Here is a 58,649-nt window from a genome sequence, read left to right on the forward strand (position 1 = left end):
AATGTGATGGAGACATTCAGCAGTGCTGATGGGGCAGCTGGGCGAGTGGGAGCTCCCAGCCCCTCACTGCGGGGTGAACATGGGACCAACCCACATTCATTCAGCTCTATGGGCTCCTGAAGCTTTCAGGAAGGCTGAATCTTCTGTGCTGGGTGCAGGTTGGATTGCTGTATGTCTTCCCCCCCGTGCCCAGTGGTTTCTCAGCAATGGATGTTCCTTCCTCCAAAGCCAGCACCCAAATGTACTCCTTGCACTGTGTGTATCTTAGCAGTCAGCATTTCCACTCGTGCTCATCCACTGAGCAGCATCACCTCCGCTGTGGGCTGTGTGTCCGGATGGGCAGCAGCAGCAGCAGCAGGGAGGCTCCCAGGGCTGATCCTGCAGGCTGATCTGAGCCATCCCAGCCATGCTGAGCCGTCCACCTGCTGCTCTGCTCCATCCTCACCATTGAGTACAGCAGCTCCTGGTGCAGCATCAGCGTGTGCATTCTGCCAGGCAGGCACGTGGCACAGGCAGTGCTTTCTTGCTGTGCCTGCCTACATCTCATCCCCGTGGTAATACTGCAGAGAGAACCTGATGTCAGTTCAGCTCCTTGTCTGCTAAAGACCATCCCTTCTCCGTTTTTGTGCCGGCTTCGCCTTTTTTCCCCCTTTTCCTTCCACAGAGCCCTCAGGTAAAAGACAAATTGCAGCGTATAAAAAATGACCCCCATCACTAAATTTGAACCAGAGGAGATAATAACAACCTGAACGCAGTGCTGGATTTATGTGTTTCTCTGCAAAGGACCCCCTCCTCTAATGACGGCCGAGGAGCATCTGAAGCAAATTGAGGGGAGCTTTTTGTACGGCACAGATCTTCCAGCAGGGCTTGCTGCTCCCAGGGACATCTGCAGGCCGCATGTTGGATTTTGGCAGCTCCTTCACCCATTGTCAGCCAGTTCCACTGCATTAGCTGGTAATGGATAGAAACGTGTCTGCCAAGCTGGCCCAGGAGCGTGGGGCTGAGGACAGATGGGAGCATCCTGCCCATGGTCTCCCATTGGTGTGGGGCTGAGCTGGGGCAGCACTCTGTGCAGTTGCCCAGAGGGGAATGTCTGGGGTGCTGGCAAAAAAATGGAGCTGAAATGGGGGCTTGATCAAGGCATGCATAGACGGGAATGGGAAGGAAAGGACTGAACAGTTCAGGGCACTGTAAGTGCTTTGGTTTGAAGGGCTGTGAGAAGAAGGTTGCAGCTCACCGAAGCTGTGAGGTGCTCAGTGCTTCCTGGGGCTCAGCTGGGGCTGTGATGGGAGCACGCTGGGCTGCACTCAGGTTTGCACTTTGGTTCGCACTCCGCAGCCTCCGCACACACCCCGAGGTGCAGCTCATGCTCTCATCTCCTGGCTGAGCAGGGACCTGACCTGGGAGGGGCTGGGAAGGCAATTAGAGTCTCTCCCTGCCTGCTAATTCAAAGGGATCTTTTTTTTCTTTTTCTCTCTCTCTCTCTTTTTTTTTTTTTTTTTTTTTGATTGTGGCCAACAACATGGAAAAATGTGAATGATGCAGATCAAAAAGAGGAACCAGGAAGCTTAACCTCTGGCTTGCGAGCTGTCAGAGCAGTGGCTCGGGGATGAGAAGCCAAATGTCAGACACATGATGCCTGCACTGCACTTTGGGGCTTAGGGGTTTCTTAATTATTTTTTTCCACGTTCTTTTTTTTTCTTTTAATGGGCAGGAAATAATACTGGCACTTACATCTCAAGCTCTCTAAGCCTTCCCTGTGACCTTTCCCAGTGCCTTGTGTCAGTGCTGGAGCAGAGTGCCAACAGGAGCCCTGGCAATGCTGGGACAGGAGGAGGGGTCTCTGCCTCACAGGAGCCCCATAATCAGAGCAGGTCTGATTTTCCTTCCAGGGATAAGAGGGGTAGCAGCTATCCCAGCTGTGCTGGTGCAGTTAGCATGCAGCCTGCATCTCTATTTCTGAATGCCCTTTGCAGCGGGGAGGATGCAGTTCAGACTTCTGCAATTAGCTCTTGGCCAGCTCCGCATTCCTGGTAAACACCATCTGTCTGCAGCTCTTCCCAGGGCACGAGGAATCACTCTGCAGCCCTACATCAATCCACAAATCACGCATTGCACACCAGCTTCTCCTATCCCTGCGCTCACCTCTCCTCTTCCCTGCACTGTTTCCCCTCTGCCAGCGCAGAACCTGGGCTGCAGCACGAGCTGAACGCAGCACCCACAGCCCTGCTCCCTCTCCTCTGCCCTCCCCCGTTTCCTCCCAGTTCTCCCACTGCAGCACATTTTCTGATTTATGATCAGAATTCTACAGTGACCGAGGAGTGAAATCAGGACACTTTATAAAACATTTAATTGCGTTTCATAACCTCTTTCCGTAAACCATCCACGGGGTGTTTATAAACTTCCCATGTCTTGTTTCCTGGCTCTCACGGCGGCCGTGGTGCTGCAGTACCTGGTTGTGCAGGGCAGGAGGACACGGCGAGCAGTGAGGGCTGTGCTGGGGATGGGCATGGATTGTCAATGGGGAGCTTGGATGACAAGTAATGCATTTTTCCAAGCCTAAATTCCCATTTCCCAACGATGCAGATGGAGAGGAAATAACACACGGTGCTCCATCCTCGTCTCCCTGCTCACTGCCCTCGTGTCCCTGCTTCCTATCCTTATGTCCCTGCTTCCTATCCTTATGTCCTGCTTCCTGTCCTGATGTCCCTACTCCCCATCCTTGTCTCCCTGTCCTCATCTCTCCACTTCCCATCCTTCTCTCCCTGCTCTCCATCATCTCCTGCTCCCCACATTCATATCCCTGCTCTCCATCCTCCTCTCCCTGCTCCCCATCTGTCTCCCTGCTCCCCACATTCATGTCCCTGCTCCCCATTTTCATCTCTCTGCTCTGCTCCCCATCCTCCCCTCCCCGCTCCCCATCCTCCTCCCCTAAGTCTCCATCATCTCCATTCTCCCCATGTTCATGTCCCCACTTCCCATCCTCATGTCCTTGCTCCTTGCTCCTTGCTCATGTCCATCCTCCTCTCCTTGCTCCCCACCGTCTCCCTGTTCCCCACATTCATATCCATGCTCCCCATCCTCCTTTCCCTGCTCTCCATCATCTCCCTTCTCCCCACATTCATGTCCCTGCACCCCATCCTCACATATCTGCTCCTCGTCATCATCTCTCCACTCCATCCTCATCTCCCTGCTCCTTACATACCCTCATCTCCCTGCTCCCCATCATCTTCTTCCTTCTCCCCATCATCTCCCTGCTTTCCACGTTCATCTCCCCGCTCCCCATCCTCCTTTCCCTGCTATTTCTGCAGCTCAGAGGATTGCTGTCGCTGCCCACTTTCCTTGCTTGTTTGTTTTCAGCACAATATAAACAAACTGAGACTGCAGCAAAGTGCCGGGTTCACATGGAGGAGTCTTTCCACACACAAAGCAATGACAAAGTGATGGTTTCATGCCCCAGGATGTGAGATGTGTGCAGATATGTTTTACCCAGAAGGTCAACAACTTCTGACTGTCAGCAGTTCCCACCGCTGCGCTGCGGTTGTAACATTATCGCCAGCAAATGGCCCTCAGTTGTTACTTACAGCAAACAGCAAAAACAAACAAACCCTGAACCCGAGCCAAAACATCTTCTGTGGGACTCACAGCTTTCTGACTTCGTTAAAAAAAAAAAAAAGAAAGAAAAAAGAAAAAAGAAAAAAAGTAAATTTTCCTCGTCGGAGAACTGCTCTCATCACGCAACAGCACTTAGGAATATTATAAACAGTGGTGTCAGTTTATAGGACTGCAGACATTTTTTCTGGGGCTCGTGTAGATTTCCTCTCTGGCGCAGAGCGGGGGCTGCGGGCTGCTCCTCTCCCTTGCCCCCCCTCCCCCCCAGCTGCAGTGCTGCTGTGGGCACTGAGCAGAGCACTGAGCAGAGCATCCCATCTCGCTCCTGCCTGGTTCACAGCTCTGCAAAGGCAGGCACTGCATAGCCAAGGAGCAGAGGAACCCCTGCTGGGAGGGATGGGGTTGGGATGATCCCCGAGGCTGAGGAAAGCTCTTTGCACATTGCTGTCTCGTTGCTCTTGCACATGGAGCTGCAGCTTCCCAGCAGGCCCAGCGCAATGGTGAGTGCAGGGAAGATGCAGGGCATCCTCCTGCTGCAAGACAATGCAAAAAAAAGCCCACAGTTATCTGCTTTCCTCTGCTTGTGAAGGGCTGCAAACCTCTGTTTGGCCAAGGAATGCCCCAGCTCTGCAGCCCTCACCTGGCAGCAGAACCTGGCTCAGCAGCCCTGTGACCCCACAACCCTGCACGCTCAAACCCCTGCAATCGTGCAACCCTGCACCTCACAGCCCCGCAGCCTTGCAGCCCCACAACCTCTCCCAGCCTCAGCAGACTGCTGGGAGAGCTGCATGCCTGGCAGAGGAGGGACTCCCACAGCGAGGGAACCGCAGCGCCGTGTGCTGGATTCGCTTCAAGGAATTTGCAGCAGGCAGGTTCACGTCGAAGATGTGCCAAATCAATGCCAGAAAAATGGCTCTGGAGAAAGGGTTGGGGCAGAGATAGGTTCAACCCCCTTCCCCCCAGAGCCCCGCATCTCACCCCGCTATTTATGATACGGTGCTGATAGCAGAGACATTTTTGTAAGTCAATAAAACGGAAAAAGAGATTCCACCCTGGGAAGAGGAGTGGTTACTCTGAACAAACGGAGCGCAATGAAGGAGATCATTCCATTGTTTTAAGATTTCCATAACTCACTGTGCTTAAGCGCATAAAAATGTAGACATTTTGGCAATAAAGTTTGGGTAATTTTTGACAATGAATCAAAAATCTCTCCCTCTCGCCGCCCTCCCCCTTCTCCCTTTTGTTGTTCCTGACGGCAGCCGCCCCCCCACCACGTTCCACCCTCTCCACCCCATGTCCTCATGAACGGAAAAATGTCTTCAGCAGAAACCTCCCAGCTCTTCGTTGTGTTAATCTGCAGCATCTGTGCATCCGTGCCCAACCCACGGCTGCAGGTCACGCACAGCACTGCCTGCGGGTTGCACTGCAATACATCGGGTATCTCCTGATTTACAGCCTTCCCATGGGCTGCCCTGTGCTGCATCCACACCTCGCAGTGGCCTTGTGCAGACAGAGGCAGGTGCCTGCGGTGCCCTGCATCCCTCCCACCCCATAAGGGCAGATCTGTGGGGTGCAGCACCTGCACCCCTGCCATGCAGCAGCTCCCAGAGCAGCTCCTTGCAGCTGTCAGTGTGAAGGGCTGCACAGCGAGCACAGATAGTTTCCACGAAGAGCAAAATTGTTTGAGTGAACATAAAGTTGTTTTGTCAACATCTGATTGACTCTGGAAAACCAGCTTACTGCATGGGGTGGGGAACTGCAGTGCATCTCCCTGAGCTATCCACAATGCCCCTTTCCCCTACCCTACCGTGCCCCTGCTGCACACTGCCTCCAGCCATGGATTGGCAGCCCTGCCCTGCACTGCATCACATCACACTGCACTGCACAGCATCACACTGCATGGCACCACATCATGCCAAGCTGCACCACGTTGCACAGCGTTGTGGCACACTGCACCACATTGCACCGCATCAGGCCACACTGCACCACACTGCACTGCCTCAAACCACACTGCACAGCATCACATCACGCTGCACTGCACAGCATCACACTGCACTGCATTGCATTGCACCACATCACACTGCATCACACTACATTGCACCACACTGCACAGCATCAGAGCACACTGCACTGCATGGCACTTCATTACACAGCATCAGAGCACACTGACCACATTGCACAGCATCACACCATGCTGCAGCACACTGCACTGCATCAGGCCACATTGCACCACATCACACTGCCTCAAACCACACTGCACAGCATCACATCACACTGCACTGCATGGAACCACATTGCACAGCATCAGAGCACAATGCATTGCATTGCACATCACATCACACCACACTGCATTGCACCACATCACACCACACATTGCATTGCACCACATCACACTGCACTGCACCACATCACACCACTTTGCACTGCATTGCACATCACACCACACTGCATTGCACCACATCACACTGCACTGCATTGCACCACATCCCACCACACTGCATTGCAGTGCACCACATCACACTGCACTGCACTGCACCACATCCCAACACACTGCATTGCACCACATCACACCACACTGCATTGCATTGCACCACATCACACCACATTGCACTGCACTGCACATCACACCACACTGCACTGCACTGCACCACATCCCACCACACTGCATTGCAGTGCACCACATCACACTGCACTGCACTGCACCACATCACACCACACTGCATTGCACCACATTACACCACACTGCATTGCATTGCACCACATCACACCACACCACACTGCATTGCACATCACACCACACTGCATTGCACTGCACCACATCACACTGTACTTCACTGCATTGCACATCACACCGCACAGCACTGCTGGCCATGTGAGCACAGCGGTGCTGCTCACCCTGCATGATGCAAAGCAGCCAGTCCTCAAAATCCCGCCTGATTGAGAACAAATGCCACCTCCACCTCCACACGGCTGCCTTGCAAAGCAGCCCAAAAGGCTGTTGTATGTTTGTTAGAGCTAATCATGACTGACATTACGAGAACCAGATGATGGTGGAGCCAGGAATGCGCTCGCCCATTAGTCACTTCAGATAAATACAGTCATCTGTTTCAGCAATATGAGGGCTGCAGAGATTAGCCAAGAGGCGCAGGCACACACGCCTGCAGGAACATCACAGTGACCCGGGTCGGCCACGAGGAGGGCAGCATGGGGCCGAGATGCTGTGCTGCAACTTCTCTGTGCCACGCTGCAGCCCGGCCTGCAGCGCTGCCCTGCACACAGCAGCAGGGTGGGCAGCGCATGGCGTGCAGTGCTGCGAGCACACAGCCAGGGCTCAGTGCCTCATGGCTGAAGCACGCGGCGCTCCTGTTTCCACCCACAGCACTCAGCACAAAGCTGAATCCCGTGGGGCTGCGGGCCGGGCTCCTGCTCTGCACTGCCTGCACTTCGTTTTCCCCCTTTTTTAATTCTTTTTCTCCTTCTTTCCCCCTCTCTCTTTTTCTTTTTCTTTTTCTTTTTTTTTAGTGAACAACTTTATTTCCCACTTTGACACTCACCAGAGCCACCTGGGAGCCTGCCTGCCAGAAGGAGAAATGGCACAAGAGGAAATACATCTTCACAACCCTGAGAACAGAGAGCTTTGGAATCCGCGTCCGTAAACACCATCGCTGTGCACTGAGCAAACCCAGAGCAGGTTGTGCTCTGGAGAGTGTAACCCCACCTCCACTGCTGCTTTTCTGAATTAAAACACTGTGAGGGAAGCAGGTCCTGCTTGTCCTTCAATGACTGCATGCTGCAGGCTGGGCGATGCTGCTGGCTGTGAGCACATGGACCTGAGAGCTGGGAGGGACTGCTGCCCTGCAGCCATCCTTCTCTGAGACAGTTGGGAACCACACACCATCTAATCTAGGTTAGATACTTGGAGGGCGGTGAGGCACTGGCACAGGTTGCCCAAGGAGGCTGTGGATGCCCCATCCCTGCAGGCATTCAAGGCCAGGCTGGATGTGGCTCTGGGCAGCCTGGGCTGCTGGTTGGTGACCTGCACACAGCAGGGGGTTGGAACAGGATGAGCACAGTGCTCCTTTGCAACCCACGCCATTCCATGATGCTATGATTCTATGATACAGGTGCACAGAGGTGGCTCTGTGGCATGGGGACAGCAGCCAGAGAGGGAGCAAACCCCAAGGCCAGGCGATGGGCTGCGATATGCAACGACATGCAATGCTGACACGTGGTGACATAAGATGCCACGCAGAGGCACCAGCAGCACGGCCTCTCCTCCCTCACCATACATGGGCTACCTGCAGCATGCTGGGTTTCCGCACACCCAAATCCCATTCCTGCATCTCTGACCCCATCAGCTGGGGCACAGCGGGGATGCATGGAGCTGCTGCCTGCACTGCCCTGCTGCCTGGCCTTCCTCATGCTGCTTCTGTCCATGGGAGCCTGCACACACAGCACTTCCACCAGCACGCCTTGCCGTGCTTCCTTCCCACACCTGTATTTACAGCCCAGGAGACATAAAAAGAAATCTATAGAAACACTGCTATTTTATTTTACAGCGGTCAAAGCCTGATCTTGATTAAAAACCCTCCCCAGCATCGCTAGAGCAAATAGGTGGGAAGCCAGCGGGAAGCTACACAGGTACAGAACACGATTTACTCTTCCCAGCATCACCATGCAGCAGCATTTCCCTGCGCCCAAAGCCAACTCTGCATTTGTCATGGCAGCACTGCAGGCAGAGGCCCCAGCATCACCTGAGGAAGCCCCCCAGGGCCGCTGCTCCCCAGCCCCACTATGGCCATCTCCATACTTCAACACCAGCCCTGTCTGTACTCCTTCCCGCCCCAAAGTCCTGTTCTACCTCAAGGATTAAGCTTTCATCCTTCATTATGAGTTTCTCCCCCAGGCAACGTTTTCCACGAAGAAAAAGGAATTTCTGGGATTTTGCTTTTAAGAGATTATGTTACTAAGCGAGTGTGTGCTTGTGCCCCAGCAAGGAGAGTTCCTCATACCCCCAGGTGATTCGTCACAACCTGTGTCAGCAGGGCAAGTGCTGCAGCTCTGGTTAGATGGTGATTTGTGGAGAAGCACCCGTCACCATCCCCGTGCTCCTGGGAGCCCAGTGCTGCTGAACCCACTGCAGGGCAGCCCTAGCTGCAGCACTGTGCTCAGAGGCTTGCACCAGAAGTTTGCACCAGAGCTTTGTACCAGAAGCTTGCACTGGAGGCTTGCACCAGAGGTCTGCCATGCATGCACCTGGCTGCTCAGTACAGAGTGAAATTGTGCTTTCCTTGTTAACACCTCTTGTTATTAAGCTTATTTCTGGCCGCTCGATTAAGACCAACAAATTAACATAAGGCAAACACGACAGCTAACGTTAACCTTGCAAAAGAATCCCAACCTGCAGTTACAACAAGAAGGCATAAACACAGACTGGAAAGAACAACAGCCACACGTTCAGCTCCAGCACTCAGAGCAGAGCCGTGCAGCCAGCAGCACAGGTGCAGCTCAGAACCCCCCACAAAGAAGCCCCCAGCCCTCAGCCCCCCTCCCAGCCCCCCGCCTGCACCCCACCCAGCACTGCAGAGCTGTGAGTCAGCGCTGAGTCAGCCCTGTGCCTTCAGCAGCACCCACTGCACTGCACTGTGCTGGGGGACGACGCAGAGATGAGTTCCTGGAGAGGCCGCCAGCTTTCCCATTGCTTTGACTGCAGTCATTATGTGTAATAATTAAGCGGTGGTAATTGAGGATTGCTTACTGAGGATGCTTGAGCGTGGCCGGCGCGCTGTCCTGCTGCCAGAGCAGCTGGCCGTAGCCCTGTGTTGTGAAATTAAACAATCGCCAGATTCTCCGCTGCTTTTTGATAAATTGTTGGTTGATTCCCCCTTTTTGAAGTCAAGAAACAAAACCAGCAGATCGCTGCATCCCAGGAGAAGCTCTGTTTGAACACACGGGCACAGCAATAAGCTTTGTCCTGCACAAAGTGGCCACAGCTCCAGCACACAGAGAGCAGCTGAGCAGGGCTCAGGACGGCTGGGCAGCCCGGCACACTGAGCACAGCCCCCACGTATCACACACGGACACACACCACCACAGGTATCACAGGGCCTCAATCTGATTAAAGCTTTTCTACCCCCTACCAATGGTCAATTCCATAAAGTAGCTCACCCAGGAGACTGAACTCATTTCATCCCTGAAGTCTAATTAAAGCCATTAGTGTATTTCTTGTCTTCCCGATAAGATCAAAGCATTCCAAGAGCCGGTCATTATCTTATTTTCAAGACAATTATACATCGTGGAGCACGGATTGATCCTGCCTCCAGCTGTATGCATTTATCTCTGTCTATCATCGTGTAATCTGTACCATCAGACACGGTGTGAGCACAGCCCATCAGCTGACAATGCTCACCCTGCTGCATTCTGCTTCACCCCCGGCTGCAGAGAACAGCAGAGCTGCACGGGGTGCCCACGTCCGCGTCCCCAACCCCACAGCCATCAGCACAGCCCATTCCCAGCAGCCAAACGCAGAGCTGTGCTCGCTCCCACCAACCGCAGCCCTCAACGCTTTGCACGGACGCAGCACCGGATGCACGGCGGCCAACTGCATTTGCGCTGCAGCGGTGATGCAAAGCGCAGCCTCCTCCTCGTGCACGGAGCAGAGCTGCTGTTCCCCGGCACTGCCAGGCTCTGCCCTGCCCCGACCCGGCCGTGGGGCGCAGCCGCCTTTGCGGTGCCTTCCGCTCACATAAACACATCTCCGGCAGCTCATGGCCCGCGAGAGCGGAGCTGTGAATTTTCATCTCTCAGCTAATCAACTCGCCCTCTAGTCCAAACTTGTCAGGAGTTTTATCCCTGCCCTGCCGGCCCTCCTCCCGGCCCACGGGTGACAGGAGACGTTCCCATCCCTCCCAGACACATCCAGCTGCTACAAAAACAAACAGCCTCCGCGGGCGATGCCTGCTGGCAGACAGCGCTGACCCCAACCCGCTGCCCCCGGCCCCATAACGCAGCACCACGCGGCGCAGCACCGGCACAGCGTGAACGCACGGCACGGCGGCGTTGCCCCGAACGGGCATTTATTAATGGCAGCTTCTTGCCGTCCTCCTGTGACAAAGCATTAATCAAGCGCTGCCCTGGGAGGCTCCTGCGGATGAGAGGCAGCTGTGGTCGCGGACGGCTCCCGGAAGCCCCGTCCTCTTTGGGAGCAGGATGAGACCGTCAGCTCTCTGTTCAGCTTCGTGCTGCATTACCTCCTGCCAGCCCCGCCGTACCTGTGGCCGTGCAGGTGCACGGAGAGAGCAACACAGAGCAGCGGCAAACGCGCAGCACTGCAGGGAGCTCCGAGGAGGGGTTGCAGCACGCAGCCGTCCCCGGGGGCGATCGGCAGCAACGGGGCGAGCAGCTCTCACCCGCCCGGCATCTCTGCTGCCGCTAGGCCGATCGCAGGAAGACTTTTCACAGCGGCTCTCGGCGCCCAAAGCGGGTCCGGGTTGTGCAAACAGCGCACGGTACCGGGCTGGGTCACAGCGAGGCGATGCGGGGCAGCAGAACCTCAGCGGCACCGCAACGGGACGCGCGCTGCCATCCCCGCGCACACAGCGCCCCCTGGCGGCCGGCGGCGGTTCCGCTCTTGCGTCACATCGCCCCGCGCCTGCAGGGAGCGCTGCGGGAGCGCCGCCCGCTGCATTGAGCTCCGCTCCGCAGCCGCCGAGGATCATCCATGTGCACCCAGCCTTCTCACCCGGTTGGGGCCGCTGCTGCGCTCCTCATCCCGGCCTGGACCGGAATCGCCTCGTTTTGCCCCTCTCCGCCGCCGGAGCAGAGCCGCTCCGCAGCATTGCCCCCAGCGGCACGTACAAAAGCAGCTGATTCCAGGTGAAACAGGACCATCCGTGCACCGAACGAAGACGCGTTCTTCTTTTCTCCAAAACAGAACCTGGCAACAACCCACAGCCCGCAGCCCTCTCTCCAAAGCGAACCCCGCACTCCCAGCGCAGCCCCGGGCGCGGGCAGACACGGGAGCGGACTGACTGCTGACATAGAGAAACTGTGAGTCACAGCTCTGCCCGCCGCCCTCACCGGGAAAACAGAGCCGCTCTGTGCCGGGCTTTGCACGGCTGTGGCCCTGGGTTCACCCCGGGCGCTGAATGGGCGCAGTGTGCGGGGACGATGAGTCAATGCTGCCCGCACGCACCGCGGCACCGCCCGAAAGCGCGACGGGCGTCGTTGTTTATAGGAAGGTTCGTCGCATTCCAGAAGCTCCAGGCTCGCATTCCGCCTCTCGCAGCACCGCAGCGCTCAGAGATGAACGACCAACCTGCACAGCAGCACCGAAAGCCGCATCCTTCCCACTCCCCGCAGCGGGGGGAGCAATGCCGGACCCCGCACGGCTCACAGCTCCAAAGGGCAGCTCGAGCAATGTTAAAAATAAAATCCTTTATTGATCGTACGAATGTTTAACACGTTTAATGCCGTCAGCTATAAAAATGATTAAAGACTTCAGCTCGGTACGTTTGGCTTTACAAATGTACAAGTGTTAATGGATCAATACTAGAGCACGCGTCTTTGCACTTCATTATACTCCGTTCTCCAGTGACAACTCTTGCTTGTAACAGGTGTGAGTTCTAGGAGTGATATTTAGCTGCTTTCACACAGAGCCTACATGGACATTCTACCCTTAAGCTCCTCACTGAGTTAAATGGAGCCACTGCCATCTTTGTGCTTAATCCCCCCCCCAAAGATCGGCTGCTAGCAAAAATACATTCTTCTGCATACCCCTTCCCATAGTATATAGTAGAAGAAACAGTACTCAGTGCATTTCCTAATAAACTTCATCATAGCCTCTCTATAGAGCTATAAGGAGGGGGGGATAATACAATTTACACCAACGTAAAAGCAAAGGAACGTGTTAAAGCAGTGTATACAAAGCCTTGCTTTTGAATCAAAAGCCACATGAGGGCCTGAACCCATCTGCCCATCCATCTCTAGGATTACACTCACCGAGAGGAAAGAACAAATCTGCTATGAGTGTTGAAAAAGAGGAGTAAATGTGCTTCCCAAAGGGCTGCTGCTGCTCCCAGGGGGGAGGAACTATGGCACAAACAGCACGACTTGAAGGTAGATGGGAATGGATCTGAATGTCTGTGCAGGGAGGGCAGCAGCCGCTCGAAAGCAGCACACAGCTCTGATGTCCTGCAAAGGGAGACCCAGAGCTCAGGGAACTCATGAAGGTACAGCAGTGCATCCTCCCAGCTGCCGCCGGGCGTTTTCTCCTATGGCAAAGTGGGACGTGTTTTGTTTAATTAAATATTTAACGAGGCTGAAGGAGAAAGCAGCTCCGGCTGCAGGCAACCTGATGCTTCTGAGTGCAGGATCTGCTCGCAACCAACACCTGAAAAACGAACTCAGGGTTTTGCTCTCTGCTTCCACCCCCCAGCATCGCCCACAGGCACTGCTGACTGCATGGAGCCAAGCACTGCATGCAGAACGCGGGCAGAGCATCGCAGTGAGGGCTGCATATCCTGCACAGAAGCAGCTGCTCTGCCCCATTTCGGTCCACATCGCTTTTCTCGCCTCAAACCTCACCCTTTGCCCCTTGCTCTACATGATTTTTCATCTCAGAGAATTCCCCTGCTCTCTTTTTATTCAGGGAAGGCTCCAGAATAGACTTTGATAATGCACTGTGTACTTCATACGTGTGTGTGACATTACCCACACAACAGGACAGCAATTATTTGGTTCCCTATTTGCAGCAGCCAATGAAAGCCAAAAAACCCACAGCTAACTCCAGGTCAGCTGGATGCCATGGGTGCAAATGATGAACAGAATTATTGCTTTTGTGTAGAGCAGAAGATCCCACATTGGAAAAAACCTGTATTGTATGGACTAGTGTTTTGGTTCTCTTGTTTTCAAGTAATAGCAAGACCTTGATAAAGTAATAGCAAGATCCTTTTCTCAGAAGTTCTACACACAACAGTAGAATGCTTAAAGAAAGTGGAAATTAAAAGGGACACACCAGAACCTGGAGTTCAGCCATCGAAGCACGCGGGATGTGCTACAGGAAAGCAAAAAAAAACTGCTTGGACATTGAATGCAGAATGATAGAACGGCTCAGAGGTCGGAGGGGACCTTAAAGACCACCTGGTGCCAACCCCTACCCTGGGCTGGGTGCCCCCCCAGCACATCAATAGGGCAGCCAACTCGACCTCTGAGGATGGGGCACCCGCAGTTCTCTGTTCCAGCACCTCACTGCCCTCACATACAGCAAGGAAAGCGGGTTGCATTGCTCAGTTCTACCCCAGGAAACTCACGTTGCTTCCCAAAAGCCATCCTGAGGGATGCAGCGTGGCTGTGGCTGCCGCAGCAGTTTGGTGCTCACCTTACAGAATCCCACAAGACATTTGCTGACTGAACTGCAGCAAATGGAAAGAATCAAAACCAGTGTCGCCCTAAACATTCACGACTCACAGAAGGATTTGATCCTGCAGCTAGATGGTCCCCATCCTCACCTTTTCCAGAGGATCACATTCATATTGGAATGCAGGCTTAAGTTCAGGCACTTTTTTTTTTTTTATATATATAAAATGTTCATCTGGAGTAAAAAGTCTGCAGAAGCTTTTTCTGCTTAGTTTCTAAGTAGCGTTTCAGTCCCACTTTAGCTTGATAGGTTAAGGACCAGTGCAGGGTTCCTGTTATTGATTTGACTGTTGCCATGAGACATTTTGAGGCTGCTGTATATAGCTGTAGTTAAGGTTTCTTCATAAACAAAAATATTTTCCTACCTATTAAAAAAGGAAGAAAAAAAAAATATACTAAATGCTTTATACAGACAGAATTCTGCTACTATGGAAATAAATAACACGGAGTGGAAAAAACAGTGCCTCAGCTCCAGCTAAGCCACGGAATGTCACATTCACATTTGCTGGAGACTAGCTGCTGGTTGGCAGGAGGATCTCAATGTCTTTGCCATTGGACACCACGGCGTTGTTGGAGCAACTGCTTGCCACGTCCATGGGGGCACCCAGGGAGGATGACTGAGAAGAGGCTTTGGTGAGCGGAGCTGGAGCAGCAGGAGACTGAGCCAGGCCGGGTTTCTTTGGAGGAATGGGTGGAGGGTTCCCTCTTTCCACTCGAGGGATGGTCGGTGACTTAATCCCAGGAGACAACGGGCTGAGCGGGCTGGAAACCTTGCCAGGGCTCGGAGAATGACCAGATTCACTTTTAGGGCTCACAGCATTTGCCAGATTTCGATAGTCCGTGCCAAAAGGCGAGCTGTTAGGGGAGACGGGTTTAATCGGTCCCTGCTGGCTGGTAAATCTGGACAGGACCTGAGTGACCGTGTTGCGCGCTAACTGCTTGGCAGCAGAGTTATCTGCTAGAGTCGGGGACAGATCCCTCGCCGGTGGGCTCTGCAGGCCGCTGCACTGATGGTCCTGTTCAGCTTGAGACTGAAACTTGTGCCGAGCTGCATGGAAGCGCTGATTGATCCCCACCTGGTAGGAGGATTGGTAACCAGGGCTGCCTGCAGGAGCTCCCACCAAGCGTTTGCTCAGAACGGGTGAGGAGCACGGAGACGGGGTGAGGGAGGAGGCAGCCGTGCTGCTGGGAGACAGGGAAACCCCGCTGGAAGGGAGCTGGGCCAGCAGGTGCACCGGTGACTCCGTTCTTAGGGGAGAACTTCCATTCTCTACTGTGTTCTCTGGTGTTGTCCCAGTGGGTTTCTCCTTCTGCACTTGGCTTTCTGCAGCATTTGCCTGCGGCTGCTCACCACCTGCTTGAGTGTCAGTGTCGCAATGACCGTTGGATTTCGCATAGGAATGAGTAGGTGTAGGAGGGCTGGGAAATGCAGTGTGCACAGCTTTGCTTGCACCAGCAGGATTTGCTCGGTCTGCTTGTGGAAGCTCTGTCTGGCATGACACAGACTTGATGGCAGGGCTGTCAGTAGCAATGCCTCTGGACATCACAGAGAGGCTTGGCTGCGAAGGCTCAGTAGGACCGTGCTCCTGGCAAGCAGCCTCCAGCTCTTTCAGGGCTTTCTTCAAAGATTCCACTTCTTCTTTCAGTGCTTTTGTACGGTTCTCTTCTCTGTTCAGCTTGGCTTTCAGCTGTTCTCTTTCAATGTCGAACTCCGAGAGTTGCTTTTCTACTTGTGCTTCCATCTGTAAGCCCCGCTTCCTCTTGGACGCCAGCTCCTCCTCCAGCTTACTCACCTTACTCTTCTCTTTTTCCAATTTCAAGCTCAGTTCTGCCGTCTTCTGACTCTCTTCTGCTGCTTTGGCAGTGGCTTTCTTGCACTCTACAACAAGCATGGAGGACAGCTGCTTGTGGCGTGCCCTCTCCTCCTCCAACTGACTCGAGAGCTTCTTCTGCTCCTTCTCAAACTTTTTCACCTGGGATTTTTCAAACTCCAGCTGGAAGAGAGAAGCAAAGGAAGGCTGTAAAGGAAACACAACACCTCCCGAAAGCAAACAAAGCCTAACAACCCAAAAGCAAAAGGGGTTACTACACATGTTGGAAATATTCCCCAGAAAAAGATGGCCGTGCCTAAGATGAATAAAGCAGTTCTGCCTCTGGTGTCTGCAGGACAGCCTTGTACAACAAGGAGCTCTGCTCACGTGTGTTAAGGATTATTACTTACCAGTAGTTACACTGCATGTAGAATTCAGTTGGCAGTGAGCTGCACGCAGCTGCCATGAACTGATCTGAGCAGGTGATCTGAAGCAAATCTTCCTTCCACCCCATTTACTGCTTTGTCAGTTTGCCTTTTAGAAGCATTTAAAGTGCTGATGTGTTATGTATGTTTATTAAAGCCTGCAGTGCTTCAGTAACGGAAAATAGCAGCTTAAATATTTATTATAATCTCTGAACAACCCCCCTAGGAGACCTTTCATGACTTATTCTCATTTTCGAGTACTAGAAAGCATCATCACTTGTGAGCAGAGCTCTGCTCTTGAGAACCACACAGATTTCAGGCTGAAGTAAGACTGCAAAGCACTCGTCTACAAACAGCTTACCAGAAAACTAAGGCTGCTTTTCCTATTGAAATGATAAAAGCTGGGGTAGCCTTACACAGCAGCAAGACCCTGATATTCTTTTGACACTGAGGTGTGATCTGGCCCCAGTAGCCACAGGCTGTACCTGCTGGGTGAGCCTCTCCCGCTCCTTCTCCAGCATGTAGGTGACATCATCTCCCTCTGCCGTGTCCTGGGCATGCCTCTGCCTCTCCTCCTCCAGGTCCAGGATCACCTGCCAAACAAACATTGGTCACCATAGTGCCCTGTGCTCATAAGGCTGAGCAAAACACAGAGACCTGTGCCCACTCTGCAGCCAGCTTGTATGAAAGAGCCACCACTGTGGCCTCAGACATCTGAGCACAGCAAGTCACACTCTGTCATTATTTCATAGTTGGGCCAGAAAGAAGCAAGAAAAAAATCCCACATTTCACAAGTCCCCACTTTATTCTCTAAGATCCAGGCTGCGTTTTGTGCTCCAGAGGCTCGTGTCATCTGTCACAAGGCTGTACCTTACCTGCCACTGGCTGTACTGTGCCCTCATCAGCATCTCCTGTCTGCACAAAGCCAGCAGGAGCAGAGCACAGGGTACCACAGGCTGCAATTTGCACACAGATTGCCCCATTGGAGGACTGCAGAGCGAAGTTTATTTTAAAGAACATTCATTTGTTCTTCCACTTCAGAAGAAGATGAGCTCTTGAAATGAAACTGCTTGCCATAAGGACCCAGTTAAGGAGCTCCTTCAGTTTTTATGCTGAATTAGATGAACTGAAATTCTATTAACTCAACAAGAAGAAAGCCAAATATGGTAGAGTCTCTTGGGTGAGTTTGCATCACCCTCCAGACCTCCAGGCTTTCCAAAAAGCAGTCACCAGGAATTTACAGCAGCTTCTCAGTCTTCCTGCAATTTAGGCTTCCAAACAATGCTTGCATATCTTTCAAGTACACAGGGAACCTTTTTATTAGAGGAAAAGGGGGGAAGGGAGGGGAACTCTGATTTTCCTGTGAATATTTAGCTGGATTCTTGTCTGAAAGGTGACACACATCATGCTTCCCATGACTCCCAGCACCAAGGGGCAGCTGAGAGCTCCAGCTGCCAGCACTCAGCACAGCAATGGGAAGTCCAGCTGGCTGCTCACATCACTGTGAAGTTTCTGCATCAGGAATGCTTCACGCTCCTCACAGACTGAAAGAACCTTGCTCTGTCTTATCCCCATCAAAACAGATGCAGTAGCTAAAAATACACTTGAATTTAGCACTGTAAAGCTAGCTGCTGGGTGCCACTCTGATGCAAGCAAAGGCAAAATCCCAGCTACTTTACAGTATGTGAGGCACTGGAACAGGTTTGCTCAAGTTGGTTGTGGATGCCCCATCCCTGCAGGCATTCAAGGCCAGGCTGGATGTGGCTCTGGGCAGCCTGGGCTGCTGGTTGCTGACCTACACACAGCAAAGGGTTGGAACTGGGTGAGCGTTGAGGTCCTTTGCAACCCAGGCCATTCTGGGATTGTGTGTGAAGAGGTTGAGACACAGTGCTGCAATGCAGGTCCTAAAGATGCACCTGAGGGCTCCTCCCAGGAGCAGATTCCAGTGACACACTTTTGGGTATTTCCTCTCAGCCCCGACCAGGCAGCAGAACCAAATATTTGACCATTTGGCTTGTTGAGATTTACTGCAGGACAAGAATAACCCCATGTAAACACAGATTTGTGTGTTTGTTTTTTTAAGAGCTAAGTAGTTACATAAAGAGAATGCAGTGCAGTGGGGCTTTGAGTTCTGTACACTGTGGCTTTATCCTCCTCTAATAAACTCAGGCGTGCCAGAGGGGCAAACCTATGGGAAGAAGCCTGATAGAAAATCACTGATGGCACCACATCCAAGGTACACTTCATGTACAAGTGAGTTATTAAAGAGACCAAACAGCACAAAAAGCAGCTTTGGCCATGTCACACTGTGTCAGGAAAGTCATCTTATAGGAGACACTCTCCCATAAGTATGCAATACCAGATCCTTGATGATCATTGAGAACAGTGATGTGTCTGCTGAGAATTCAACCATCCAGGAATTCTCTGACATTTGGTACTACATCTCTTGGTTCTGGGCAAGCTAATTCCTTCTGCATGTCCTCTAACAGAAACCTCTTGAATACATTTCAAATGTTATCATTGCAGTTGCTGAGCCTCCCAGTTGCATCAGGCAGAGTGGCAAAAAGCTCACATGAAGGTGCACAGTCCTTTCAGTCACCAAAATCCAAGGCATTTCAGTGTGTTTATTGAAACCAACACATTTTCAAAATGCAACCACTAAACTCTGCACAGCTTATTTGAAGCAAAACATACCTTTCTGTGCCTGCTTTCTGCAGCAGCTAGTTGGGATAACATCCTTTCCTGCATATTCTTGCAATGTTTCATCACCACCTTCAGGATGGATAAGGGATTGGTGCATACTGGCTGCTTTTCACCATGATTTGCCTCCTTCAGGGCCTCAAAATCTCTCTGCAAAGCCATTAATGGATCACTGATGTTGTACTTTCCATAGCGTTCTTCAATGAAGGTGTCTCTGTGCTGGGCCTGCCGTATCAAAACAAATTTGCATTTCAGTATACTTATAATACAACCCTTGCTAAACGATAAAAGGAAATCGTTGATAATTCAGACCCCCCTTCCCTGATTTTCCACTTAAAGGTAAAGAAATGCCAGCAGTCTGACACATGACGGCCCATTATCTGCAGTGTCACGTTAAAAGCACTTAGCTCACAGATGAGAACAAGGCAGTAATTCATGTGGCAGAAGGCAGTCAAGCAGTTGACCCCCTGAGCAGGGCAGCCCATGTCCATGTGGAGATGGGCCATGGGCCATGGATGGACACGGCCAGGCTGGATGTGGCTCTGGGCAGCCTGATCTGCTGGTTGGTGACCCTGCACACAGCAGGGGGTTGGAACTGGATGATCTTTGAGGTCCTTTTCAACCCAGGCCATTCTGTGATTCTATGACATTGCTGATGAGGGCACTTTGAACAACATCAGCATTGCTGTGCACTTCCTCAGCAGGAACACGAAGGGCAAACCATCACCAAGCATCACCCATTTCTTACAGGATTGCTTAAGGACATCTTTTAGGTAGGAGAGCCCCGGTCTGACTGACAAATACTTCTTTCTCTGCTCTCTTTTCATTGCAACGGCTGCTTTCTGACATCTCAATAAACAGCACTGAGAAATAAAATGCTTCCCTCAAGCATAGAGCAGAGAGCAGTGCTCCAGACACTGCAGCTGGAGCAGAAAAGCAAACTGATGTAACAGAACTGTATAGCTCAGAGGACCGACGTGATGCACATTAAATCTTTACTCAAATACCAACAGAGACTTCTCAGTCCTGTTTATACTCTAAGATGCAGCCACGTGATGAGCATGGGAAAAAAATAGCAACCAAAGGCAACCATTGCTCCCTCTAAGGGAAAAACGTATGGGTTGCCTTGGAAAAAGGAACAACAAAAGCACTTCTCTCTCCACGTCTCCTCCACAATCAAACCCACTCGGAGAGATTTGTCCCATCTGATGTGGAGCTGAATTGTAACCCTTGCAGCAAACAAACACGCTCCCAAGCACTGCTCACCTCTTCCTGGGAAAGCTGGGTGTGACGGTTCTGTGCTTGATCAGAGCTTAAGATATCATTCCAAATTTACATTTGGGGAAAGAAAAAAAAAGAGGAAGGAAAAGCTTAGGCCTGGAAATGGGAGGGCAGCCCTGGATAATGAGCCACCCATGAGTTAGTGAATCACAGGAAAAAACACAGCCTTTTTTTTTCCTTCGAGCTGGGGTGGGGAACTTCAGCTATGCTGAAGAATTCATAAAAATGACTCCAGCAAACCTCTCTCCAAGAGTCCAGGGGTTGTGTGAGTGACTCAGGCATGGCAGAGGAGCTGCCCACCAGGTGAGCCCCTGGGGACGCCCCAAGCAGTGCTGTGCCCCTGGCTGGACAGCAGGGCAGCCCTTCAGTTTGCTTCTGGTCCTTCTTCCCAATCAAAGCTCAAGGAGCTGGGATTTACCACCCTGTGTGAGATTCACACCTGCTGCACGCAGCCTCTGGTTCTCGTGCATTCAGAGGCTGCAGAAATAGCTGCACTCCCACCCGTGCTCCTGGTCAGCACTGGGCTCTGAGCTCTGCTGCAGGTCGGGCAGTTTATTTCCTGCTGGGAAAGAAGTTCCTCCTCGCTGTTTTGAGCAACTCAGTACTTTCCTGAAGGAGCCCGACAGCCAGATGAGCTGTCACAGCACTGATGGCATTGTGAAGTGCAGCAGAGCACCAACACGAATTAAAGCTGTCCAAAGTGCAAAGAATACCTTGTAACCAGCTCCCCCTACATCAAATACTGCTGGTTTACAGTGCTGCTTTGACATCTGGGCCATCACACACCTGAAAATGCAGATTCTGCAGGTGAAACTCAGTACTGCAGGGCCACGTGGTGCCACAGCCATCAGGATGATGGGGACAGTCCCAGGAATGCCACACTGCAGTCACCCCAAGGGTGGTTCTGCATAGCTTGGGGGCCATCCTTTCCCCCAGTGCCCTCCCATCACACCAGGGTTACACGCAGCTCCAGCAGCCTTCACTCTGAACTGGAATTCAGTCTTAAATGCACTTTTTGTTCAACTTTCCAAACAGCAGCAGCTCAATGATGGGAGAGAAATACTCCACAAATGAGCTCAGCGTGGAAAAATCAGCTTAGATCTCAGATCCCACTGACTGTAACAGAAACCAACTGGAAATGGAGCTTCAGAGCAAAGAAATCATTTTACAAAAAGCACTGCTAACCCAGGAATACAAGATCCAATCTGCAAAAGCAGAGATGACATTCTACATACATCCCACAACATCACTGCTCTTAGAAGGAAGGTGCAATCTCCTGCAATTAGATCTCTGTATCACCTCAAATATCTGTGCTTCTGCTGCCAATACATCCAGAGCTGACAGAGCTGGAGGGATGATTCCTGTGCAGATGAGCAAAGCCTCACTGTGCAACAAGAGACTGTTTTCTCCTGGGATTTCTGTGCTGCTTTGGGCTGAATTTTTCCCATCTTTTTGGTTTTTTTTTTCCCTTTAATAAAAGATTTCCTTTTACTGAAGCCTTGTTTATGAGACAGCATTTTCTCTGCCTTCTGTAATTTTTACAACTCATTTTACTGGAACACCAAGAGGGGAATTTCCAAGTGTTTTTCTGGACACGACGTAGACTGCGATGCCGGAGCGTGGGATTTAACTCAGGGCACGACACAAACATGTGTTAATTAACCACACTTACTGCACAGGCAGTACAAACACGCACAGGAGTTCCTCCTTCATGTTGCAGAGTGGCATAATCTGTAAATAGCTTCTCCCTGCCTCCAACTTCCTTATTAACTTTGTTCCATGGAGCCTGGAAGTCGAGCAGGGCCGGGGGCCCAGTGGAGCTCACCGTGTTGATGGCAGCATGCAGCAGGGATAGCACTCACACACAGTGCTCTGAACCACCACCATCATGCTGCAAACCAACAGCAGCACATGCCCACGGGAGGGCTGTTATCAGCTCTGAGCAATGTGAGAAATGTTCTCAGCAAACACGGAGTGGCACAGAACTGCAGCTCCCCATCTCAGTGCCAGCCCCCAGAGCTGTAAGAACAGCAGTCAGCAAAGCTGGCGTTGCAGAGCCCTGCTGGATCTCAGCTGCTCTATAAGCCCACCCTGCCCCATCTGCAAGAGATTAGCAGCACCTGTAGTGGGTTTTTACATTGCTGAACTTTTTCCTGTTGAAACAGAGAGGTCGATGCTTTTGTTTGTTTGTGCACTGTAAGTAAACTTGCAAAGCCACTGACAAATGGACATTTAATTGTGCAGTGCATTAACACTGCCAATTACCCAGGTTGGAAGGGAAGCAAGGAACTCCAGCTCACGGTCCTCAGCACAAAACAGTTTCTGCTCCAACGCATATTGCCTCCGACCTTACCACAAAGGAATCTGCCAGAAAGCTGCTTCCTGTTCTCCAAAAATAAACAGAACTTCATTTCCAGCGTGCAGGGAACTCTTATTTGAGGAGCAGGGAACTGTGCTCTGAATTACCCACACAGACAGGGAAATACCAAATGGCTCTCAGCAAACCCACCAGCAGTTTGTGCACGCAGAGTGAGAGCCCTGCCCGCAGCGTTGTGCAACCCGACAGCATCTGGGTTTTTTGGATGATTTAAATATGATTACAATGACGGGAAAGGAGATTTAAGGGCTGCTCTGCAGAGAACACTGAGATTTATGCAGTGGACAGGAAGCGATTTTTGGTTAAACAGAGAAGACAGCGAGGGCAAGTTGGAATAGGGAGAGGCATTAATTAGAGCTGACCTAACAACTGCTCTTTATAATTTGAATCCAAGCACCTGAGCAGTGCCTCCATCGCCCTCCAAACCTCCCCAGATGAGCCCTGGAACTGTGCAGGCAGGACTGAAGTGTGGAGGAGCAAAGTGCCAGGCAGGGGGACCTCATGGAAGGGGAAAGCTATTTTGGGATCTGTCATCTGTGCGCATGGATCCTCTGCTAAATGCCAGATGGTGAATGCTTTCCTTTAAGCACACAGGATATCAATTAGTGCAGGCTGTGCTATAATCAAATTACAAGTTGACAAATTAAGGCACTTTTCCTATGCAAGCTCTTGCTCTTTCCTCCAAGGTAACACAGGGTCTGTCTCAAGAACCCAAAGGGGTCAGAAGTATTAAACTTGAATTGGAGGTCAAAGCAGCCCAGGGAGAGCTTGGCGTTTGGCGCTGTGCAACCACCAGGTTACAGCTTTCATTTAATTACTCCTCAGTTATGAGTCCCAGGCAATCTGTGCCAAAAGGTATTTCAACTGTGTTAAACTCCTCCTGCAGGAGAGAACTGCAGGTTAAATTTCAACAGGAAGGTGTGCGTGGAATGCCTATGGAATGGAGCAATGTTCCTTGCAGTGGTACTCAGTGCTTCCCTGTGTGCACTGCACGTGGTTTGGGAAGGCAGCATTGCTGCTCCTACATGGCAAGGCTACCATCAGCAAAATAAAACGGCAATAAGAGTGAGTATCCCATCTGTTTTAAAGGGGCAAAGCTGTACCTGACAGCACCTCAACCACTCCTACTGACGTGCCATAATTACAGAGCCCTGTCTCCTGAGTAGTTTTCCTCTCTGAGAAAGCCGTAAGGAAGTTGAAGTAAAGCCAGGTTAGAGTGAGGTGCAGCCCTGTGATGCTGCTCCCTGAAATGGGAGGCACAGAACCACTCTGGAGGATGGGATTTCTTCATGGCACCGTGCTTCCTTCAGACATCAGTACCAAAGTTCACCAAACACAAGAACAGTTCAAAAGGCCAGAAATGACATAGGATGGCCTGGGTTGGAAAGGACAACAATGATCATCTCATTTCAACCCTCCTGCTGTGTGCAGGTCACCAACCAGCAGCCCAGGCTGCCCAGAACCACATCCAGCCTGGCCTTGAATGCCTGCAGTGATGGGGCATCCACAGCCTCCTTGGGCAGCCTGTGCCAGTGCACCAGTACCAAGCATCCTGCACCCCATGCACGCTCACCCCAAGGTTTCCAATCCACACAAGTCTCACCCAGCACAGATAAAACTCAGGCTGCCAAAGGCAGTGTTTTGTTCATTCCTTCCTAAGGAGTGGGGGCAAATCGCCAAGAAACACCTAATAAAGACACAAGGGCACGACAACAGCACCAAGCTGAGCATTACAAGAGGGAAGCCAAGAGCCTTAACGCAACAAAGCACAACCAGCACCAAGTGGAAGCTGCTCAGCAAGAACTGAAACTGTCAGCATTACATTTAGCATGGGAAAACAAACAGCAGATTTGAAACCACACGCTGGTACTGCCTGCATCTCGTGCAGACAGACCCGTGACAATCCATATCCTCCTCCTGGATGGTGAATGCTTTCATTTTAACGAGCAAACCAGAAAGATTAACTGCTATTTGTGTTAGCTAGATGTGGCTTAACCACAACAAGTGCTTGTGCAGTTTAGAGAAGGATTTGCACATAGCCAGCTACAGGCATTACTGAGCAACGCGTGTCTGACTGCCGACAGATCAAACCTGCAGAACACCTTAATTCTTATTGGTGACAACGTGTGACAGGACAGGAATAATGGTCCCTCCGACAGCCCTGTGTGAGTGCACACCCAGCAGAGCTGCACAGCCATGCCGGGAGGAGCCCGTTCCCACCTGAGCTCATTGCTGTACTCAAATAATTACAGCTGTCAGAGCATAAACAGATGCAATCGTTGGTTGGCAGCACCAAATCACGGATGAAAATCAGGTTTGTCAGCACTCAGCATCCCCCGGATATCTGTGGCAATTATGGAGAATGCACGACAGCCACTCCTGCCTCACACTGCAGCAGGGAAGGTGCCATCACAACACAGCCAGAGAGACCTCTGCTCTTCAATCCACTAAAGGGAAAACAAGCAACAAAATGGTTTCCAGCCAAAGGGGAATTTTTCAGTTCCTCAGGTCGAGTGCCAGCAAAGCACCCCAGAGCAGGGGGGGGTCAAAGAGGAGTCAGGAGGGACACACAGCACTGCCTCTGCCAGCAGCACCTGCTCACATCAGCTCAGCATAATGCAAAGCCATGGAGGCTTTTTTCTTCGTGTGATGTCATTCTCAGCAAAGAACTCATCTGTGCTCCCTCCTGGAGGGAAGTTCTGCTTTAGGATTCCTTCCCTACTAAGTCAGAACACAACCAGCAGAGGAAGTCTAACAGACCTTCTTCTTTTCTCAGGACAGCAGAACTCTTTATCAGAACTGATGAAAGCACACACGCAGCACTGCAGTTAAACACTGAAACGCCTCTTGCAGCAAGCTTACAACAGATTTGGAGGCACAGAGCAATATGCAAATTTATTATCTAATACTGTTGGTACTAAGATAGGATCCTAAACCAGTAGCGCTGTTGACACTTGTCCCTTATCAGGGCACTTACAACATACCTTTAAGGCTTCTATGACAAGATCCCTTGCTTCTAACTCTCCCTCCAGAATGCTGAACAGTGTCAGTAGCTCTGGTTTGCTGAGTTTTTCCAGATTCATCCTGAAAACCTGAAAAACAGAAGGCAGAATATCAATACACACAGAAACACCTCGCACACGAAGCTGTGACACATAATCTCTATTTAACTTCAGCTCCCAGTTTTCCAGCCTGCAGCTTCCCTGTGGGAAAGCAGAGCACACACAACACAAACGCTTTGCTCTCCTCTGCTCCACAGACCAGTTGCAGAAGATTCATTTTTCACCTCTTCCCAAAGGGTCACGAACATATGAACACCCAGATGGTGCAGGCAGAGCCTAAGGGCCAATGCAACAGCACAACCTTCCCCAGGAACCAGTTAATGGGAGAGCAGGGATATTTAGAAGCAGTGCTACTGTGGGTTGCACATCTGGATCCCACAGCTGCAAACAGCACTGAGGCTGAAGGCAGGGATGAACGCAGCCCAACTTGGGCCACCTCCACAAACCCAATGGTGAGCTTAGCATTGCAGTACGTGTCGGAGGAATGCCATCCTGCACTGCTAATGGAACAGGCCCAAAGGAAAAAAAGAAAAATGAAAATCAATGCCACTGAAAGCATGCATTTAATCACTATTCTTTCAATACTGCCATCATTTATGAAACATAACTTCACTGCTCATGCAAGAATGAGGATCTGACACCTGAACTCCATGCACAGAAAGCTGTTTTTCACCTCTTCCGTATCTCTGCCAACGCACTTACACTGGCCTCTACTACACCTCTATGTTATATTACTTTATTAGCAAACAACAACAATCATTTCTCCTACTAAACCCTCATCCCCAATGGAAATATTCCTCATGCTGACAGTCTCATGCTCTGCAGGTTGGTCAGAAAACACCCTGCGACAAAAGTGCCACTCAGACCTCCAACCCCACAGCAGAGGTCAGCAGGAGGGTTTAACCCCCACAATCCCAGCAGCCACAACATTCAGCTGAACTCTCATTTTTCTGGAGCCTTTGCTACTTCACAACCCATTTGCATAGCGGTGCCTCTGGAGAATCATGCCCAAACACAAGTTCTGTCTTGTTTGCACCACAGCAGTTTTCCAGTTGCTGGGAACAGAAAGTTCTGCTTGCAGAGCAGTAAGCAGCCTTCGCACAGCAGGAGAAATCACAGGTCTGCTTTGTGGCAGCCCTGCTCATCAGGCAGATCTCTCACCATTCAGCTTTGGGCAGCAGCTGCACAGAAGGGCAGCCTTCCTACAGCCTCTACAGGGCCATCCCATCATTGCTGCTGCTCTGAGCCCAGCACCAAGGGGCTGCAAGCCAACACAGGCCCCAGCAAAACAGAGCTGCACTCTGCTCCCAGAGCAGTGATGCTGAAGCTCCTTCCGCCCCGAGTGGCAAAGGGCAACCAGCAGCTGCAGCCACTGCAGGCACTAATCGCTTCTATATGCTAAATGCCCCCATTGTGACTCACACTTCTGCATTAGAAGAAATAAGCCGTGCTATTCTTAACGTGCCTCCCTGCTTACACTCTTTAATCAGCTTCACAAGAGAAACAAGCCCTGCCCTGAAATACACCCTGTGTGCACTCCCAGAAGCGAAGCAGAGCAGCACTCACACGGCAGCAGCCCTGTGGCTGTGCTGAGCTCTGCACAGCACTCGGCCCAAAGAGCTGATGAACACACAGCTCTGAGCCCCAGCAGCACCAACCCCCGAGCCCACACTCCCCAGGCCTTCGCACGGGGACACATCCCTCCTCTCAGCCCTTATGAACAAACTGTGGCAGCTCTGTTCCACCGCTGCCCTGTGCTGCCAGGCCCCAACACCCGAGAGAGGCACCATCATCTCTTTTCACATCACAACAGGGTCTGGAAGCCCCGCAGGGCTCACTGCTCAGAATCACAGAATGGCCCAGGGTGGGAGGGACCTCGAGGATCACGAAGCTCCAACCCCCTGCCACACGCAGGGCCACCAACCTCCACATTTCATAGCAGCCCAGGCTGCCCAGGGCCCCATCCAACCTGGCCTCCAACACCTGCAGGGATGGACGGGGCATCCACAGCCCCTCTGGGCAGCTGTTCCAGCATCTCACCACTCTCATAGCAAAGAACTTCCCTCTGACATCCAACCTCAATCTTCCCTCCCTCAACTTCAAACCATTTCCCCTTGTCCTGCTGTCATCTCCCCTTTCCAAGAATTGATTCCCCTCCTGTTTGTAGGCTCCCTTTAGGTACTGCAGGCTGCAATGAGGTCACCCTGCAGCCTTCTTTTCTCCAGGCTGAACAAGCCCAGCTTCCTCAGCCTGTCCCCATAGGGGAGGTGCTGCAGCCCCCTGATCATCTCTGTGGCTCCTCTGGACCCTCTCCAACAGCTCCCTGTCTTTCTTGTGCTGGGGGCTCCAGACCTGGACACAGCACTGCAGGTGGGGCCTCACAAGAGCAGAGCAGAGGGGGACGATCACCTCCCTGTCCCTGCTGGCCACCCCTCTGCTGATGGAGCCCAGGATCCCATTTGCTTTAGAAGCTGTAATCATGCACTGCTGGCTCATGCTCAGTTTTTCCTCCATCAGGACCCCCAGGTCCTTCTCTGCAGGGCTGCTCCCAAGGACCGCTCCTTACAGTCTATATAAATGCCTGGGATCCCTCCAGCCCAAGTGCCAAACCTTGCGCTTTGTGTTGAACCTCATCAGGTTCACCCAGGCCCACCTTTTGAGCCTGCTGAGGTCCCTCTGAATGGCATCCCTTCCTTCCACATTCAGTCACCCAACCCGAGCAGAGCACCCAGGCAGACCGCAAGGACGGCGTTATTTAGTCTGCAGACATAAATATTATTCCTCGGTCGGAGATAAACCCCCACCTTTGGGCAACGAGCGACGGCTCACAGCATAAACACGGATAACGCCTAAACGTAAACTTCCTCTCCGCGGTGCATCGGGCAGCCGCAGCGTCTCCTCAACCGACCCCAACCCAACGCTCCCACCCCGCACCGCCGCTCGGCCCCACGGACGGCACCGCTCCGCTTCTCCCCCCGTACAGCCCACACGCCCGGAGCCGTTCTCCCGTCCCCGGGGAGGGGCGGTATCGAGGGGGCGGTGACGGCCCGGATCGCCCACGGGAACGCGGAGGGGCAGCGGACAAACGGGGCGATACCAACGCCGCCCGCACGCAGCGGGCCGGGATCGCCGCTCCCCGCTGCTGCGCAGCACCGCCTCCCGAGCCCCGCATCCCGCGCCGAGCCCCCGCTCGCAGCCCGGCCCGGCGGTGCCGCCCCCCGCCCCACCCGCAGCCCGCAGTAAGGCCCCACCGGCGCGCACCTGCCGCAGTCCCTCCGGACGGAACAGCACCGCTGAAAACGAACCGCGCCTCCACCGCCCCCCGGAGCCGCACAGCCCGCAGCACCGACCTGCCCCGCCCCGCCCTGCCCGGCCCGCGCCGCCGCCGCTGCCGCCGCCGTTCAGCCCCGCGCCCGTGCAGCCCCGCCCCTGCGCGGTGCCCGCTGAAGGACGGCCCGGCCGCCAATCAGCGCCTCCGCAGGGGCCGCCCGCGGACCAATCCGCCGTCAGGAGGGCGGGGAGAGGGCGTGGCCCGGCCGGCGGCGGCGGCAGCGACCAATCGGTCGGCTGGACCGGGGCGCGGGGGGCGGGGCGCGGGCTGAAATCCCTTTTGTTCGCGGCGGCGGCGGCGAAGAGAGCGGGCGGCCGTGATTGGCGCGTCATTTCCGGCGCGGGCGGGGGGACGGGGCCGCTCCGGGCGAGGGCGCTGTCCGGGGCCCCCAGCCGAGCCCCGCCCCCTCCCCGCGCCCCCACAGCGCCCCCCCGCGGCGCTCTCGGCGCTGTGCCCGGCCGGAGCTGAGCGTGGCGCCGCAGCGCCCTCGCGCGGCCGCCGCCCTCTCCTGCAGCTCCTCCCCAGCGCGGATTCTCAGCGCTCCGGAGCGCCGCGGCGGTCCCGGCCCGTTCTCTTTCGCGCAGCGGTTTTTCTTTGCATATTTGAACTCTTCGTGTTTTAACCGATCTGTTTCTCCGTGGCACCTCCTCCTGTCGTTCCTCCCGTTTCCCGCCACTCACTTCCATCGTGCCGTGCAGGGACGGAGTGCCTGCAGTGTACAAACACGTCCTTTGGTTATTTCTAAAGCACTGCAAACTCATCTGTGCCAGCTTTTGGAATGCCTGGACCTCCTTTTTTTTCTCCAGTTCTGGGGATGGGGATGAATAGTGATAGTTCATGTGGGTTCCCAGTGCCATATCAATGAGCCACACAGTGCAGCCACTGCCACTGCCCACGACTGTCAGATAACAGCAGGGCTGCAGCAGAAGAGCTTATCTCTGCTCATCAATCTGAGCTTATCTCCGTGCCCAATTACAGGTTGTGCAATTTTAGACCTTCTATGTGGTGTATATAAGATAAGCACTACAGAACACCAGAGAGAAAAGCATTAACATTCTGGTGTTCTTGCATGCAATATAGCTACACCCCAAATGCCATCCCGGCTTGATTGCATGGCACAGCACAGCACAGTGTGGTACAGCACAGTGTGACACAGCATGGCACAGCTTAACATGGAATAGCACAGCATGGCACAGCACAGTGGCACAGCACAGCCCAGCATGGCACAGCTCCTTGAGGCACAGCATAGGGTGGCACAGCACAGTGGCACAACACAGCACAGTGTGGCAGAGCACAAAGTGGCACGGCACAGTACAGCATGGCACAGCACAGCATGGCACAGCATGGCACAGCACAGCCCAAAACAGCATGACACAGCATGGCAAAGCACAGTGTGGCACAGTATGGTACAGCATGGCACAGCTCACTGTGGCACAGCACAGCATGGCACAGCCCAGTGGCACAGCACAGCACAAAGTGGCACAGCACGGCACAGCACAGCCCACTACAGCACAGCACAGTATGGCACAGCACAGTGGCACAGCATGGCACAGCACAGCATGGCACAACATGGCACAGCATAGGGTGGCACAGCATGGCACAGCACAGCCCAAAACAGCATGACACAGCATGGCAAAGCACAGCGTGGCACAGTATGGCACAGCACGACACAGCTCACTGTGGCACAGCACAGCATGGCACAGCCCAGTGGCACAGCACAGCACAGCATGGCACAGTACAGCACAGCACAAAGTGGCACAGCACAGTGGCACAGCACGGCACAGCACAGCCCAGTATGGCACAGTACAGTATGGCACAGCACAGCATGGCACAGCCCAGTGGCACAGCACAGCACAGCATGGCACAGCACAGCATGGCACAACATGGCACAGCATAGGGTGGCACAGCATGGCACAGCACAGCCCAAAACAGCATGACACAGCATGGCAAAGCACAGCGTGGCACAGTATGGCACAGCACAGCACAGCTCACTGTGGCACAGCACAGCACAGTATGGCACAGCACAGCCCAGCACGGCACAGCATGGCACAGCGTTGCATGGCACAGTGTGACACAGCACAACGTGGCACAGCATGACTCAACTCATTGTGGCACAGCTCCACACAGCACAACGTGGCACAGCTCAGCATGGCACCATCTCCAGCTGCACCCCTGCTATGCCTGGAGCAGCAGGGAGCGCTGAGCCCTGCACTCCTGCAGGCCAGTTAGATTTGTTTTATTTCTCCCTCATGGAAACTCATTTATTATTTTACATTACAGTCTGAAGCCTCTCTTCCTGCATTTAAAATAGGCAAAAAAAAAAAAAAGAAAAAAAGAAAAAAAAGCCCTTGCTCTGTGAGATCCACACAGGATGGCTCTGCCAGGCTCCCTGCACAGCTCAGAGTTGGTTTGGGAAGGCTTGGCTGAACCCATTACAGCAGCAAAGCTATCTCAATTTAAATAGCAGTTAATAAAAGTTGTCTATACAGGGCTGTAAGCATCCTGACACTTGATTAATCACACTACAGCACGGTAACCGTAGCAGCACTAAAACTAACATGCAGACACACAGGAGGAAGCAATGAAAAGCAGCTCAGCCACTGCACAGCTCTGCACAGGGCTGCCAGCCTGGCTGGGGCAGGGGATGCTTTGCAGGCCAGGAGGTGGCTCTGGGCTGAGCCCTGCCAAAGAGGTGCAGCATTCACTTCATCCAGGGGTTGAATTTGGATCCCAAATCTGCAGATCTGGAGGTCTGATGAGCAAACCTGGTGTCAGGGGCTGCAGCTGGGGGTCAGCATCTCTGTGATTGGGGTGGGGGGTGGGCACACAGCACTCTGCACTCCGTCCCACTTTGGCTGCCACTGAGCACAGAATCACAGAATCACAGAATTGTAGGGGTTGGAGGGGACCTCCAGAGATCACTGAGTCCAACCCCCCTGCAAAGCAGGTTCCCTACACCAGAAGCTTCACACTTGCCACTGAAGGCAAACAATTTGCTAATGCTGAGCCATGGTCTATGTGGAAACACAAGCAGACAAACGGGTGCAGGAGTGCTCACTTTGCAGCCTCAGTTGCCATGCAGACACAGAGCTGTTTCTTTTTGTGCAGGACAGCAGCCGGTATTTTCCACATTTCATTGTATTTTTGGTGAAAAACGGGGCTTGAGCACTTGCAGAACTGTGAGATCAGTGGCACTCAGTGCTCAGGTTCATGTTCAGAGCATCCTCTGCCCGCAGAAACCCTTTGGCCGTTGCCTCATCCCTCGCTGCTGCATTCCCGAGCTCTCGACGCTGCCAAAGCCCCGCAGCTCCGGCTCTGCCTCTCTTGGCACCGGACACTTCCCCGTGTGCCAGCTCTGTTGTTACGTTAATGTGCTGCTCTCAGTGGGCAGCGCTGCGCCGAGGGCTTTCCTAATGGGGATCAATGAGGCAGAAAGAAAGCGCTGTGCCGGGGCTCTGCAGCACCTCCGGAGGCTCCGCTGAGCGCAGGGCAGCATTGCTCACACTTAGCAGTGCTTGGGATTGGCATTCCAGACATGGGATGGCAACCACAAACTTCAGCAGGCTCATCTGTAAGGTGATTTGCATAATTTCTCATTTGCGCGGGGCTCCTATTTAATTTTCTTTTTTTTTTTTTTTTTTTATCCCTGTGTGATCAAATATACCTGCTTCCAGATGAAGAACATCTCAAGTGTGGGATTAACCTGACTGTAAGCAGTGACAGCACTGACTGCATGCCAGCTAGAGAACGCAACACAGCATCTCTGAGAGCTGCAGAAATCTCCTTTCTCGTCACAGGGAATGGCCCAGAAGCACTGCAGAGCCTGAGCTGCCCTGCACAGCACTGCTCTAGGTCAGGATCTGCAGCTGGTGATGGAGCCACACGTGGCCATGGCTGAGGATGCTGGGGGGGACCAGTCCTCCTGTAGTGCCCAGCTCAGAGCTCCAGGGCCCTCTGGTGCATTGCACGTGAGATCACCGAGGTGTGAGGCAATGAGGGCTGCTGTGTGAGCGTGGCTGGAGGAGGGAGCACAGCTCCTGTTTTCTGCCACTGTATTTCCAAGCAGGGACGCAGCCCTTGCTCGCACATCAAATACTCCCTGCTGTCATGGGCCCTCGTGGTGAAGATCACTTTGTGCTATAACTCCTGAGCTGTGCCCTCAGCCAGCGCTGTCTTAAATGGAGACAGCAGTCACAGCCAGGTCTACGTTCACTTTCCATCCATAATTGATTTAGGTTACAAGCAGAGGCCATGCATATGCTAAACTCTTCGTTATCTGAGGAGCAGCATAAGGGCACTCAGCCCCCATAACTCACTGTCAGGTCTGGGCTGCAAATACAGATCTAACAACGAGACAAATAAAGAATACGGGCTGTTTATAGCTCTGTCCTTATCCTCTGGTAATCAATATGGCTCATTAGGCTTATGAGACAATCATGTCTTCTGCTCCTCCAGCCCAGAACCTCTGAGTAATGGCTTGCCAATGCCAAGTAATTATAACGATGTCTTGCAAGTGAAGCAGAAACTACCAAGTAAACTGATTCAAAGCAGTGGAATTGAGCTGAGTTCCCTGAGCTCTGTGCCTTCCCCACGCTCTGCTTCTGACTCTGCCATACCCCAGGATGCAGCACCCAGGCTGGCAGTGTTGTTTTCCTCACAGCTGTGCTCACAGATGTGGAACATGCACTGGGACACGGGCTCCTTCAGAAAACATCCCTCTGTCAGGGCTCAACAAGCATGGGATGCTCCTGGGACTCAGAGTAATGATTAAATGACAGCAATCACAGGAGCAGCGCTGTCAGCTGGGACCAGGCCTGCAATGCCCTGTGTCCCCCCAGCCCTGAACATGGCACGCACCCCAGGGACACAACCGTGGCCATGCTGTGCCATCACTCTGCTGCCCGTATCAGCAGTATTGGGGGATGCTCAGCTGCTGTGGGTTCCCACCTCAGTGGGGCTCACACGCTTACTGCAGACAGAAGCCATCTCAGGGCTTTGCTGTGCTATAAGTGTGTTCCCAAATCAACCTGAGAGCAGGCAAACAAACAGAGTGACAGCACTGCCAAGCCCTGCCTGCTCATGGGCTGCCTCAGCTAATCAGCCAAAACACAAGATAATACTGCATCTCTGTGTTTCAAACCACCAGCATTCAGCACAAAGTGTTGAGCTGGGGGAAGAAGGCATCCTGGGGGCTTTGGGGGCACAGGACAGGACCCACAGGCCCCACACACACCTGTAGATGGGAGTGCTTTTCCTTCAGACATCTCTTCACTGACTGATCACACACACGGAGGAGACTCTGTGAAAAATGAGAGAGGGGCAGGAACACAAATCAAGCAGTAACTTTTCTTTTTTTTTTTTTAAGGAGAAATTATAAATTGCAATTTAATCACATAATCACTCTGACACTCTCAAGCAAGCTAATTTCTTCCCTTGCCTCATTTCACCCACTTGGCAAGATGAATCTTAATGAATAATGTCCTATGAATATTTCATTTTTTGATCAATTTGAATTTTTGCCTCACATCCCTACCTTCCAGATAGGGAAATCACTGCTCCCTTCCCCAAAACTGCACACTGACCCAATCCCCCCACCCAGGGGCACAGCTCCTCGTTGCACACTCAGCTCACCAGCACAGGGTCACCCTGCAGAGGGGTCTTCCCCAGCTCAAGTAAACTTTGCAGACAGAGGAGCAAATCGAGGGCTGAGAACTGCAGACCTTTAATGCCAATTGATTATCTCTAATGGCTTTGGGTACAATGGGAGTGTTTGGGGCAGAAGCAGGAGTCTGAGCTGCAGATCAGCTCGGGGTGGTTTGTATGGACAGGGCTCAACCACTGGGATGCCTCCAGGAGAGCTGCTTTAAGGCACAGCGCTGCTCTGCGTAATTGCAGACGCTCCATGCTTCGAGAGCATCGTAGCTCATGCACGGGTGGTCTGGGTCATTTGTTTTATTAATGGCCCGTTGAACCCAGGCCAGCTGGGGGAATTCCAGGAGCTTTTGGCCTCCTCACACAACACGTGCTTCTGGCTCCATCACTATCTGTAGCACTCACCAAGCTGTGCTGTAGCTGCCTCACGCACAATTCCATGACGCATCAGTGATTACAGCTTAATGAGATTTGTGCTCTCTGTGCATTACTCCAAAGATGTCCCGTGCCCCCTCCTGTGCCCTGTGCGCCCAAAGCACTGCTCCTCATTTGCAGAGCACTGGTGGTGCTGAATGGGGGGTTCTGAGCATCCACTGCCCCATGAATGGACTCAGCTCATTACAAGAAGGGCTTAAGACTGAAGTTTTTACCACAAGGATTTTAATTTGGGCTTAACCGACTGGGAAGGAAATCACATGGCTACGGAATGAAGCATCCTGTGCTGCGTGATGAGCACCAGGCAGAATCACTGGTGGGCAGAGGCAGACCTCGTGTTACCTGCACACAGCAATTCTCCTGAATGCTGCTGCTTCCCAGAGAAATCCACGTGAGGTTTCCCCAGCAGCACACAGCAGTCCTTGCCCAGGGTCGAGATCAATTTGTTATGGTGTTAAAACAAACACATTGCTGTATGCAAACGTATTTGTGTTGGTCTTCACATAAGCCCACACAGGTATATGCATATATCTTGTAAATTATTGCTCTTTGCTTTCATTTCTAGGGCAACACTGAATAGAAGATGCAGCCTAACAGAAGGCCAGCGGGGATGCAGTCAAGGTCCCAGAAAGTCAATTACACTGGAGAGTAGAGGATGAAGGTAACTAATGAGATTTGCATGGAAATCACTGTTCTCCTGATAGAGGGATTGCAGGGGACACATCAGCAGAAGATGCTGAAGGGGAAGGTAGAGGTGGGGATGGGAGAACAGCAGCTGCAGTGCCTGTGATGCATCCCTGGTTCCCTTTGTCGCAGGCTGATGCACCCCAGCAGGTGGAGAGTGGCTGCATCCCTGCAAAAGCCTTTCATTGAAAACTAATGACAGCTTAAGTTTTCCATTAAATTTTAAGTCTGTGAGTGGTGCAAATCAGCACAGCTCCACCGGTGGCGGTGATTTATGTTGGCTGAAGGCTCTTCAATGCAAGATTTGTTGGGACGCACAGCCACCCAGATCCCAGGGCTGGATCCCTGCACGTGCCTGAACCCTGAGAGCTGCAGAGATGTATGAGATCAGTGCACTCCAGAGCTTCTGGGAATCCCATTCAGTGCACGTTTGCATCTCCCAGTGTTCAAAGTCTGGTTCTACCATGGGGCTGGACCACATCTGGCACTGCTGGTGTGCAGTGTGGGAGCAACAGCACCAACCTCAGCACATGCAGTGCTCAGGGATGGGTGGCAGCGAGCTCTCCTGCATGGAAATGAGTCAGATTTGCCCTGCTCTGGGCAGGAAGGCTCCATGCCATCCCTGCAGCACTGTACTCTGCAGCAGCACCCAGCCTGGCACATCTCCCTGCCCCCACCCCGCAGCTCCACGCAGGGATGGAATCAGTTTGGAGGCTTCACACTCTTTTCCTTTTATTTTTTTTATGTATTTAATGCAGTCATTTCTCAATCTGCCCTTCTCAAGAGGTTCTTTTTTTTCTCCTCGCTGTTGAAGTTTAGCCGGATTGACTCATTATTCCTGATGTTCCACAAGTCCCTCTTCTGAATATTTTTAGAAGAGAAAAGAAGGAAAAAGAAAAAAGAAAGAAAGTGAGATTTCTGCTGAGGACTTTTTTGTTTATAAATTTTGCATAAATCTCCAATACAAAAGCAGCAAAAGGCATTTGAGCAAATCTTTCAAGAGCAGAAGCGGCTTGTGATGTACGGAGCAGAACCACGGGGTTTGACAGGGCTGAGAGCTGGGAGGAGAACGAAGCAATTAAGGGACAGAGGGATGTGGAAATGAGGGTCAGTGGGGGGAGGCAGCAGGCAGACAGTTATCTCTGCAGCTGTGTGCTGAGCTCTGGATGTGGCTTATGGGCTCTGGGAGCAGCGCTGAGGGCGATGAAGGATGCAGAGAGGCTGCAGCTTTGGCCATGGAAGTTGTGGGGTTGTGCATCGGAGCTGGCTCCAAGTCATCAGCTGATCATCAGGCTGCACTGATTGGAGACGAGCCAACGCAGAGATGTGAATCACAGCCCTCACGCTCCCCAGGGCTGACAGCAACGTGATGAGTTCCACTCATGCTCAGGTGCTCACTGATGTGAACAGAGCACCCTGAAAGTGAAGCCAGGACGCGGTGCTGGGCAGGGCTTGGCTGCAGGGAGCCCTTCCTCATTGCTTTCTCGGAAGAGAGTGGCTCATAAAAGTTTTAGCAGTGAGCTGAGCTACCCCATAAATTCACAGCACTGCAGACCACAGCCTTGGCTGGAAGTGAGTGTCCACAGAGCTGTTTGGTGACTTCTTCACTTCTTATTATCTGTGTGCAGGGTGAGAGCTCATTTGCACTGCCAGGACAGGGGCTCACCATGCTGCTGATCTCCAGCCACGTGTCCTGAGGCCAACGCAGGGCAATGGGCAAGGAGATCCCCTGGGAGGGTTACACTGCACAGCTGAACTCACTGCCCCTTTATTAGCAGTGTATTAGATTTAAATAATCAGGTTTTTTTGTTTTGGTTTTTTTTTTATGCTGCATGCAGGGACACCAAAGGGACCACAGGCACTGTGCAGAGCCATATGGTTCTCTGATTAATGATGTCAAGCTTCAGAAGCAGGCAGAGCATCCGAGGGGAAAAGCACAGCTTGCAGAGGTGAGCTGAGCTTGTGCCATCCAAGTGATGCCATCGGCAGGGCTGGGCCTGCAGATGGGCTGCAGGAGCACAGAGGCCCTGCAGTGCTCAGGCTGTGCATGTTGGGTGCAGTGATATCACCTAATGGTGGTGGGTGGGCTGGTGGGGTTTGGGGAAGTGATGGGAGATAAGTTTTGAGTGGATCAGTTCAACCGCATTAAATAGCTTTGTAGAGACTGGTGCTTAGAATTAGAGTGGTGTGTGAAGAATAGATGGAGCATAAAGCAGTTTAACCAAAGCATTGGGTGAGCAACCCTGCTCTTGTAACCCAGGGCTGCTTCTTTGTGGGCACTGCCATGGGGTTGGGGTCGGTGTCAGCCCAGGGGAGAGCCAGCTGGGCATCCCCCATCTTTGGAGGCATTGCAGTGCAGCTGAAGTGGTTCTAGGAAGGCTGTAATTAGTCAAAATATTTCAGGCTGATGTTCATCAGCGAGTAAATTTGGAGTACAGGACAAGAAAAGCAGCTGTGCATTATTTTCCAAGTAATTAAATTTAAATCTCTTTGCTACAGAGAGGGGGGAAAAAGTAAATTATACAGAAAATGCAGTCGGGAAGATTTTAATGTTATTATAAACCTTCATTACAATGTATGATCAAATGTAAGTGAAAAATCCCGGGACCCGTGGGTAACATATTGATTCTGGAGGACACTACAATTTCCATTTGATGCTACAATTTCCATTTGATGCAGATTAGATCTTTCTTTGAAGCAAGATCTAATCTGACTTCTGATTTTGCAAAACATTTCAGGGTGATTCGACATATTTGTGCTTTATTGATTCTTAAATGAACACAAGCGTGTGGGGAACTGCTGTGCTCCAGGTTAAAGGGAACAAGGCTCCTTGATTTCAGGTAACAGGTATGCAGGTAATGTTTAACAGCAGAGATTGCATTTATAAAGGAGTGCTCACTGTGCAATTTCACACACCTGCATGTTTGCTCACAGGAGACGACCGTAATCTTTTAGGAGGAGCCATAGATGTAAGTAATAGCCAGCACCCAAGTGTTCCATCAGGCAGCTATGGAACAAATCAACTTTTATTGCCAAGCGAGAGGTAGGGAACCCGATTCCTCAGATGCTAATAAAGATTTTATAATTATTTTTTGAGTCGGATAAGTGCGGGGTTTATTGCTTTGTAGACGTCTTCATAGAAACGAGAGCAAATCTAATCTGCAGCAAAACAACAGCTGTGAGGCACGATGTGTTTGACCAAGATGGATGCCTCAGAGGTACGATATTCATTAGCTCAGTAATTCAAAATGGTAAACAAGGTTTAATTAATTTTGATTTCAAGCTACAACGGTCCATTGGTCACACGAAGGTGTGAGCTGAGGATGCAGCTGGAAGAGGAATAGGGGTTCTTGGAACGACTTTGCACATGGAGGTGACATTTCTGCTGGGAGAAGATGCAGGGACAGAAAAGGGGGGAGCATCAATCTCTTCACTTTGCCTCTGTGAGGGCAATGCTGGGGTGAAGGGCAGCACTGTGCAGAGCAGCTCTGATGAGGGTTTTCCTTGGGTGAGCCTAGAATGGCCTGGGTTGAAAAGGACCACAGTGATCATCTGGTTTCCAACCCCCTGCTACAGGCAGGGTCACCAACCAGCAGACCAGGCTGCCCAGAGCCACATCCAGCCTGGCCTTGAATGCTTGCAGGGATGGGGCATCCACAGCCTCCTTGGGCACAGCCGTTATGACTGCAGGGCATGCCTGAAGTGGAAACCAAGTGGCTAATTTAACTCGTGTTATGTCTAATTGGTCCGTTCTGATGGAGCTCTGTTTGCAGTGTTAGTTATTTCCATAATCTGTATACCAATCCTACTGGTCCTATGCTGTGCACCCCCTATAGCTTCCATTGCCAGCACTCAAATTGGAGCATGGATGAAATAGTTTTCAGTGCTCCACTGCAAAATGTCTCGACCTGAAGCCCCAGCAAAGACCCAAAGAGCAGATTTACATATGCAGACAGTTATTGCTGCTGCCAATATACATCTGCATGTCCAGCTCCACAGATATACACCCACTGCGCTCACCCAGCAGGCTGCTGCTGCCTTTGCAGCTTGCTTCAAAGCTTAACTTCTGTACATACTGCCGTTCCTGCTCTCTGCACAGTGACTGCTGTGCATTTGCACTTCTGCAAGTGATGAAGGAATCAGTCCTGTGCTCCATGAAGGGGTGGCACCTGTTCTTTTTGGAGCAGCACTCAACTGTCAGTTGGCACTGCCCAGCACCCACCTGATACCCACCTTGTCACCAGCACAGCCCTGGAGCAGCAGCAGCCGTACTTAAGGCAGTGAAAACAACCACTTGGAAGTGAAGAGGCAGCTGAGTCAAACCCTTCTGTTAAACAACAGCAGGACTTTTAAATGGCTGTTTACAGGGGTGGATAGTGATAGGACAAGGGGAATGGTCTTAAAATGAGACAGGGGAGGTTTAGGTTGGATATTAGGAGGAAGTTTTTCACCCAGAGGGTGGTGAGGCACTGCCACAGGTTGCCCAAGGAGGCTGTGGATGCCCCATCCCTGCAGGCATTCAAGGCCAGGCTGGATGTGGCTCTGGGCAGCCTGGGCTGCTGGTTGGCGACCTGCACACAACATGGGGTTGGAACTGAGTGATCATTGTGGTCCTTTTCTATCCAGGCCATCCTGTGATTCTATGACTTACTCCTGTGCTTAACTCCAGAGGATCCCCAAGCACACCTGGTACAGCCATGCAGAGAATTATATTCACTCCCAAGTAACACCGTTGTTTCCCTGCTCTGCCTCTGAGCGATGTGCACAGTGGCTCCTAAGGCAGACAGACCCATGATGGATGGGTGCACAATAGACAGAGGTCTCTTTGCACTTAACCAGGGGCTGCTGCAGCGCAAACGCTGCTGTTGGTGATAAAGCTGTTATCGATCGCATGGAGTGTCCTGATGGAAGAGTTTGCTCAGGGGTATCTGAGCGAGGTTCAAAGTGTGAAACACACAAGTGTTGCTGACACTGGGGATCAAAACAGACAGAAATCAGCAGCATTATGAGTACACAGAGATGCTACTGAAGCACAGCACCGTGGAGTGATGTCTTGGTAAATGCAACCCTCGGCTCTCCGGGTGCTGGAGGAGGGCTGTGTGCCCCCAGAGCCATCACTCACATCTCCCACCACAAAGAAATGGAAGTGCCAGCAGCAAGAACACCCTTCAAGGACATTGCTGATGGGCAGCATGTGGGTAATTGCCACGATAAGTGCTGAGCTCAGAGAGCACGGAGCGCAGCGTGCGCCTGGCTGTGCTGCACTGAGCAGAGCCTTCACTGCTCCCACCAGGCCCTGTCTTTTGGGAAAGCTTCCAGCCTCAGGGCTTTGTGGGGATGATGTGTGTCTAGCACAATTTCCACCATGTTTATTGCTCCCTGCTTTCTCCCTGTGGCATTAGCAGGGCTCTGCTCTTGTTTGAGAAAGCTTGGTTGTGTCAACGGGACCCCAAGGAAATGCTGTGGGTGCTGAGCTCCCCAGAGATACGTTGCATGGCATGGCGTCACCACACTGGACAGGCAGACAGTAAGGTGATGGGGGCTGTACAGCACCTGCACAGCTGTATTTTGCTGCTGTTGAGGCTCTGGACAGGGGAGAGCTGCCTAAGCCTGGCCTGTTTGAGCTGGAGGTTGTGGTACCCCCAGGGGAATTTCTAGCAATAAGATTACAGCTCACTTCTCACTTCAGCTTCTTCTTCCCATCCGTGCAGAAGTTGTGCAAAGTGTATTTCTGAATTGCAGGCTGTGGGTTCACGCTGCTCAGCAACTCACAGCAGCTGTGCCAGCAGTGCTCGCTCCCCCCTCTGACCAAATGGCACTCGTGCTGCCATGCAGAACTCCCCTGGCTCCCCACACACAGCAGGGGGAACTTTAATTGCCACTTCTGATGGCATGAGCATCTCTTCTGCCTGTGTGCTCTCATGCTCAGCTGCTCCCAGGAGATGCTGGGATGCACTCAGAACTGCAGGCATCCCCTGTGCAGGAGTTGGTGAGGGGTCTCAGCGCGGGGCTACAGCTGCCTCCATGCTGCTCTCTGGGAGAGTCAGAATCCTTCATTGCTGCTGACACCAAAACTGCTTCCCTAACGTGAATCATTGGCCGTGGCCAGCAGAAATGATGCCGGGGCGGTGTGATTTATTACTGGCATAAAGAAACACTGCAGCAGTATTACAGCAAGGAGTTTCATTTCAATGGGAACAGCGGAGAGAAAAATCATTTGGATGCTTTTTCCTCCAAGATATAAACCCACAATCGAATCTTTCTATCCCAAGGCAGACTTCACAGCAGAGGTATTAGGTTTGTAAGCGAATTCCTCTGCCTCACAACAACACAAATGGGAAATCACACAGCCCTGGAGTCCCATGCAGGGACCCTGAAGGCTCTCAGCACAGCAGGACCGGGCTGGAGCAGCACGAGTCTCACAGACCCCTGCCTCCAAGTAACTGCTGACCAACAACCCGGTGTGCAGCAGGCGCTGGTGCCCCCTCCTACCCCAGTCCAAATCTGCACAAATCTGCTTCCAACAAACCCAGTGCTGCAGCCCAGAGCTGCTGGAGTGAAACCAGCAAAGGGACAGGCTCAGCACCAAGCCCTCACATATGCATCATTAGAACGTCACGGCACATAGCTCTGAAATAAGTGAGTTAATTGCTCTACTGCTGCATTTCTCTCCCGTGTGCACCATGACTCCAAATGTCCTTTACTGCCATGCAGCCAGCACGGGACACGCTGCACAATCACTTTGTTCCCAGCCACACACCTGGAGGTCTTTGCTTTCAAGTGCCCATGGAAGTGTTGTGACAGCCTGTGAGTGACGTTAGGACATGCACTTGTTTTGTACTTGTGAATTGAAAATGTATTTAATTCAGGCTCAAGGCAAAGTCATGGCTCGGAGCCCTTTAGTGTGCTGCTGAATTTGAAACCAGCTTGCGAAAGTGTTCCAAAAATAACCTTGCGAGCATCTTTTATGCAGCACCGTATGAAACACTTTTGTGCAAAGACAGAATTTCAATGTCGACATGGAGAGAGGGGACAGCGTGGGGACAGCTGCCAGCCTGCTGGGCTCACACTGAGGGCTCTGGCTGCAATGCTCTGCTGCTGAGCACGGCTGCTCCAACTCGTGCTGCTTTTAGGGATGGGTCTGCAGCCACTCCAGTGGGCAACACCTGTAGGTGCATTTTCTGCACACCATGAGCAGCACTTCCAGCAGTGGGCTCAGGGGCTGCCCATGCTTGCTGTCACTCGACCCGCAGCAAAGCGGTCACAGGGTTACAGACAGGCAACCTTTGCTGGCAGATCATTGCTGTCCCAGAGTTGGAAATACGCTGCAATGAAGCACTACAAGAATTAGCTCTGTATTCACTTCTTCTTTCCCCTTGCATAATAGACAAATTTATGCACTTAAATAATCCTGATATGTTGGGCAACCGCAGCTAAATAACTAGGCTGGAAGCTTTGCATATCTTATGCAAAATAATTTGCTAGCTCCAGGATTTCAAGTTTCATTTAAAAACAATCAAATAATCGGAATGAAGCCTATATCCCAAGCCTATAGCTTTGCATTCCTAAGTGCCACAGCCATAATGCAATAATGAGCATATTTGTCTCCTTCAGACCGTCATTCTATTAGCTGTTGTGTGTAACAATCTGCTCTCAACTAACGTCTATCATAACACACAAATCCGAGAGCTGAATGCATTAAAAAGAAAATTGATTCCTTGCGTGCCCTCATTTGTCTGGTTACTTTGTTTGCCTATTAGCAGCCGACTGCGCAATTAATCCTGTGCCATTCCAGGTACAACTCTCACATGCTGCAGAAGAGCACCGATGGAGTTCTGCAGAAGCTCCGGCCCTGCTGTCACCTTTCTGGAGCTAACGATGTTATTTTTCACGTTGAGAGAAACGTTAATGATTTACAGAGCTCCCAACCAGATGCTTTTTCCTCTCACTCTGCTCCCCACGTCTCTGCTTTGGGAATAGAGGCACCTTCTCCCACTCAAATAGGCACTGCTGTTTCCCATTCGCTGCCTGGAGCGTGGCCGGGTCTCTGAATGCTACCAGCACCCCCAGCCCTGCCCGCTGCCCCTCATCCCCATCCTACCCACCTCACAGCAGCACCATCAGAGCTAACAAGTTTGCCCTCGGGCAGCCACCTCTGCCGCTGCGTTATTTTTCCTTTTTTTTTGGAGCCTTTCAGCCCAGGGAGTTTGTTGCTCCTCCAGCATCAACAACATTAATGGGTTCTGACATCTCATAAATTTTCCCTCGGTGAAACAAAGAGAAAGAAACAGTCAAACAAGTTTCACAATTACAGGGAGTTTGGCGCTTCCAGTGTTTCCTTCCCGTTCTGCAGCTCAGATTGCACTGCAAGCAGCACCCCCCGTCCTGCTGCAGCCCCCCAGCACCACTGCCCAGGGATTCCCATGCATTGCACAGCATCACAGCCTCAGCTCAGCCCTTCCCTGTGCTGCAGTGGCTGAGAGAAGCACCCGCTGCGTCCCCCACCCCATCCGTCACATCTCACAACAGTGGAAGGTGTCTGCAGATCTACTGCAGGCATCAACCGGTATGAATCTTGCTGCTCTTGGGATTAGTGTATTTTCAAAGCAATGTGATTTGTGGTGAAAAGTTTATTTCTCGCTGATCCCATATAAACAGCATCTGCATTCCATCGATGAAAGCTTTAATACTTTATATGATGCTATGAAGATAAAAGCGTATCTCGAGAAGAAAGCCCACGGCATGAAGATGAGCAGTGATGCTGAGCCCCAGCAGCTGTGATGGATGGAGCTGCTGAGCCCCAGGACTGCTCTGCTCTGACTTGTCCTGAGCTTTTATGAGCGCACTAAAAGCAAAAGTCTCAGCACACAAACATGAATCCTGATGGCTGGGAGACAGACAGTACGTCTCTGTCAGTTACATGGGTCCAGAAAATAAAGAGATCTGAAATAGCACGTTTGATTAAAGAGAATAAAACCCCATGTATGTTTAGAGAAAAACTTTTTGTGTTTAGTGAAAAAGCAGCAGAGACCAGCAGCGCTGCATGGCCAAAATGAGGAGAAAAGGGCAGGGAGAAAACTAACCTGAAGTCTTTTGTGCCTAACAAGTCCTTAAGTATTGCTCCCAAAATCAGGTGTGTAAGTGCAGTTTTAATGTAATCGATGCTCTGTACACAAACAAGATCCAAACAGCAGAAATTGGCCACCTCCTCCCAGGCACTCTGCCTGTCTGTTACTTAACCAATAATACCCACATGGGAAGAAACTGGTGGAGTGATTCCTGAGTGAACAGTAATTGGTTTGAACATTTCTCTTACCCTGAGGGAGACTGAAGTCACAAATAAGAGAAGGTACTTTTTAAAATTAATTCCCATGTAATTGTACAGTATGCAGAGGGAACACCAGCACCAAAGCCCATTCCTCTTGCTGGTGCCTGAGCTGGGGGCATGGCATGGCACCCAGCCTGAGGGCAGCTGGCACAGCATTGCACAGCAGCAGCGAATATGTCACGGGCAGAAATCTGCCTTCTTCTGCAGAAATGCATTTGTAACAGTAATTCTTATTTCCTGGCATCAGAGACTGATGCTATTTGCCTATTTGCTTAAAGTACGTCTCCACTCATTAGTGCACACAGAGTTCCCCCAGCACACAGTGCTCCTGTCAGCTGGGTGCTGATCTGTGCCCTGGACAGATGGCTGTGCTGCCCCATGCCACAGGCAGGGACGGGCTGTACAGGGGGACAATTAAAGCCACGGGGTTCGTCAACACCTTCGCAACATGAGAACGTCTCTCTTCAGCAGAGGGCAATGCCACAGAGCAGTGCCATGCACTGGCATATGGTGCTGCCATGCTGAGCTGGTGCCTTCCAGGTCTGCTCCGGGATCCTGGCTCACTGATGGTGAGCACACACCAATGGCCATGGAGAGCTGGTACTGGGGTCACAGCCATCTCTCCTGGATGGAGCTGCTGAGCCCCAGGACTGCTCTGCTCTGACTTGTCCTGAGCTTTTATGAGCGTGCTAAAAGCAAATGTCTCACAGACATGAATCCTGATGGCTGGGAGACAGACAGTACGTCTCTGTCAGTTACATGGGTCCAGAAAATAAAGAGATCTGAAATAGCACGTTTGATTAAAGAGAATAAAACCCAATGTATGTTTAGAGCCCTTGTGCAAAGGGCTGAGCTGCCAGAGCAGGGCCAGGACAGATGGAACGACTGGGGGGCACTCAGGGAGGCATGGTGGCTGCCCAAAGCTCCATCAAGAGTGAAGTCTGCTGGGTTCTGAGCAGAGCCAGGGCCTGGTGCTGCCCTGTGAGCACAGCACACAGCATGAGCAGCTCTCCTGTTGGCATTGCCAACAGCACATAAACTGAAACAACCCAAAAGGATTTGAGGAGGAGCTCCGTGTAAGGCAGCGTTGGCATTATTCAACCTATCCTGAGAGCAGATTGAAAACGGGCAGAATGTTGATTAATTCGAGCTTGAGAAGTCATTGGCAGTGAAACAGGAGGAAGGCAGGGGAACAATTCAGGTGGTGGTCAGAAGGAAGCAGAATGGTGGCCATTTGCAAAGGATGACCTTAGAAGTCTTTTCCAACCATGATTTTCCAACTGTGATTCTGCACAGAATTCAGAACTTGAGGCCCTTTTTCCTGTTTATTTGTTTAAGGATTCTGTTCAGCTTACAACAGTTTGGGGTGGATGAAAGCCATCTCACAGGGCAACAATTGGTGATCTGAATGAAGAAGAAAGCTGAACAGAGCAGTGCTGGGAGGCAAATGGGCTCACACACATTTGCTGCATGGGATGCAGTGTGTAACCCTGACACAGCTCCAGCATCCCAATGGCCTTCCTGTGCTGCACAGCCACAGTCACCAATCACAACTGCAGCCCCTCAATGTGGGCAACGTCCTCTGCCAGCTCCCCCCATCAGCCTGGATGCTCCACATTTGTGCTTAAGGTCCTTGAGGGAACCTGCCATACCTGCTCTGTGCCTGGGCATGCACAGGGATGCTCCTTCCCTCCAGACCCCTGGCACAGACTGCAAACAATCCCATCTCAGGTGTGGAGGGGGCATCTCAAGGGCGACCAGATGGCAAACCAAGAGATGAGTGCTCAGCAATTGGCCCCTGCACAGAAGCCTGAGCCCAGTGGTGCAGACACATGCTGCATGGCCCAGCAGCACTGCAGCACCCACCATGCCTGGTGGGACAGCTTGTCTGCACAGCAGCAGATGTCTTCTGTCTAAATATATCTGGAAAGGCAGGCAGCGTTTATCTGCCAGCTAGCTACACGTCAGGTCAAAGCCCTTCAAACTAAAAAGGCAGATACAAACTTAAGGAATTTTCATTCCCAATAAACAACTTGAAACACTGCTGTAATACAAATATTAACAGCTCTGCACTGTTAGTACAGCTCTTCCCAAGAAAAACAGTGAAGAAGCACTGCCCTCTCCTACCCCCGTGCCATAAAATTAGCTTTTAAATCAATACAAGTCATCAGGAATGACACCTACCCTATCGTGAAAGATGTCCATTTAGAGAGCTGTTCATGCTGTCATGCTCATGGCTACACTGGAAGTGGCCAAATGCCTCCCATTTCTCTTTTCCCATTTCTGTTTTTCCCATTTCTCTTTCTACAGTTGCAGTTCAGCATCTTTTTTCCTCTGACCAAATCCTGCATCTTTCAACAGCCAGGGCAATCCTCAGCCACCTCTTTTGGTATCTGCATTGATTTACAGGGAATGAAAACCCAACTGGCATGAAGCTGGATGGCCTCTTTCATTCCACCCACACCTCACAACACTCTGCAGGACTACATGGCCCCGACACACACACAGCAGCACAAGGGCTGGGCACAGGGCAGTGCATGGAGATGGGTTCCAGCAGAGCCCAATGGGTGCTGCCTGCACCATGAGCCCCAGTGCTGCCATGCACAGCTTGCATCTGCACCCTCCACTCCACTTCAAAGATTCTTCTCCCTTGCTAGAGACAAGTTTTTGTTCCTGCTCACTGTTTGGGCCCTACGTGGCTGGGGGAAGAAATTTTAATTAAAAGCTGTTCTGCTTTTATGTCCAATATTCTTCAGTGGGAAATGCATCTTTCCAATGCCTGAATTGCCTACTTAGTATTTCTTGCACCTTCTCAGCAGCTGGTGCGAGGCAGCACTCGAATTAGGATCAGGAGATGGATGGAAACTGCGTGGTGTGGCCATGAAATCCCCTGCTCCTCCAACAGCACAACCAATTATTGCCATGGCTGGAGTCCAGCCTGTGCCCTGGGAGAACAAATCTGTAGGTCCAGAGATTGGGGAGAATGAGCTACGACTCATCCAGGCCACTCCTCACAGATGGATCACCATCCTCTGCAATTTCACTGAGTGAAGTGCCTCAGGTGAAGGGCTGTGCCCATGCAGAGCCAGGAAAGGGCACTCCAACAAATGATGGCACAGGAGTCAGGAGAACAACATGCACTCGTTTTGCTGGAATCTGATTTTCTTTCTTCATAACAAACCACCATCTCAGGTATTTTTGTGCACCAGGAAGACAAAATTTGAGAAGAAGAAGTGCCTCCCTTTAGGAAAAGATGGCACTTGGAACACTTGCACTTGGAAAACGCATTACTGCTGGCTGCTTTTCTGGCTGCCAGGCTGCCACAAACCCAAAAGCAAGCAGCCAAATGGATTCTTTGCCCCTTTGCTCAGCCTGCACAGCACAGGGGCCCTACTCACCTGTTCCTGAGCTGCTGCCTGTGTTTGCTTGCAGGACCTGGTAGGTTGCCCCCAGCCCAGGTCCTGCTTGGTAAATGCATTGCCAGAGCCTAAGCTGGGAACTGCTTAATGCATTCAGCCCAGAGCTTCGTGACATTGCCCATGGGACCTCAGAGCTGTTTACAGATTCTGAAGAACACCTCAAGTCATTTCTGGCACGGGCTTATGATTTCTTTCAAAGAAAATGGGACAGAGCTTGTGGGTCTGTGTTTAATGTAAAAAGGGATTTGGAAATGAAAAGTCAACTGGCATGAAAGATTGCAGGGCAAATTTAATAGCAGCAAAGCGTGTGGGTGGTCTGTGAGCATGTAATAGGCTATTTGTAAGGAAAAGGAATCACATTCAGAGTGGTAGGGCCTAATAAAACAGTTCCTTTTTACCCAATCAATAACATAATTGTAATTTTCCGAACCCAACTGCCCTTAGCTCCTTCTCTGAAAGAGAGAGTGGCACAAATGGGACGAGGGCTGAGAAACTGTGGATGCAGCCCCATGAGCCCAGCCAGGCTGAGAACCCCAGCAAACACATCCTTGGTGGTGTGAGGCATCCTGCATGGTCCAGAGCCACATATTGGCTCCAGATCAGCTTTCAGTTTGAAAGACTCTGCTATTGTCCTTCAGGACAATCACACAATAATTAAAAACACCCTTCTCAGCTCGTTTTCCTTCTAGACCTTGGAATAATATAATAGCCAGAGGAACAATTAGCAGGGCCCTTTGAGTCCCCAAAGAGCCTCACGACAGACAGGGAGTTGAAAGCCCAGAGCTGTGCTCTCATGGAGAAGAAATGCTGCTCAGAATATAGATTTTGGTGCCAGATGGGAATTACAGCCTTGATCCATCCTCCTCTGTCACTGGAGCCGATGTTGCTCTGTGGGCTGAATGGAAGAGAACACAGCTACATCCCCTGTCTTGGGGGAATAAATGACATTCCATTTTGTCTCCGAAAAATACACATTATTTAACTTATAAAATATTTAATCTACGTAATTAATCCTCTCATGACAGCGCTTTGCACATTTTTTGCTGGCAATCCATACTTTGAATGGCCTATAGTTACAGCTAACTTTGTTTCCTTTTTCTCATGAAATTAATCAAAGGCTTGTACTCTGAATTATTCAGGAGCTGAGAGAAGCCTGCTTTCTGTGGCTCGCAGCAAGAAAAACTCCTATTTCTTTCGTGTGCCATCCACACAGCAACACATTTCCACTGGGGCAGCATGGAAAGGATGCAGCAGTCCCAGCAGCAGGGTCTGATGCCAGACCCATGGCAAGGGACCCTCTCTGGCCAAGCCCTGCTGTGTTCTGGTGTCGCCTGGGGTTGAGGAACACAGTTCTGCAGAGATCTGTGGTTCTGCACTGCACTGGAGCAGGGAATGAGGACCTGCTGTGTTAACAGCGATCGGAGCAGTGGGAGGAGTCCATGGTTTGGAGTCCTTCATCAATGGTTGCTCTTCTCAGCTCCTGGATGTGCATAAGGCTCTTGCTGGATTCACACCCAATTTAGCCCCTTTGAAGATTTTAACCTTCAGGGCTTCTTTTTTTTTTCAGCATGAAATTCTGTTGCTTGCAGAGGAGCCACGTGGAAAGTCTGACTGCATGGCAGACATGCTTGCTGTTTTGCTAAGAAGGAGCTTCATATGAATTTCCTGAGACCCTTTTATTTTTCTTATCTGCAATATTATCTTCTCCCCGAGCACCTCTCCTCCACATACACCCCTCAGGATCCAGGGATGCTGCAGGATGCCAGCAGTGGAAGTTTGGAAGTCAGACTTTGCCATCAAACAGTGTGGGCAAGTTGGCTGATAGAATAGGGAATAGGGAATAGGGAATAGGGAATAGGGAATAGGGAATAGGGAATAGGGAATAGGGAAGGGAAGGGAAGGGAAGGGAAGGGAAGGGAAGGGAAGGGAAGGGAAGGGAAGGGAAGGGAAGGGAAGAGAAGAGAAGAGAAGAGAAGAGAAGAGAAGAGAAGAGAAGAGAAGAGAAGAGAAGAGAAGAGAAGAGAAGAGAAGAGAAGAGAAGAGAAGAGAAGAGAAGAGAAGAGAAGAGAAGAGAAGAGAAGAGAAGAGAAGAGAAGAGAAGAGAAGAGAAGAGAAGAGAAGAGAAGACCAACAACAAAACCAAACCCACAAATGAAATGTATTCTGCTGTACAGAAAAGTTCAGTGTGAACCAAAGGGCTTTGCAGAACACGGCGTTAATGCATGAGAGCATCCAGTGCAGCACTGTGGCAGACACAAGACGCCGTGTGATGATGAAGCAAATATTGTGAGCATTTTTGTTAATGAGGTTTTATGGGTGTATGAAACAAAAATACACACTTAACTCGCTTAGTGTTATTTTCCAGATCCTTAATCCAGAGAGAATATTTCAACAAACACTGAGTGCCTGGTATCTAGTACCTAAGAATTAGAACCTTATTTTAATAGAGATACCCTGAAATGACACCATTCATAAATAATGCAAGCAATGAAGCCTTTCTCTCATCCCTACTGTGCACAAATGTGAGCTTAAATGTGAATTTACAACCAAATGGTAGAACTTGGGGCTTAAAAAACAAAAGCAATGAAAGGATGCCAGCCACAATGAGAGCTGGGGTGGTGTGAGATGCTCCAGGCAGCGGGGCTGAAGGCACTGTGGCTGCTCAGTGGGAGAATCCACCACTGCTGAATTCATTTGCTGTGCATCCTCTACATAATTCATATCTCAGAGATTGCTGACAATCAGGACCAATAAATAAGGCTGTAAAGTTTGTATCTTTAGTCTGGTTATTGCAAGGCAGAATACGTCTAAGAGAAAAACACTGCCTCTTCCTTTACTGAATCTGGTGAAATGCTAACCATAGGCAGAAGTGCATTTCCAACCAGGAGAAGTCAATGGGCCTTTTCCTTTCAAGTTTCTGGAAGGATTGATGTGTCTTTGGGCTCAGAAGTGTGGCACTGGTTTTAACGAGACTGGCGAAAGGGAAGAACAGCATCTCTGACCTGTGGGGCATTTTGCAGGCTGAGAACAAGCTTAAAGAAGGCACAGGCAAAAATGCCCATTAGGGCAGTCTTATCTCATGCCTTGGTACTTCCCCTATCACACATTTTCCAGTGTATTCTAGTAATTTCTGCAGCCAGCTTTCAGAAAGACCCCCACCTCTCCTGGAGGAGACTCACACTGCCGTGTTTCAGTGCAGCTCCCCATACCCAGAAGCCCACGACCTCTGCTGCAAACCCACCAGCCCTGCCATGCCCCTTCCTGGTGCCCAGCAGCACTGGATCTGCTCCTCGCTGCTCCTCGCTGTGCTTTGGCTCCTCAGGCACTGAATATTTGCAAAGCACTCAGTGTTTGTTGAAATATTCTCTCTGGATTAAAGCACAATATTTCTTGGCTTTTCTACTCCTTCTGAGCTGCCTTCTGCTTGCTGTTGCATATTTGCCTTTCCTTCCTGGGTTGTTAATAGGACTGAATGGCGTTTGGCTGTCTTTGGGTTTCCTGCTCCATGCAATGCACTGAGCTGTGATCTCTCACATCTCCCCTCCTCGGAGCAGTGTGGGTGCAGCTGGAATGGAGGAAAGCAGCCGGCAGCTTCTTTTCTCAGCATTACGTTTAATTGAGTCCCTTAAAACCGCCCACAAAATATCCTTGTGGGAAAAACAGTGTCATTTCTTTGGGGGAAGAAAAAAAACCAAACCACCTTGTTCTTCTTGTTCTGCTTCCAGCAGCAGTGCAGGTAAAGAAATTCCACAGCACTGCTGGGATGTTATTAAGGTAGTAACACCATGGTGAACCCATACCTTTCTCGTGCAGAAGCTGTGCATGGGTCTGCTGGTGCTAATTGCTGCTCAGGACCTTCCTGCTGCCTGTCCTGCACACAGAACAGTTCTGCTGCTGGCACCCAGAGCCAGCTACCCGGGTTATTTTCCTGTCACTGTGATTGCAACCTGCAGCAAAACTCTGTCTTGCATTTCCTCAACCTCAGGAGAAAGGGGGTGAAAGCTGGGGGGAAAAGGGCACTGGTATTTTGGGGGTCAAAACTGCTGGAAAAATACAGGCTGAGTCTGTTATGCTTCAGATCACTGACACCAGACTGCAGCCAAGTGCCATCTGTCACCCTGCACCCACAGCCCCATTGGCACCATTGGGACCCCACGCACCCCACAGCCTCAATGGGGGGAAAACCCTCTGTTTTCAAAGCCCCCAAACCTTTTCACTTCTTTTTCTCTCGGGTTTGTGAAAAGATCCCCTGCTCGCAGCACACGCTCAGGGTCAGCAGATCTGGTGGTATCCCTTATAAAAATAACACAGCATTTCTGAGCCTCTGAATTCGTGCCGTACACAGCGTCCCACAGAAAGGAAAATAACTTGAAAAGTATTAGAGCATGCTTTAATGAGCTCAGGGTTCCTGGCTGTGACCCTGGAAGCATGTTTATCTCTAGGCTTGTCCTGAGCCATCATTCTTCCCCAGCTGCCTCAGGAGCTGTATGAGTGCACGAATTTGCAGCTGCAAATCCCATTTGGCTGCATTGTAATCCTGTGGTTTTCCATGGCCAAAAGGGTTCAAAACTCTGCACCTGTCCTCCTACTGCAGGGATGGGGTTATGTGCCTGTATAATTACTGCATCTTCGTGTCTAATTGGATTTCCAGTGCCATTTTTGTCAACGTGTGGCTAAACTGGAAGCAACCTCAGAGTGAGTTTATTCATCCTAACGAGTTATTAAAGTTGTGACAAACAAACATAGAAGGGAATGGGGACAATAACACCATGGAGAAGCCAGGCAGAGCTGGGATTCATGCCGCATTCCCCACCAAGATTCCTCTCACCATTCTGTGCCCTACTTCATCTTTACCCATCTTTAATTTATTGCAGCTTGATTTGCCATCAGTTCGTGGCCTGGCACTATGAAGCTACAAGCTGGTGTTATACAAGAAGCTCAGCAGTTCAAGCTAATTGCTGAGATGGAGAGGCAGGAAACACGAAATGATGACAAATGTGTGCAGCGAGGTATAATTACGCAGCAACAGATGGGATGTTTGTGCAGCTCGAGTGTCAAAAGGGGGCAAGCGGGACGACATGGGAGCTCTCAGCCAGGATCTGTAGCAACACAACCTGTCGGGTGTTCAGTGTGCAGTGTGTGTGCTGAAATTGCTTATTCCACACACTGCTCGTGGATCCGGTGCCTGGCTGGTGCCGCTGCCCCACACCCACAGCTCAGGCTGTAGTGGCAGATCGAGTGCACAGCAGAGGAGCTCTGTGATCAGTGCAGCCCAGAGCTTTCACACCTCTCTGCTTCCCTCAGCATTCTTTATCTGTTTGTGGATACGATTCTGCTGCCCCTCCTGCTCCACGGCTTGCAGCTCAACTCCCTCAACAACGGCTGCTTTCAGTGAGAGGGTTCACCATTGAGTGGTATCAGCATCCAACTTTCACTGGATTTTCCTCCCCCTCCGTGGGCTGTGATTTCCCCTCTGCTGCTGCATGATGTGATTTTTCATATTGCTTCCAGGAAATGGGGCTGTCATGCAGTCAGACTCTGCTGCACATCTGGGAGTGCATCCCTCACCACTGCTCCTGCTGTCACCTCCTCCTCTGGTTTTTTAGCCAAGCAAGTGCAGATATCCTTCTTTTATAGTAGACCATGGGGCCATTAGTGGGAATTATCAGAGCCCATTGTCCTCACAGTGCGAGCTGGAGTTTAAAACAGTCTTAAATTATCTTAATTATATGATTGTCAAATGCCCTAGATGGGGAATAAGTGCAGGTTCCCATCTCCTGGCCTCGCCCTGTGTTCCCATTAGGGATAAGCACTGGGAGACGTGGAAAACAGGCAGAGCTGCTGAGAGACGTGGGAGAACACAACAGGCCCAGTTGGTGCTCAGCAGCCCAGTGCTCACAGCAGTTATCCTGCTCTGTTCCTCACTCTTCTTCACTTTGGCATCTGGTCACCACACACCATGCATTAACGATGCTCTCAGCATCCTTGCAGGTACTCTGCAGCAATGCACAGCCACAGAAGCAGAGGAGTGAGGGAGCAGAGCATCCCAGACAGCACCTGCCCTGCCTCCTGCCTGCGCTGCAGCTATTTTATGCATAGGAATTTCTGATAATCACACGAAAATATGGAGTTTAATCTAAGACCCAGCTATGTCCCCCAGCACCACACGTGATGCAGCTGCCTACCAGAGCATCCTGCTCTACAAACCCATCTCACTGCTTCCTCCCCGAGGGCTCCCCACACAAACCCTTGCGACCTGCTGATGTTATGGCAGCCCCGTGTCCCCAGCACAAAGCTTTCCTCTCTGCCCCCTAGCAGCTCAGGGGGGCTCTCAGAAGGAGCACACAGCCACCAAAGCTCCACATCAGAGACCCATCCGATGGGGCTCACGTGTGCAGGGACTCTTCCCACATTGTTTTCAGTCAGGCCTGCCTGGGGAAGATTAGCACTGGCACCGTGTCAACCACGAGTTTAATCTCGTGATGAATATTCATTTGCTCACACCGTGGCATCTTCCCTGGAGCCCAGCATTCTGGTGGCTGCTGTAGGACAGCACCAGGCCACTTCCCTGCAGTTCTGCTGGCTCCAAACACACAGAAACAACTGTGGGGAAAACTCCATCGTTCAGCAAGTTTATGGGCAATGCAATTTATTTTATGACCAAATTACGCCAGGCTAATGCTGCCTTTTGCATCAGACAATTCAGTTCTAGTAATTGCTACCCTGGGGGTCTCTTCTCCTCTCTCCATACCCAGCCCATTTATAGCACTAATGGCAGCGATGTGTGAGCAGAGGGAGGATAATAGATCTTAAATAGCAGCAACGTCCTCCTGGAGGAGAGAAAAGGCTTTGTCTTTCCGTTTCCAGGACTTGTTGAGCCCCGAGAGGCTTCAGGGAGACCTGAAGTGACACTGAGTTGATGTCGTATAAGGGATGGGATCAGACTGCTGCCCTGTGCCCTTCACTGAGTGCTGCTGGAGCTGTGCACCACTCCCCAGCACAGCCCCATACCTGCAGCAGCCTCTGCACAGACCTGTGATTGTGTGCATACCACCACCAACCAACCAGAGGAGCATGCATGCATTTGGGTTTCTAAGAACTGAGGAAAACCTGCAGAGAAGTTGACAAAACTGTTTTCTTGTCAGCTGCAGATAACCGATTTTCCAAATACACTGAGTACAAAAGGCTCAAAGTGCTCTGCTGGGTGAAAACTCTGAATACTTCCAAAGCCAGAAAAGCAGACACCCCGAGCTGAATCTACTTACACGGAATAATCTCTTTGTTTGCCTGTGGTAAGCAGCAAGGCTACCCTAAGTCCCTCGGATGTCTGTGCTTGTTCTATTTTTATGACAGTTATGAAATTGGAAATGGAAATTCTCTGTTCCTACAGGGGCATTGGTGCCTGCTCCCCTGCTGGCCTGGCTCCTCGTGACTGCTGCTGCAGCATCCTGTCCCCTGTGATGGTGATGCGTGGTGCATCAGCGCGGTGCTGCACGGTGCTGCATCCCACCTGCTCCTCTGTGCTGCCTCTCCCCTCCTTCCCCCTCCTTGCTCTTATATTTGCCACCAATTCACAGTGTGGCTTTGCAATGACCCATGATTCAAATGAGATAAGGCCTCTGCTTGCCTCTTTTTGGTACACTTAACAAAACAGTTGTGTATAAAGCCAAGCTCTCCTCCAAAGCAGCACGGCGAGGTGAATGTGGCTCAGCATTTCTTTTCAGCTTAGAGATACGAAGAGCTGAAATGTCACAGAAGTGTTGTTAAGAAGAAAAATCTTCTCACAGCCTGCCTTGACTTCTTCTGAAAAAAGGTGAAAATTGCTGTGGGATCATTTCAGTGGAATGGAAATGTCTGTGCCTGCAGTCTGTCTGCAGTGGCTTTGGGCTGCATCCACAGCATCACAGCCTTCCCACAGTCCTTCCCTGTCTGTACTGCAGTAGGAGCAGCTTCTGCCCCCCAGGCTGTGACCAGAGGCCCTATAATGCTGGACATGGCATGGCCATAGCATGAAGCATTTTGAAACAGTGTCCACTTCTCAGGGCAAAGCTGCATTGCCAATTATGTTGGAAACAAGTCCTGATCTATCCATCCAGTCTCACAGCACTGCCTTGTGCTTGGGGAGCTCCCATCCGCCGCCGTTTGTCCCCCCTATTGGGCATTATTCCCTTCACCTGCTACACGCTCTCCCCACTGGGCTGTTTTCCAGCCCTCTCTGCTTTGATCCATCCTGTAAATGGCAGTGAGCTATTTCTGGCAGCACAGCTCCAGATGCCTTCAGATCGCTGCCATTCCCCCTCCAGCTGCAGCACACTGTGCCCATCACTCGGGTGCTCCATGCAGCAGAGCACAGTGCAGGGCTCAGTGTTGCAATGCCCCTGAGCAGCTGCTGGCCACAGAGCCTCGCTGCAGCTCACTGCTTTACTCAGAGCGCATCGCTCCCCAGCCACAACATAGACCAGCAAGAGAAAGAGGCGTAGGAGCAGCTCCAGAAGTGATGAATGGGCTCTGGGTGCTCATGTGCTGCAGCAGGCAAGGTCCCAGAGGTACCTCATGGCTCACGTGGCAGTGCTCCCATTACAAAAAGTTCTGAATGAGAGCCTCCTGGCTCCGAGAGCAAATAGCACAGCTGGGAATACAAAGCAACCAGGAGATGGAAACGGAAGGAACAAAACCAGAAGCTGGAGGCTCCCATCAGTGTCACACACGCAGACCAGCATGCCTTTTCTCACACTTACATCGATCCACAGTCTCAGTGCACCCCTCATGCTTCTCCTTTCTGCTAAACAGCCACACCTGGCCCATCCCCCTTACAGCCTCCAGCACTCACCCATAGACCCCCTTGTGCCTCTGAGCACAACCGCAGCGCTGCTCACGTACACACACACTCCCTTCTCATTCCCTCACGCCTAACAAGATTTCCTCTGCAAAATGTCACAGCCTCCTTATGGGGACTGTGCTAAATATACAGCTCACGCTGCCTGAGCTCCGAGGTGCCAGCCCTCCCCACGGCTGCTGCTCCTGCTCACAGAATCTGCAGCAGCACTGAGCTGGGGCTGCTGCCGTGCAGATTGTCCAGTAGTGGGACATCAACTTCAGCTCTTTGTGCCTCCCGTGCACAGTGGAATGAATGTGGAAATGACATTTCCATTCGCATTTGCTTGCCCCTACAATATGTGCCCCAGTAATGGGAGTTTCTGATTTCAGCAGCTCAGCAGCCCGAATCCTGCCAGCTCCAAAATTTCCTATTGATTTCTCATACTGTCCCCAGGAGCAGCTGAACAGCCGGGTTAAAAATCCTACTTGAGTTAGGGTAGTACGAGCAGGCTGTGGTTGGACTTGATGATCTTTAAGGTCTTTTCCAATCTGAGCAGTTCTATGATTCTGTGACATTTCCAGCACAGGCGGCAGATTGAAGAGGGTTGCAGGTGTAGCAATTATTCAACCACAAGCACACCCATATCGAAGTAATGATCTGCTTTACCATAAAGTCCTTAATCCCCAACAAGAGGGGGTTCACTGCATCCCCCCTGAGTGCAGTGCCCTCATCACTATAGGAACAGAATACAGCCAAAGGTGAGTTGGGGGGAGGAGGGGGAAAAGTGCTGAACAGGGAATGGAGAGCAGAGGGCACGAACCACCCAGCTTTGGGGTACCCCCACCCCAACATGAAGCCTACAAAGGCCATGAGAGCGTCTCAAAATGAGAGCATCTTCACAGCCGAAACAGTGAGAGGCAGCACAAGAAGCTCCAGAACAAACTGCTCAGCGCCTGTCAGCACCTTAATGAGCATTCAGGTTTTGCACTGAGTGCTTTCTATTGTGCCTCGATGCCTTTTGCAGTGCTGACGCTGGGATGTGCTCACAGAGAAAACCACTTTCTGGAGGAATAAGGCCCCATCTGAGCAACTTCTACTGGTGACAAATGGATCCTATCCGAACTGTTCCTTCCCTTTCATCCTGGGAGGAGGAGGATGAGAAAGGAATGAAAGGAGAACCATTCCAGGTGCTGAGGCACGCTGCCTCACATGGGAGACTGAGCCACTCATCTCCCAGCATCAGTGCATGGGAGAGATGAGTGGGGAAGTTTCCTTGCTCAGATCTTCTGTTTCCACGT

The 58,649-nt window shown here is 51.4% G+C and overlaps 1 protein-coding gene and 1 long non-coding RNA gene across 2 annotated transcripts; one reads left to right on the forward strand and one right to left on the reverse strand.

Annotated features, from left to right (window-relative positions):
* The first annotated feature begins 11,374 nt into the window (after positions 1-11,374).
* Positions 11,375-12,061, forward strand: LOC128088027 (uncharacterized). The gene is made up of 2 exons (XR_008210121.1): positions 11,375-11,661; positions 11,849-12,061. It is a non-coding gene; the product is annotated as an uncharacterized LOC128088027 (long non-coding RNA).
* Positions 12,029-29,054, reverse strand: CTTNBP2NL (CTTNBP2 N-terminal like). The gene is made up of 5 exons (XM_052698097.1): positions 28,946-29,054; positions 25,607-25,714; positions 18,959-19,189; positions 16,750-16,857; positions 12,029-16,022 (listed from the first exon to the last, which is right to left on the reverse strand). Exons 2-5 carry the CDS (start codon positions 25,703-25,705, stop codon positions 14,541-14,543), a joined length of 1,920 nt encoding a protein of 639 aa, XP_052554057.1. The 5' UTR covers positions 25,706-25,714; positions 28,946-29,054; the 3' UTR covers positions 12,029-14,540.
* Between the last annotated feature and the right edge of the window lie 29,595 nt (positions 29,055-58,649).

This window comes from Tympanuchus pallidicinctus, unplaced genomic scaffold (genome assembly GCF_026119805.1).
Source record: "Tympanuchus pallidicinctus isolate F22 unplaced genomic scaffold, pur_lepc_1.0 scaffold32, whole genome shotgun sequence".
Classification (NCBI taxonomy): domain Eukaryota; kingdom Metazoa; phylum Chordata; class Aves; order Galliformes; family Phasianidae; genus Tympanuchus; species Tympanuchus pallidicinctus.

Coding starts and splice junctions, on each gene's coding strand:
- CTTNBP2NL (XM_052698097.1), bottom strand. CDS start 25,705: ATGAATCTGGAAAAACTCAGCAAACCAGAGCTACTGACACTGTTCAGC. Junction 19,190..25,606: donor TTGTCATAGAAGCCTTAAAG/GTATGTTGTAAG, acceptor TTGATACGGCAG/GCCCAGCACAGAGACACCTT. Junction 16,023..16,749: donor GGGAGAGGCTCACCCAGCAG/GTACAGCCTGTG, acceptor TCTCTCTTCCAG/CTGGAGTTTGAAAAATCCCA.